The 57,397-nt window shown below is 40.8% G+C and overlaps 3 protein-coding genes across 3 annotated transcripts; 1 reads left to right on the top strand and 2 right to left on the bottom strand.

Annotated features, from left to right (window-relative positions):
• Positions 1-14,583: 14,583 nt before the first annotated feature.
• LOC105931066 (cyclin-Y-like protein 1) lies at positions 14,584-32,982 on the bottom strand. The gene is made up of 10 exons (XM_012869575.3): positions 31,782-32,982; positions 31,625-31,699; positions 31,515-31,549; positions 27,977-28,077; positions 27,840-27,875; positions 22,528-22,579; positions 22,337-22,456; positions 15,504-15,670; positions 15,264-15,426; positions 14,584-15,174 (listed from the first exon to the last, which is right to left on the bottom strand). Exons 1-10 carry the CDS (start codon positions 31,939-31,941, stop codon positions 15,058-15,060), a joined length of 1,026 nt encoding a protein of 341 aa, XP_012725029.2. The 5' UTR covers positions 31,942-32,982; the 3' UTR covers positions 14,584-15,057.
• A 6,493-nt stretch (positions 32,983-39,475) lies between these two features.
• Positions 39,476-41,199, top strand: mettl21a (methyltransferase like 21A). The gene is made up of 3 exons (XM_012869574.3): positions 39,476-39,622; positions 39,716-39,827; positions 40,571-41,199. The coding sequence occupies exons 1-3, from the start codon at positions 39,476-39,478 to the stop codon at positions 40,963-40,965; spliced, it is 654 nt and encodes a 217-aa protein (XP_012725028.2). The 3' UTR covers positions 40,966-41,199.
• On the bottom strand, positions 41,027-48,711 carry LOC105931064 (cyclic AMP-responsive element-binding protein 1). The gene is made up of 8 exons (XM_012869572.3): positions 48,557-48,711; positions 45,156-45,249; positions 44,924-45,067; positions 44,729-44,826; positions 44,500-44,639; positions 44,227-44,409; positions 43,554-43,707; positions 41,027-43,474 (listed from the first exon to the last, which is right to left on the bottom strand). Exons 2-8 carry the CDS (start codon positions 45,240-45,242, stop codon positions 43,330-43,332), a joined length of 951 nt encoding a protein of 316 aa, XP_012725026.1. The 5' UTR covers positions 45,243-45,249; positions 48,557-48,711; the 3' UTR covers positions 41,027-43,329.
• Between the last annotated feature and the right edge of the window lie 8,686 nt (positions 48,712-57,397).

The raw sequence follows: 57,397 nt of genomic DNA, 5'->3' as shown, positions 1-57,397 counted from the left end.
AATATACCATTACATTCTTTCAGTGGCCTTTTGCATTAGAGCAGCAAAAAAAAACTTATTTGGGTGTCAGGAGGACTAAATTAGGTCTCCCCACAAGGTGTAAGCATTGTTTCCACACATCAGAGTTTATTGACTGCTCTCTTCTGTTTTAGCGCCCAAATCGTCTGAATCATGTTAAATATGAATTTCACTGAGTTTTAAAACGTGCTGTTCTGCTGTTAATAATGACCAGGCAAATAGAATGTTCATTTGCAGCATATCTGGCATCAAATTTCTGCCTTTCTGAGCTGTGAGAAGTGAATTATAACCATTACATTCTTTCAGTGGCCTTTTGTACTAGAGCAGCAAAAAAGACTTATTTAGGTGTCAGAAGGACCAAATTAGGTCTCCCCACAAGGTGTAAGCATTGTTTCCACACACCTTAGCTGTTGGACAGCTCCCATCTGTTTTTAGCGCCCAAATCGTTCCGGAATCATGTTAAATATGAATTTCACTGAGTTTAAACAGTGTTCTGCTGTTAATAATGACCGGGCAAATAGAATGTTCATTTGCAGCATATCTGGCATCAAATTTCTGCCTTTCTGAGCTGTGAGAAGTGAATTATAACCATTACATTCTTTCAGTGGCCTTTTGCACTAGAGCAGCAAAAAAGACTTATTTGGGTGTCAGAAGGACCAAATTAGGTCTCCCCACAAGGTGTAAGCATTGTTTCCACACATCTGAGTTTATTGACTGCTCTCTTCTGTTTTAGCGCCCAAATCGTCTGAATCATGTTAAATATGAATTTTACTGAGTTTAAAAAGTGTTCTGCTGTTAATAATGACCGGGCAAATAGAATGTTCATTTGCAGCATATCTGGCATCAAATTTCTGCCTTTCTGAGCTGTGAGAAGTGAATTATAACCATTACATTCTTTCAGTGGCCTTTTGCACTAGAGCAGCAAAAAAGACTTATTTAGGTGTCAGAAGGACCAAATTAGGTCTCCCCACAAGGTGTAAGCAGTGTTTCCACACACCTTAGCTGTTGGACAGCTCCCATCTGTTTTAGCGCCCAAATCGTCTGAATCATGTTGAATATGAATTTCACTGAGTTTAAACAGTGTTCTGCTGTTAATAATGACCGGGCAAATAGAATGTTCATTTGCAGCATATCTGGCATCAAATTTCTGCCTTTCTGAGCTGTGAGAAGTGAATTATAACCATTACATTCTTTCAGTGGCCTTTTGCACTAGAGCAGCAAAAATACTTATTTAGGTGTCAGAAGGACCAAATTAGGTCTCCCCACAAGGTGTAAGCATTGTTTCCACACATCAGAGTTTATTGACTGCTCTCTTCTGTTTTAGCGCCCAAATCGTCTAAATCATGTTAAATATGAATTTCACTGAGTTTAAACAGTGTTCTGCTGTTAATAATGACCGGGCAAATAGAATGTTCATTTGCAGCATATCTGGCATCAAATTTCTGCCTTTCTGAGCTGTGAGAAGTGAATTATAACCATTACATTCTTTCAGTGGCCTTTTGCACTAGAGCAGCAAAAAAGACTTATTTAGGTGTCAGAAGGACCAAATTAGGTCTCCCCACAAGGTGTAAGCATTGTTTCCACACATCAGAGTTTATTGACTGCTCTCTTCTGTTTTAGCGCCCAAATCGTCTAAATCATGTTAAATATGAATTTCACTGAGTTTAAACAGTGTTCTGCTGTTAATAATGACCGGGCAAATAGAATGTTCATTTGCAGCATATCTGGCATCAAATTTCTGCCTTTCTGAGCTGTGAGAAGTGAATTATAACCATTACATTCTGTCAGTGGCCTTTTGCATTAGAGCACCAAAAAAGACTTATTTAGGTGTCAGAAGGACCAAATTAGGTCTCCCCACAAGGTGTAAGCATTGTTTCCACACACCTTAGCTGTTGGACAGCTCCCATCTGTTTTAGCGCCCAAATCGTCTGAATCATGTTAAATATGAATTTCACTGAGTTTAAACAGTGTTCTGCTGTTAATAATGACCGGGCAAATAGAATGTTCATTTGCAGCATATCTGGCATCAATTTCTGCCTTTCTGAGCTGTGAGAAGTGAATTATAACCATTACATTCTTTCAGTGGCCTTTTGCATTAGAGCAGCAAAAAAGACTTATTTGGGTGTCAGAAGGACCAAATTAGGTCTCCCCACAAGGTGTAAGCATTGTTTCCACACACCTTAGCTGTTGGACAGCTCCCATCTGTTTTAGCGCCCAAATCGTCTGAATCATGTTAAATATGAATTTCACTGAGTTTAAACAGTGTTCTGCTGTTACTAATGACCGGGCAAATAGAATGTTCATTTGCAGCATATCTGGCATCATATTTCTGCCTTTCTGAGCTGTGAGAAGTGAATTATAACCATTACATTCTTTCAGTGGCCTTTTGCATTAGAGCAGCAAAAAAGACTTATTTGGGTGTCAGAAGGACCAAATTAGGTCTCCCCACAAGGTGTAAGCATTGTTTCCACACATCAGAGTTTATTGACTGCTCTCTTCTGTTTTAGCGCCCAAATCGTCTGAATCATGTTAAATATGAATTTCACTGAGTTTAAAAAGTGTTCTGCTGTTAATAATGACCGGGCAAATAGAATGTTCATTTGCAGCATATCTGGCATCAAATTTCTGCCTTTCTGAGCTGTGAGAAGTGAATTATAACCATTACATTCTTTCAGTGGCCTTTTGCATTAGAGCAGCCAAAAAGACTTATATATGTGTAAGAAGGACCAAATTAGGTCTCCCCACAAGGTGTAAGCAGTGTTTCCACACACCTTAGCTGTTGGACAGCTCCCATCTGTTTTAGCGCCCAAATCGTCTGAATCATGTTAAATATGAATTTCACTGAGTTTAAACAGTGTTCTGCTGTTAATAATGACCGGGCACAAAGAATGTTCATTTGCAGCATATTTGGCATCAAATTTCTGCCTTTCTGAGCTGTGAGAAGTGAATTATAACCATTACATTCTTTCAGTGGCCTTTTGCACTTAGAGCAGCAAAAAAGACTTATTTAGGTGTCAGAAGGACCAAATTAGGTCTCCCCACAAGGTGTAAGCATTGTTTCCACACATCTGAGTTTATTGACTGCTCTCTTCTGTTTTAGCGCCCAAATCGTCTGAATCATGTTAAATATGAATTTTACTGAGTTTAAACAGTGTTCTGCTGTTAATAATGACCGGGCAAATAGAATGTTCATTTGCAGCATATCTGGCATCAAATTTCTGCCTTTCTGAGCTGTGAGAAGTGAATTATAACCATTACATTCTTTCAGTGGCCTTTTGCTTAGAGCAGCAAAAAAGACTTATTTAGGTGTCAGAAGGACCAAATTAGGTCTCCCCACAAGGTGTAAGCAGTGTTTCCACACACCTTAGCTGTTGGACAGCTCCCATCTGTTTTAGCGCCCAAATCGTCTGAATCATGTTAAATATGAATTTCACTGAGTTTAAACAGTGTTCTGCTGTTAATAATGACCGGGCAAATAGAATGTTCATTTGCAGCATATCTGGCATCAAATTTCTGCCTTTCTGAGCTGTGAGAAGTGAATTATAACCATTACATTCTTTCAGTGGCCTTTTGCATTAGAGCAGCAAAAAAGACTTATTTAGGTGTCAGAAGGACCAAATTAGGTCTCCCCACAAGGTGTAAGCATTGTTTCCACACATCTGAGTTTATTGACTGCTCTCTTCTGTTTTAGCGCCCAAATCGTCTGAATCATGTTAAATATGAATTTCACTGAGTTTAAACAGTGTTCTGCTGTTAATAATGACCGGGCAAATAGAATGTTCATTTGCAGCATATCTGGCATCAAACTTCTGCCTTTCTGAGCTGCGAGAAGTGAATTATAACCATTATATTCTTTCAGTGGCCTTTTGCTTAGAGCAGCAAAAAAGACTTATTTAGGTGTCAGAAGGACCAAATTAGGTCTCCCCACAAGGTGTAAGCAGTGTTTCCACACACCTTAGCTGTTGGACAGCTCCCATCTGTTTTAGCGCCCAAATCGTCTGAATCATGTTAAATATGAATTTCACTGAGTTTAAACAGTGTTCTGCTGTTAATAATGACCGGGCAAATAGAATGTTCATTTGCAGCATATCTGGCATCAAACTTCTGCCTTTCTGAGCTGCGAGAAGTGAATTATAACCATTATATTCTTTCAGTGGCCTTTTGCTTAGAGCAGCAAAAAAGACTTATTTAGGTGTCAGAAGGACCAAATTAGGTCTCCCCACAAGGTGTAAGCATTGTTTCCACACATCTGAGTTTATTGACTGCTCTCTTCTGTTTTAGCGCCCAAATCGTCTGAATCATGTTAAATATGAATTTCACTGAGTTTAAACAGTGTTCTGCTGTTAATAATGACCGGGCAAATAGAATGTTCATTTGCAGCATATCTGGCATCAAATTTCTGCCTTTCTGAGCTGTGAGAAGTGAATTATAACCATTACATTCTTTCAGTGGCCTTTTGCATTAGAGCAGCAAAAAAGACTTATTTAGGTGTCAGAAGGACCTAAATTAGGTCTCCCCACAAGGTGTAAGCATTGTTTCCACACATCTGAGTTTATTGACTGCTCTCTTCTGTTTTAGCGCCCAAATCGTCTGAATCATGTTAAATATGAATTTCACTGAGTTTAAACAGTGTTCTGCTGTTAATAATGACCGGGCAAATAGAATGTTCATTTGCAGCATATCTGGCATCATATTTCTGCCTTTCTGAGCTGTGAGAAGTGAATTATAACCATTACATTCTTTCAGTGGCCTTTTGCATTAGAGCAGCAAAAAAGACTTATTTAGGTGTCAGAAGGACCTAAATTAGGTCTCCCCACAAGGTGTAAGCATTGTTTCCACACATCTGAGTTTATTGACTGCTCTCTTCTGTTTTAGCGCCCAAATCGTCTGAATCATGTTAAATATGAATTTCACTGAGTTTAAACAGTGTTCTGCTGTTAATAATGACCGGGCAAATAGAATGTTCATTTGCAGCATATCTGGCATCAAATTTCTGCCTTTCTGAGCTGTGAGAAGTGAATTATAACCATTACATTCTTTCAGTGGCCTTTTGCTTAGAGCAGCAAAAAAGACTTATTTAGGTGTCAGAAGGACCAAATTAGGTCTCCCCACAAGGTGTAAGCATTGTTTCCACACACCTTAGCTGTTGGACAGCTCCCATCTGTTTTAGCGCCCAAATCGTCTGAATCATGTTAAATATGAATTTCACTGAGTTTAAACAGTGTTCTGCTGTTAATAATGACCGGGCAAATAGAATGTTCATTTGCAGCATATCTGGCATCAAATTTCTGCCTTTCTGAGCTGTGAGAAGTGAATTATAACCATTACATTCTTTCAGTGGCCTTTTGCATTAGAGCAGCAAAAAAGACTTATTTAGGTGTCAGAAGGACCAAATTAGGTCTCCCCACAAGGTGTAAGCATTGTTTCCACACATCTGAGTTTATTGACTGCTCTCTTCTGTTTTAGCGCCCAAATCGTCTGAATCATGTTAAATATGAATTTCACTGAGTTTAAACAGTGTTCTGCTGTTAATAATGACCGGGCAAATAGAATGTTCATTTGCAGCATATCTGGCATCAAATTTCTGCCTTTCTGAGCTGTGAGAAGTGAATTATAACCATTACATTCTTTCAGTGGCCTTTTGCATTAGAGCAGCAAAAAAGACTTATTTAGGTGTCAGAAGGACCAAATTAGGTCTCCCCACAAGGTGTAAGCAGTGTTTCCACACACCTTAGCTGTTGGACAGCTCCCATCTGTTTTAGCGCCCAAATCGTCTGAATCATGTTAAATATGAATTTCACTGAGTTTAAACAGTGTTCTGCTGTTAATAATGACCGGGCAAATAGAATGTTCATTTGCAGCATATCTGGCATCAAATTTCTGCCTTTCTGAGCTGTGAGAAGTGAATTATAACCATTACATTCTTTCAGTGGCCTTTTGCATTAGAGCAGCAAAAAAGACTTATTTAGGTGTCAGAAGGACCAAATTAGGTCTCCCCACAAGGTGTAAGCATTGTTTCCACACATCCTTAGCTGTTGAACAGCTCCCATCTGTTTTAGCGCCCAAATCGTCTGAATCATGTTAAATATGAATTTCACTGAGTTTAAACAGTGTTCTGCTGTTAATAATGACCGGGCAAATAGAATGTTCATTTGCAGCATATCTGGCATCAAATTTCTGCCTTTCTGAGCTGTGAGAAGTGAATTATAACCATTACATTCTTTCAGTGGCCTTTTGCATTAGAGCAGCAAAAAAGACTTATTTAGGTGTCAGAAGGACCAAATTAGGTCTCCCCACAAGGTGTAAGCATTGTTTCCACACATCTGAGCTTTATTGACTGCTCTCATCTGTTTTAGCGCCCAAATCGTCTGAATCATGTTAAATATGAATTTCACTGAGTTTAAAACAGTGTTCTGCTGTTAATAATGACCGGGCAAATAGAATGTTCATTTGCAGCATATCTGGCATCAAATTTCTGCCTTTCTGAGCTGTGAGAAGTGAATTATAACCATTACATTCTTTCAGTGGCCTTTTGCACTAGAGCAGCAAAAAAGACTTATTTAGGTGTCAGAAGGACCAAATTAGGTCTCCCCACAAGGTGTAAGCATTGTTTCCACACACCTGAGTTTCTTGACAGCTCCCATCTGTTTTAGCGCCCAAATCGTCTGAATCATGTTAAATATGAATTTCACTGAGTTTAAACAGTGTTCTGCTGTTAATAATGACCGGGCAAATAGAATGTTCATTTGCAGCATATCTGGCATCAAATTTCTGCCTTTCTGAGCTGTGAGAAGTGAATTATAACCATTACATTCTTTCAGTGGCCTTTTGCATTAGAGCAGCAAAAAAGACTTATTTAGGTGTCAGAAGGACCAAATTAGGTCTCCCCACAAGGTGTAAGCATTGTTTCCACACACCTTAGCTGTTGGACAGCTCCCATCTGTTTTAGCGCCCAAATCGTCTGAATCATGTTAAATATGAATTTCACTGAGTTTAAACAGTGTTCTGCTGTTAATAATGACCGGGCAAATAGAATGTTCATTTGCAGCATATCTGGCATCAACTTTCTGCCTTTCTGAGCTGTGAGAAGTGAATTATAACCATTACATTCTTTCAGTGGCCTTTTGCATTAGAGCAGCAAAAAAGACTTATTTAGGTGTCAGAAGGACCTAAATTAGGTCTCCCCACAAGGTGTAAGCATTGTTTCCACACATCTGAGTTTATTGACTGCTCTCTTCTGTTTTAGCGCCCAAATCGTCTAAATCATGTTAAATATGAATTTCGCTGAGTTTAAACAGTGTTCTGCTGTTAATAATGACCGGGCAAATAGAATGTTCATTTGCAGCATATCTGGCATCAAATTTCTGCCTTTCTGAGCTGTGAGAAGTGAATTATAACCATTACATTCTTTCAGTGGCCTTTTGCATTAGAGCAGCAAAAAAGACTTATTTAGGTGTCAGAAGGACCAAATTAGGTCTCCCCACAAGGTGTAAGCATTGTTTCCACACATCTTAGCTGTTGGACATGCTCCCATTCTGTTTTAGCGCCCAAATCGTCTGAATCATGTTAAATATGAATTTCACTGAGTTTAAACAGTGTTCTGCTGTTAATAATGACCGGGCAAATAGAATGTTCATTTGCAGCATATCTGGCATCAAATTTCTGCCTTTCTGAGCTGTGAGAAGTGAATTATAACCATTACATTCTTTCAGTGGCCTTTTGCATTAGAGCAGCAAAAAAGACTTATTTAGGTGTCAGAAGGACCAAATTAGGTCTCCCCACAAGGTGTAAGCATTGTTTCCACACATCTGAGTTTATTGACTGCTCTCTTCTGTTTTAGCGCCCAAATCGTCTGAATCATGTTAAATATGAATTTCACTGAGTTTAAACAGTGTTCTGCTGTTAATAATGACCGGGCAAATAGAATGTTCATTTGCAGCATATCTGGCATCAAATTTCTGCCTTTCTGAGCTGTGAGAAGTGAATTATAACCATTACATTCTTTCAGTGGCCTTTTGCATTAGAGCAGCAAAAAAGACTTATTTAGGTGTCAGAAGGACCAAATTAGGTCTCCCCACAAGGTGTAAGCAGTTTTTCCACACACCTTAGCTGTTGGACAGCTCCCATCTGTTTTAGCGCCCAAATCGTCTGAATCATGTTAAATATGAATTTCACTGAGTTTAAACAGTGTTCTGCTGTTAATAATGACCGGGCAAATAGAATGTTCATTTGCAGCATATCTGGCATCAAATTTCTGCCTTTCTGAGCTGTGAGAAGTGAATTATAACCATTACATTCTTTCAGTGGCCTTTTGCATTAGAGCAGCAAAAAAGACTTATTTAGGTGTCAGAAGGACCAAATTAGGTCTCCCCACAAGGTGTAAGCATTGTTTCCACACATCTGAGTTTATTGACTGCTCTCTTCTGTTTTAGCGCCCAAATCGTCTGAATCATGTTAAATATGAATTTCACTGAGTTTAAACAGTGTTCTGCTGTTAATAATGACCGGGCAAATAGAATGTTCATTTGCAGCATATCTGGCATCAAATTTCTGCCTTTCTGAGCTGTGAGAAGTGAATTATAACCATTACATTCTTTCAGTGGCCTTTTGCATTAGAGCAGCAAAAAAGACTTATTTAGGTGTCAGAAGGACTAAATTAGGTCTCCCCACAAGGTGTAAGCATTGTTTCCACACATCTGAGTTTATTGACTGCTCTCTTCTGTTTTAGCGCCCAAATCGTCTGAATCATGTTAAATATGAATTTCACTGAGTTTAAACAGTGTTCTGCTGTTAATAATGACCGGGCAAATAGAATGTTCATTTGCAGCATATCTGGCATCAAATTTCTGCCTTTCTGAGCTGTGAGAAGTGAATTATAACCATTACATTCTTTCAGTGGCCTTTTGCATTAGAGCAGCAAAAAAGACTTATTTAGGTGTCAGAAGGACCAAATTAGGTCTCCCCACAAGGTGTAAGCATTGTTTCCACACACCTTAGCTGTTTGACTGCTCCCATCTGTTTTAGCGCCCAAATCGTCTGAATCATGTTAAATATGAATTTCACTGAGTTTAAACAGTGTTCTGCTGTTAATAATGACCGGGCACATAGAATGTTCATTTGCAGCATATCTGGCATCAAATTTCTGCCTTTCTGAGCTGTGAGAAGTGAATTATAACCATTACATTCTTTCAGTGGCCTTTTGCATTAGAGCAGCAAAAAAGACTTATTTAGGTGTCAGAAGGACCAAATTAGGTCTCCCCACAAGGTGTAAGCATTGTTTCCACACATCTGAGTTTATTGACTGCTCTCTTCTGTTTTAGCGCCCAAATCGTCTGAATCATGTTAAATATGAATTTCACTGAGTTTAAACAGTGTTCTGCTGTTAATAATGACCGGGCAAATAGAATGTTCATTTGCAGCATATCTGGCATCAAATTTCTGCCTTTCTGAGCTGTGAGAAGTGAATTATAACCATTACATTCTTTCAGTGGCCTTTTGCATTAGAGCAGCAAAAAAGACTTATTTAGGTGTCAGAAGGACCAAATTAGGTCTCCCCACAAGGTGTAAGCAGTGTTTCCACACACCTTAGCTGTTGGACAGCTCCCATCTGTTTTAGCGCCCAAATCGTCTGAATCATGTTAAATATGAATTTCACTGAGTTTAAACAGTGTTCTGCTGTTAATAATGACCGGGCACAAAGAATGTTCATTTGCAGCATATCTGGCATCAAATTTCTGCCTTTCTGAGCTGTGAGAAGTGAATTATAACCATTACATTCTTTCAGTGGCCTTTTGCATTAGAGCAGCAAAAAAGACTTATTTAGGTGTCAGAAGGACCAAATTAGGTCTCCCCACAAGGTGTAAGCATTGTTTCCACACATCTGAGTTTATTGACTGCTCTCTTCTGTTTTAGCGCCCAAATCGTCTGAATCATGTTAAATATGAATTTTCACTGAGTTTAAACAGTGTTCTGCTGTTAATAATGACCGGGCAAATAGAATGTTCATTTGCAGCATATCTGGCATCAAATTTCTGCCTTTCTGAGCTGTGAGAAGTGAATTATAACCATTACATTCTTTCAGTGGCCTTTTGCATTAGAGCAGCAAAAAAGACTTATTTAGGTGTCAGAAGGACCAAATTAGGTCTCCCCACAAGGTGTAAGCAGTGTTTCCACACACCTTAGCTGTTGGACAGCTCCCATCTGTTTTAGCGCCCAAATCGTCTGAATCATGTTAAATATGAATTTCACTGAGTTTAAACAGTGTTCTGCTGTTAATAATGACCGGGCAAATAGAATGTTCATTTGCAGCATATCTGGCATCAAATTTCTGCCTTTCTGAGCTGTGAGAAGTGAATTATAACCATTACATTCTTTCAGTGGCCTTTTGCACTAGAGCAGCAAAAAAGACTTATTTAGGTGTCAGAAGGACCAAATTAGGTCTCCCCACAAGGTGTAAGCAGTGTTTCCACACACCTTAGCTGTTTAACAGCTCCCATCTGTTTTAGCGCCCAAATCGTCTGAATCATGTTAAATATGAATTTCACTGAGTTTAAACAGTGTTCTGCTGTTAATAATGACCGGGCAAATAGAATGTTCATTTGCAGCATATCTGGCATCAAATTTCTGCCTTTCTGAGCTGTGAGAAGTGAATTATAACCATTACATTCTTTCAGTGGCCTTTTGCATTAGAGCAGCAAAAAAGACTTATTTAGGTGTCAGAAGGACTAAATTAGGTCTCCCCACAAGGTGTAAGCATTGTTTCCACACATCTGAGTTTATTGACTGCTCTCTTCTGTTTTAGCGCCCAAATCGTCTGAATCATGTTAAATATGAATTTCACTGAGTTTAAACAGTGTTCTGCTGTTAATAATGACCGGGCAAATAGAATGTTCATTTGCAGCATATCTGGCATCAAATTTCTGCCTTTCTGAGCTGTGAGAAGTGAATTATAACCATTACATTCTTTCAGTGGCCTTTTGCACTAGAGCAGCAAAAAAGACTTATTTAGGTGTCAGAAGGACCAAATTTGGTCTCCCCACAAGGTGTAAGCATTGTTTCCACACATCTGAGTTTATTGACTGCTCTCTTCTGTTTTAGCGCCCAAATCGTCTAAATCATGTTAAATATGAATTTCACTGAGTTTAAACAGTGTTCTGCTGTTAATAATGATCGGGCAAATAGAATGTTCATTTGCAGCATATCTGGCATCAAATTTCTGCCTTTCTGAGCTGTGAGAAGTGAATTATAACCATTACATTCTGTCAGTTGCCTTTTGCATTAGAGCACCAAAAAAGACTTATATATGTGTAAGAAGGACCAAATTAGTTCTCCCTACAAGGTGTAAGCATTGTTTCCACACACCTTAGCTGTTGGACAGCTCCCATCTGTTTTAGCGCCCAAATCGTCTGAATCATGTTAAATATGAATTTCACTGAGTTGAAACAGTGTTCTGCTGTTAATAATGACCGGGCAAATAGAATGTTCATTTGCAGCATATCTGGCATCAAATTTCTGCCTTTCTGAGCTGTGAGAAGTGAATTATAACCATTACATTCTTTCAGTGGCCTTTTGCACTAGAGCAGCAAAAAAGACTTATTTAGGTGTCAGAAGGACCAAATTAGGTCTCCCCACAAGGTGTAAGCAGTGTTTCCACACACCTTAGGTGTTGGACAGCTCCCATCTGTTTTAGCGCCCAAATCGTCTGAATCATGTTGAATATGAATTTCAATGAGTTTAAACAGTGTTCTGCTGTTAATAATGACCGGGCAAATAGAATGTTCATTTGCAGCATATCTGGCATCAAATTTCTGCCTTTCTGAGCTGTGAGAAGTGAATTATAACCATTACATTCTTTCAGTGGCCTTTTGCACTAGAGCAGCAAAAAAGACTTATTTGGGTGTCAGAAGGACCAAATTAGGTCTCCCCACAAGGTGTAAGCATTGTTTCCACACATCTGAGTTTATTGACTGCTCTCTTCTGTTTTAGCGCCCAAATCGTCTGAATCATGTTAAATATGAATTTTACTGAGTTTAAAAAGTGTTCTGCTGTTAATAATGACTGGGCAAATAGAATGTTCATTTGCAGCATATCTGGCATCAAATTTCTGCCTTTCTGAGCTGTGAGAAGTGAATTATAACCATTACTTTCTTTCAATGGCCTTTTGCATTATAGCACCAAAAAAGACTTATTTGGGTGTCAGAAGGACTAAATTAGGTCTCCCCACAAGGTGTAAGCATTGTTTCCACACATCTGAGTTTATTGACTGCTCTCTTCTGTTTTAGCGCCCAAATCGTCTAAATCATGTTAAATATGAATTTCACTGAGTTTAAACAGTGTTCTGCTGTTAATAATGATCGGGCAAATAGAATGTTCATTTGCAGCATATCTGGCATCAAATTTCTGCCTTTCTGAGCTGTGAGAAGTGAATTATAACCATTACATTCTGTCAGTTGCCTTTTGCATTAGAGCACCAAAAAAGACTTATATATGTGTAAGAAGGACCAAATTAGGTCTCCCTACAAGGTGTAAGCATTGTTTCCACACACCTTAGCTGTTGGACAGCTCCCATCTGTTTTAGCGCCCAAATCGTCTGAATCATGTTAAATATGAATTTCACTGAGTTTAAAAAGTGTTCTGCTGTTAATAATGACCGGGCAAATAGAATGTTCATTTGCAGCATATCTGGCATCAAATTTCTGCCTTTCTGAGCTGTGAGAAGTGAATTATAACCATTACATTCTTTCAGTGGCCTTTTGCACTAGAGCAGCAAAAAAGACTTATTTGGGTGTCAGAAGGACCAAATTAGGTCTCCCCACAAGGTGTAAGCAGTGTTTCCACACACCTTAGCTGTTGGACAGTTCCCATCTGTTTTTGCGCCCAAATCGTCTGAATCATGTTAAATATGAATTTAACATGATTCTACTTTTAAGACTAGGCTTAGAACTTTTTTTTTTGACAAAGCTTATAGTTAGAGTGGCTTAGGTCCCCTTGAGCTATCTCTATAATTATGCTAGGCTTAGGCTGGAGGACATCAGGGTCAATTTCTCTCACTCTGCTGAGTTCTCCAATTTGCATTGCTTGTTGTCATTTCAGCTTTTAACTTTTTGTTCTCTGTCATTTTTTATTTATAGTAGGTACACCTGGTCTGGCGTTCTGTTAGTTGTGACATCTCATGGGAAGACAGGTCCCCCACTATAACTATATAATATAGAAATGATTCCTGGATCAATGTGTGCTTCTGTGCTTGTTTGTCTCTCTTATTGTGTCTCTGCTCTGTCTTCTCTAAACCCCAGTCGGTCAAAGCAGATGACCGTTCATACTGAGCCTGGTTCTGCTGGAGGTTTTTCCTTCCTGTTAAAGGGGATTTTTCCTTTCCACTATCGCTTTATGTTTGCTCAGTATGAGGGATTGCTGCAAAGCCGTGGACAATGCAGACGACTGTCCCTATGACTCTACGCTCCTTCATGAGGAGTGAATGCTGCTTGTCAAGACTTGATGCAATCTACTGGATTTCCTTAGATAGGAATTTTGTTTGACCAATCTGTATAATCTCATTGAATTTGACTTTGGAAAGTGCCTTGAGATGACATGTTTCATGAATTGGTGCTATATAAATAAAATTTAATTGAATTGAATCAAATTGGATGCACTGTACTGGGACTAAATGGTCCTTTGTAGGTAACTCTAAACCTTTTAAGCCGAGCATACACTGTACGAGTTTTTGCCCTTTTTGGGCCGATTCTTCAGTCGTGCGAGAATTTTTTGGATCGGGCTGAGTTTCAGCCTGATCGTGCGTCCTGAGTCGTGTAGTATACAGGCGGTAACGAGGGGCGATTCGCCTCTCACAACCACCTCCCGATCAGGAATCGGACAGTCGGTTGAAAATCAAACATGTTTGAAATTTGGTCGATCCTCGTGAGTGATCGTGACTGATCATGACCGAGTCCTGCTGTTGAAGCGGAGTTACAACCGTCTACGACACGATTTCCCCTGACCTCACGCACTGCGCACGCGCAAACAAGTAGATTTTTCTTCGTCTTCTCAAACGAAAACATAGGCGTGAAGAGAAGCATGCCGGCGGTGCGTGTGATATGGAGTCAAACTACGGAGGAGCAACATGTAGAATTGCGAAGGCAGCGAGTTTCGTTCCAGTGAGCCTAATTCTTAACAGTGAGTATTGACACTTCCGTCTTTTTCTTCATCTACTGTTGACATTTGGCTTCTGGGTAGACGAGTCCGAGTAGCGCCATCTCTCTACGGGGCTGAGTCCGACGTGTGGTTTTTGAATGCACTGTGTGAGCAGGCAGGTCGCATCAGAGAGTTGGGCCGCACAGTGTAAGAACTTATATCATGAGCAGTGAACTTTTAAACCCTGTTGTTTCGTCGTACAGTTTGAGCTGTATATGAGTACCACGACTGAAAATATCGTGCAGTGTATGCCCGGCATTAGCCAATTTTACCCAACTGCTGCACACGATTTGAGACACGGTCATCAGCATAAATGACAACTTTATACATTAGAGACATCCATTAAATTACTTAAAATAACAGACTTTTCCACCTAACTTGAAACAGCGAGTGAAATTTATTTAAATTAAATAAAGTCTAGAACATTTCACAGCTATAGAAGCCTACACAGTAAGCAAAACATCTTGTTGTCCATGTGCACAACTACGCCACAGGGTAGTTCATGACAGTTTTTGTTGTGTAAATACTGCTGGGGACAAGGTGGCAGCAGCCGGATAATTACTCCCCAAGAACATAATAAAAAAAAAGGAGATACAAAGAAACTTGTGGGACTTGAGGAAGCATTTTATACTGTTTTCCTCCAATATATGTCACGAAATCCTCATGCTTTTAACGGAAAACCAATAAAGTTTTTTTGGGAATTAATACAAAGACATGATTAATAATGTTATAGTGTTGTATATTTAGCCTCTACAATTGACATTTAATCCCTCAAGGATGGTTGTCTTCTCCGAAATCCTTTATCAGTAGTTCAGTCCACTTAGGAAGATCTAAGACGAGTTTTTGACTGATTCAGGAAAGCACAGCCTGCGAGTTCTTGATGCCAACCATATTGTCCGCACTCATGGACCTCTTCATAGCAGATTTGCACATGTCCTTGTACTTGTCCTCACACAGCCTGGATATGGCCTAGAGAAAGTGCAAGCACAAAGAATTTGAGTGCCCGGGAACAAAACCCAGAGGAACACAAAATAAAAATAATAAATAAAAAATCTCACCTCCAGTTTTTGGGCTCGCTTGTTGCTTAGTGGCTCCAGAGGGAAGTTGAGGTTGTTGTCATCCGCCAGAGAACGCAGGTCAAAGTAATACTTGGCGTAAACGCTGGCTGGAACGTTGATGTTAAACTGAAGCAGCTCCAAGAAGTGACGCTCCATCTCATTCCTGGTCAAAGTAAAGATTTCATCAGTTGTATCAAAACAAAAGTCTTAAAAGAAGGCAGGTTAAAGAGGAGCACTCACATGTCCTCCACTGTGATATCCTTCAGTATCTGGCAATAATCGACATTCCAGACGGCCTGGTCGTCCCAGACTTTGGAAGCCAGCAGGATGGCGCCAAGAACGATGCGCTTCCAGTTGGAGGGACAAATGTCTATCTCGGCGTAAGTCAAAAGTCTTTCCAGGTACACCTGAAAGGAGACAACTACTAGCTTAAAGCAGAAATGAAACGAAATCTGCAAATATTGACATTGATGTTATATCATTTAGTGAGGCATTTCCACAAGACATTCGAGGGACCAATTTTTCTAATGTCAAACATGAATAACTTATTTTAAGCATTTTTGTCAATAATTGCCGAAGTGGGCTTATTTTAGTTGGTGAAGCTGTGTGACGTAAAGTGAGCAAAAGCCACTTAAAACACAATGCACAACAACCAAGGACGTAATTACTTTCCAGTTGTTTACTTGTAGCCACGAAAGAAGAAGCCTTCTTTGAATTTGAAAAAATTCCAGAATATATTGCGGGAGTAGCGGGTATTCAACCATACCAGTATGAACCTGAACCTACAGCTGGTTTGAAAAGCAACACTAGCTTTTTTTGTAGCTTCGCATATGATACTTAACATGGAGCAGCAAACACGTTTATAAAAATGCCCTGATTGAGGTGATGTTTTACGTATATAGTACATTCATAGCACACTACACTGTGGCACTACATGCATGATATGCTTAAACTAAACCTGCATAGGTAGCTGACTGTTGGTGTTGTGCAACAGGTATTGTGTTGTGACAAATTCTGTTCTCTTGAAATAAAGTGTTCCCGTGCTGGCTGTTGCAGATTCTCATCATCCGTCTGCTATCTACCAACACTAGGCTCCAAGGACTTATAGCTCCAGGCAAAAGTGCCTGCTGCTTCAGCTTTTAGCCAATCGACCGCATTGATGGCTAGTACTCGGAGGCTTCTAAGTGCTTACTGCACAGGCGGTCACTCGAGTTTGGATTGTGATTCTCACATCGGAGTGTGCATATACCCAAATCTTTCGAAGTGTTTTGTGTTTGAGGAAAGTAAAAAATTAAACTCCAGTTGTTATTCCGGGCCTTTTTCGAACAGTTAATAGCAACTCACTGGACCATGATTAACCTGTACTCTACCACTTGCTGCTGTTTAAGAGATGTATCCTATTAATCCATAATGGCCCACGCATTGTCACACAGCCAAATGGTCACAGAAAATAACAAACTTTGCTTCTTTTATAATAACAATGTTAAGTGTTATGTGATGTTAGCTTCAAAAGACTTCAATTCTCCTGGTTCTTAAGAAATGTGCAGTAACAGAGTTACTGCACATTTCTTAAGAACCAATTCCAGGCTTTTCCAGAACAGAATTAGCAGATTTATTTTCAGCCTTTATACAGGTTTTCTTAAAATGAGTTGAAACAGTGTGTATTGTAGAGGCCAAGCCAACACTTTAAGCCACTAAGGTGCTGCACCGAGGTCATATAATTGACAAATGTCCATCAAAATACAAACGTAATATCAATATAGAAAGCATCCACACTTGTTTGTAACACTTTCTTTAGCTGTCAAAAAAACTGTTTCCCCCTTCCTGGTGGAATACTTGCCCAACAAAGAAAGATTTCTACCACTATATAGTAATGGCCTGTGATTACCCCATACACAAATACTTAATTCACTTCTGCTCCTACAGTCCCAGAGGAATCCATATGGATAGTTTCAGATCCTGCTTTAGAGTGGTCCAAACTGAAGGGGCAGAGTAAGAAAATGCATTTTTTCCAAGTTCTGAACGAACTAACGGAACACTAAAGAAAATAAAGTCCTGAGAGAGAAGTTTGTGGCTGGACTGAATGACATGAAGGGGGACAAAGAAGGTGGGAACAGTCCAGGCATAGCTTTGTAAATTAAAATGTACCAAAGCTTATGGATTGATATTGATGACCAGATGACCTGACAATGTAAAGTATATTGCTGAATGAGAGATTTTTACCGTTATGAACTGTAATGCTGTTTGACAGCATCAAACACGTAAAGAGAGATGGCAGGTACGTTCATATAAAAATCACAATATTCCAGCGGTTCTCAAATATTTTCTGTTGTGCCCACCTTTTAAGATTTAAATAATTTCAGAACCCCTTAGCCCAACAAAATGGGTCAGAAACATGATTTTATTGTTTTCTCTCTTAATGCATTGAAACCAATGCTCTGAAGATTATCCAGAATCACTTTTACATTTTATAACAGTTAAATACATTCTTTAACAACAATTTCAAACAACTAGAACTTTTCAAGATTGCCATGTTTTATAAACTATATGATATTAACAACAATCTAAAAGATTTTTTAGCCTGACACATCCCAGCAGTCAAAACAAATGATGAAACTAAACACAGCATCTTCTAACTCTAGAAAGACGGCACATGTTACTTTTAGGTTGGCATGAACCTTATCAATAAATACACATAAAATAGATAAGCTGAAAATATGCTATGGAAAAATAATATGAAGCCATTAATATTAAAGAGAAATTACTGTTACATTTAGTTTCATTCTATTTCAGAAGTTTCAAAAATCCACAAATTTGTCATAGTTAAGTTACCAATACAGTGAAGCTGTTGTGGTATGAATAATATAAACCAGTTCTGGTTGTGGTTATTGTTTATTGCCCTGCGATCTCACACATGTAATCAATCTTTACTATTTGATAACCTTCAATAAACACAAATTCAAACCACAAATTTAGGCTTTCAATGTAAATCATATGAACAGAAAACCAAAGTTATACTAGATTTAAATCAGACATTTTAACCACAAATGGTTTAAGTACTTTATTCAAGTGTACTATATGTATACTTATTTCCTGCTTAAAATGAGGCACTGTACTTGAAGTTTACTTTTTATAAACTATATTTCATATACATAACAAAAGTAGGCTGTAGTGAAGTATACTTGACTTTTAATGAAAAGTATAAACAGAAGTCTAAGACTAGGTACATTAATACTAAGACTTAAGCTTTTTCAAGTCAGCCCATATATTCCTGGGGCCGTGGACGTCGTGCCACCTTAGTAACCTCATTTGCTTATTGTGCAAAGTCCACTTTAACCAAATCTGGTAGTTCCATTGACAATTCCATTATCTCTCCCATCTTCCAGCTTCAGAGCCTTGGCACAATCCTGGACAGCCCTCTCCATAATCTCCTTCACTTTCCACATCCACATCATCACCTGGTTAACTTTCATATTTGCAGCATCAAGCAAGTTCCTCCTTCGCACTTTTGCCAAACTGGTCCACAGTCCACTCACCTTTCCACTTTACAATTTCAAAACCTTCCATAAACTGCAGCTAATTCAAAAGACAGCAGCTTGCATCATTAGATCATCTTCTTCACTCCTGTACATTAACTCCACTGTCACATTCAATATAAATCAATCCTATGATCATACAAGGCCAACAACAGCCATGGACAAAGAGGGACACATAACCAACACTATCATGAGATCCTAAATTTTAATTTGACAGAGATCGCACATTACAATAATCAGTCTCTGCCTTGCCCGTTATTGCTCACCAATTAATTATCACAACTCATGAGTTTATAAAAAGGCATTAACTTTTTTGAAGTTTATAAAAACGGTTATATTTTAGCCCAGTGACCTGTCCAGGATGGACTCTGTGTCCCCACCTCTCGCTCATTGACTGCTAGAGAGTCACCAGCTCCTCCACTACCCTGTGTTACGTCAAGCCGCGTTTTCCAATCAGATACGGCATGACGTAACACCTGTACAGAAAAGCAGGTATAGAAAATCCATGGATGGGAGGTTACATTTTTAAAAAGTTTAATAAAATTGCTTAAAGTTTGTCAAAAAAAACATAACTTGCTTTTAAAGATGAACATTTTTCATTAGAAAAATTTTATTAAATTTCTGCGTTAAGTTAAATATTGTTTAAGGTAATCTTGGCTGGTGTAGCTTGTCTGTCTGGCAGGTGTTTTTGGGTTGGAGTAAAATGAGTCCATAGTTCCGCAGCAGGCTTTTTCAGATGTTTCTGGTGCAACTCGCTTCTACAGGGTCGCTTCACATCGCGCTCCACTCCGCGTAAAAATAACAAATAACTACAAAAACTCTCTGAGAATCGGCTTTCTCTGGTCTCACAAAGTTAGAACTTGTTCTCCAGTCCATGTTGTAGCTGCACTTTATTTGTTTTATTTTTGACATAGTTTCCTTAATAATCTGAATGCATCAAACTCCTTGTCATTTTATTTAACGAGTGTCCTGTTGCAGCTGCTCATGAGGTGGAAGCTGCTGCATATTGACTGACAGCCGCTCTGACTGCAACTCTGCCTTCTTTGTTACAGAAAAGCGCAGGTGGAATAATATTTATGTTTTTTTTTTTAGTTTTTTTTTTTTTACTTTTTCCGAATCAGACCCAGTCAAACCGGGACATCATTTCACATTCAGACCCTTCTTCTTCTCCTTCCAAAAAAAATGCTAAATTAGCCGAGCTAGAAGGTTACTCTTTTAGTTTTAAATAAAACATAACAGTGAATCATGGGGAGATCCCTGGTTAGTCGCTGTGTTTATCAGCTAAATTACTGGAAGGAGGGAATAAACACTGACAAGGGACATGGCCACAGGTGGAAATAACTCATCAATAAACTGCAAGAGTGGCGACAGACACACTTACCGAGGGAAGTTGTTGTCAGTTGTTCTATCCGCTGAACTTTCTGACCTGGTGGTTCGCATAAATCCAAAGAAAACTTTTGACCACCGCTACTTTTATTCATACTATCTGTGGTCAGTTTGAGATGTTCTTCCAAAAGTTAAAATGATTGAACACCGATAAACCTCAGACTGGCAGATCTCCGCTTTGCAAAGACCCACCCTACTCTCTTTCTGATTGGCTAATGTCCTGGCTCTGCCAGATTTCTTTGGTTGAGCGAAGCTTCTGTTTAAAATCTTGAATAAAAAGTCTACACGGAACATTTTGCGCTCATTTTCCAAATGACGGAAATCTGTTGCAGAGACGGAGAATTTTAACCCCTAGCTTATACTTATACTTAAATACGCTTAATAAAATTAACTTCAAAGTGTCAGGGTTCAGTTCTCCCTGCTTCACCATGGACAGTTCCAGATCCTTCCACCATCCACTCAGCCCAGCTCCACTCCATGCCAGATTAGTTTCACCTGCTGCAATAATCAAGTCTAGACTCATTCCACCTGTCCAACCTCCTATATAAGCTCATCTCAGTCTGCTCTTCCCCGCTGGTTCGTCATCGTCCTTCCCTGGTCTGCTTCATGCTTCTCGTGTACAGAGTACTTCGTCCCTCATCGTCATTTACCACCCTCCTCCGCCTCAAGCCAGCCGCATTTCCCTTCCTTGTGTCAGCCTGCAGCCCCCCAGCTACCTCTGTGTCAGCCACCTGCCTGCCTTTGTCTCTCGCCTTCTTGCAGGAGATCCCTCACGTCCTCTGGCTCCAGCTTCAAAGTAAGTGTATATAAGATCAGTTTAAAACTACACTGTTAAAAGCCTACTGTTAAACACAGCTAGCATAGTGCTAACTAGGTGCTAATGTACCGAAAAATCATTGAACCACAGAATGTTTTGCAAAGGCAACATGTTTCCAAGCTGTTTACAATGTTCAAAATTAACTCACCATGTTGGGCAATGTAACGAAATGTAAGCGATAATTTGGTGGAAAAAGTCAGATTTCTAGTAGTTTAATAGTGGAAAGGTCACTTCTCGTGCCAGGAAAACCACTTCCGGTTTCCACCGATACACCTGAATAATGGTATTTAACAAATCATAAAGCTAGTGGAATGAAAGGAGAGCATCCTACATGTTGCTCTGAGGATTACAGAGAATCCCTTACTATTCATACTACTGACTGCACGTTCAGACCAAACAGTCTGGAAAAGGAAAGGAAAAAGCAATGCTATGCTTGGGCCTCCCCATGTCATGAAGGGGGCTAGGCAGACCAGCTTGCGGTTTTCTGGAACAAGTCTGCCTAGCTCCGGCCAAGGTAGACCCCTGGTCTATCTTGGTGAGAGATATGCAGCAATTTGACATGAAATACACGAGTCAGACAGGAAGAGAGACACTTTGGCAAAGTAAAATACATCTGCTCTCGGGAAAATACTAAATAAAATCTCCGAACTGCAAGGTAAACGGCACGCTATTTCTGGCCATGTATGTCCCCATATAAGTTTGTACTGGAAAACACACAGTTCAATAATCAATGAAACATCGTGGTTGAAGCTCAGAAGTACAGCAAACAAAGTGAAACAACAATCTTCTTTCAGCATATTTGAGCTGCAACTGCAGCTTTACGTTTACTGCCTGGCATGTTTATGTAGGTGGAATTTTTGGAAGTTGCAGTGCATACTCCTGCATGAATACTCAATCTCGCCAGTCCTGTAGTCCTTAGAGGGAGCCTCTACGCAGCGCTTAAGTCAGGAAAAAAATCTATACTCAGCTGTTCAAGGGACAGTTTGCTGTGTCTTGGCCTTAACTATGGTATAATCAATGGTGTCAAATGTGTTAGATGTGTATTCTCTGTTTTTATTTGACACGTTTTGAAGTGGAATTTAAAATGTTTACGAAGGATTTGCTGCAAATTCGGTAAATGTCAAACTTTAAATTGGATGAACGGACAAAATTTTTTTTTATTTCAATTCCATGCATGGATGTGTACAAATCCTAAAGAATAGAATAGGATAGGGAATAAAGACTGGAAATGCAAACAATTTACACTTTTCCATTACCTATCCAAACCTGGTAAACACTTTCCCAAACTGTGTAGCCTCCCATCTCATATACAGAGATAACATATTTTTTCTTACTAGAGTGACGATGGCGCACTCGGCTGTGAGCTGCGCAGAGCTGAAGAGTGTCCTGATGAAACGGTAGATCAGTTTGTGCTCAGGATCAACCACTGAATAATCATCCGGGACCTTTTCTCTCTGTTGGGAGGAAGACTCATTTTGATCTGATCCCACCAAACAAATGAGTGGACATTTGGTCAAAGACTCACCGACAGAGGGTGCTTCTTCTCATCAAATATATCCAGAGAGCGGTTGGAATCTCTGCAGGAACATCAATAAAATGATTATTGGGTATAAGATTTAATATTTAAAAAGGCCTTTTCTGGGTCTGGGAACAATTAGTCATGTGTAAGGAAAGTACACTCTCTATGCTTTCCAGGGCTTTGTGTATCAGAAGACAAATTAAACAATCTGGCGTTCATCAGAATCTAAAACAGATTCTAGGGCTAGACTATATAGAAAAAAAGCATAATGATAAAATAGAAATCATTGATCGATATAGATAATTATTAACTAATTCAAAACATATTTTAAATGCAGCCCTGGCCAGTTTATGCTGTTGCTTAGTGACCTATCTTTTGATACAGAACACACAAACACTGAGTTCAAACTCAACCCTTTATTCAACCAACTTTTACCAAAACTGCAAGTTTAAAAAAAAAAAAAAAAAAACGTGTTCACTGAACTCTTTGAATGGGACGGAGCTTGGAGACAGAGAGTTCCTGGGTCTGATTGTGATTGGTTGGGAGGATGTAGTGACTATAATTTTAATTTACATGGCCAGAATGCAAAAGGAAGGAAAACTGTTATTGTATTGAACTTTTATTAACCCTTTTGTTCTATCATCGCTATACATCTATCAATCGATATATATATTGTTATTGAATTATCGTCCCGCCCTAGTCTGAAATCTAATTGAGTCAATTGCAGGCCTGGACAGACATTAGAAAAATTATTAGATGATGGAAAATATTTGTAATGCCATTTATTCATGCATCAGTCAATCTGTCTGTTTCTCCATCGATCATCTTTCCCTTGTTCCATCCTTCCTTATATCTGTTCATTTCTCAATCTGTTAATTATCCATCTATTTGTTCACCCATCTGTACAACTATCTAGCTGTCCATACCATGCTTATTTATGGAGCTCTTTAAAAACTCTAAAATAATAATAATAATAATAATAATAATAATAATAATAATAATAAGACTAAACAGTAAAAACAATGTTAGACTCACATTCTTTTAAAATCCTGAGTAAAAATGTTTTCGGGTGAGATTTAAAAATATCAACTGAGGAAAGTTGTCTAATGTGCAGAAGCAGAATGTTCCAAAACTATACTTGTTTAGTCTGTTTTTAATTGAAGAGTCATGAACTCTTAGGACCCACTTCAGTTCAGCATTAACATCCTGATAGGCTATACCAAGTATTACTTCCAGCTGCCTTTGCTGGCAGACGACAACAGCCTCGGCTTCCCTCTGAAGCCACTTGGCAACAAGGAGGTGAGTGATTTTAAAAAAAAATCTTTGCTGTCCCTAATGGTGTTGTTCTCGAGCAATAAAGTTTTTTTTTTCTGCAGGCCATATCCAGGCTGTGTGAAGTCAAGGAGAACTTTAGTCCATCTGCCAGGGCAAACAACCTGGTCAGCATCAACGTCAGTTATGTATGCAACTACTGTTCTATGAATTCCGGATGAACGCCAGAGGGCGGTACTGAAAGCACTGACTGTCCCCTTCGCGCATGCACCGTTCCGAGTAATAATACCAACAAAGTCACACCTGTGACAGATCGGATGACCAATCAAAACCCATATAGTCTGACATCATCTGAGTCTCTGATCCTACAGAAACTCATGAACGCAAGGATTCTAAGTGACAGAGAAGCTATGGGGGTCACCAGGATTCATAGAACTGTAGTTACATACGTAACTGTAGTTCTAATTCATCCCTCCTGACCGTCCTTTTGACTAATAATATGTCACAAGGAATCCTGAGCACATAGCTCACTGGGAAGACCCAGAGGATCCTTGTAGAAGAATCTGGCCCAGAGAATGAGGGGTGGCCACGCAGACGTAAAACCTGGTGAAAGTGCTTGGGGAAGCCTGTGATGCAGCAGCACATAGGGTTTCCAGCAGAACTCCCCTCATAACTGCCCAGGAAGCAGAGATGCTTCTGGTAGAGTGGGCCTTCACACTGACCGGCAGGGGAAAGCGTCCTACACTGTGTCTGATGAAGTTCAAGATCCAATGGGAGAGTCGCTGCTTGGAAAGAGGACAACCCAACCTAGGACCTCCATAACAAGCGAAAAGCTGGTTTGAGCGTCTCACACCTGTAGTAGTAGCAGCAATGTATGCCCCCAGCACCCTCACTGGGCACAATAACTTAGACCTATTTCCTTTTTTTTTTTTTTTTTTTTTTGTCCCCAGTGTCCTGTCTAGCAATGTGGCAATAAAAATTGATATCTTAATGCCAAATAGAGCTCGACAGATTTTACTTTCACAAGTGGAGCAAACAGCTTTCGCCATAATGCTCCGCTTGATTTGTGCGTGTAAATAGCTTTATTGTGATTCCTGCAGGGAGAATTTCAAATTATATGGACAATACAATGGGAAAGTAGGAGAGTAAAAGAAAAACAAGAAGAGAAAAAAAAGAGAAAGAAGAGGTGAAAGAAAGAAGAGATAAAAGGAAGAGAATGATAAAACTTCCTCTGTCTGCTCCATCACCTGGAAAGAGACACAAAAAGAACAGCACAACCAACAGACATAAAGCAACAGATACAATCGTGTAACACCTTGATACCATTGCTAGACCTATTTCCAGTCACACTTGATGAAGGCTGAAAACGACCCAACCTCAACGGTTGGTTACAATAAGAACGGAATAATAGTTTTGGCACGAACACAGTGTTCAGCCACAAGTTAACCCCAGAGCCGTCTGGATTCCATTCGAGACACGATGGACTGACGGATAGAGCACATAGCTCCCAAATCCTCTTAGCTCAAACAATAACCAACAAAAAACATTTTCTGCATGACAGCCACTTGAGGTCTGCCTGCAACAAAGGCTCAAATGGAGAATGGCACAGAGCTTTAAGAACCAAGGGCAGATCTCAAACTGTCAATGGTACGTACCAATGGCGGACACAACCTACGAGCACCGCGCAAAAAAATAATAACCCAAGTACTGCTATCAACAGCAGCATGATAACAACAAATTGCTGCAACATATACCTTAAGTGTCGTAGGAGAGCAGCCCTTATCAAGAAGGGACTGGAGAAACTCTAGAACAGTGGGCAACAGGCAGGAACTGGGATTCTCATTGTGGGCAGAACACCACTGGGGGGGGGTATGGACTAGAATTTTGGTTGGAACTGGGAGAAGGTGCGAGAACGCTGCCTCAAACAACTAAGGAAGGCTAACACAGTTGTAGACAGCTGTAAACAAACTGACCATCAAGTCTGGTAAAATCGGTAGAGGGGGTGAAAATGGTGCAGTTACATGTTTTAGCTGTACAACAAATTAAAGGATGCTAACCACTTTAGCTGCAATCAAACTTTGATCACAAGGTTGACAAAAATCGGGAGAGGGGGGCGAAAAATAACCTGACAACAGCCAGCTGTATGTCTCGCTCCGCCTAGCTTCACTCACATACATCTGGGACACCGCCATAGGCATTGCCTTTACTGAAGGCTGGGCCTTATCAAAACTCCTTGCATATGATTGGATAAGCCACTTGTCTGTCATCTTTATCGACGTGCTATTTCAACCACTCACACCGAAGCTAACCCGTGACGCTGATGAGACCGACGCCGGAAAAAAAAACCTTTTTTTTTTTTTTTATGTGTTTGCGGCTCTAGTGCAGGGTTTCCCGCAGCGCTATCTTGGCGAGGCGGCCGCGGAAAACGTGTCGTCCACACCCCCCCCCCCCCCCCCCTCCGCTCCGCGAACCGGTCCGCGGAAAACGTGTCGTCCACCCCCCCCCCCGCTCCCGCTCCGCGAGTCGGTCCGCCTCGCATAAGCAAATTCCTGCGGGAAACACTGTAGTGGCACACCTTTTATTGACAGTGAGCTGACAGGAAGAGGGGGAAGACAGGCGGCAAAGCGCCGCGGGTCGGAGTCGATCCCGGGCTGACCGCGTTGAGGACTAATAGGCCTCCCAATATGGTTAGCGCTAACCGCTAACCGCTCCGGGGCGCGTCCGCGTATGCGCCCCGGAAAACAAAACTTGCCAAATCCGGTCGGGAGAAGGGCGAAAACATGGTTTCCACCAACAAAAGCCTTCAGAGCCGTTCTCTGATGTTCTTTTAATGAAACAATATCAGATAGATTGGACAACACGGAAGAAATAGCAGCATCAATGCTAACGCTTGCTTCCTCGATGCGAGCCGCCATTGTTGTTGGAATCTCACGGTGGCTTCTCCACTACGTCACATCCATGAAACACCCGCCCTGCGTCCTGATTGGCCAGACCAAAAATTTGGTTGGGGAAATCATTTTCAATGAGCCGTGTCCCAGATATATGTGTATGTGAGTGGAGCTAGGCGGAGCGATACATGCAGCTGGCTGTTGTCAGGTTAGGCGAAAAATGCAGCTGTCACCAATTATAACCAAACTAAGGAAGGCTAAAACCGTTAGCTGTAAACAAACTCCCAAGCTTTCTATAACTACAGTGTGTATCACCAACATCGTAACCACAAGCCGAGTTGTGTAAGGAAGTGCGAACACTGTCTTCACCAAAACACGGCAAACCTACCTTCCAGTCATACTCCAGCGAGGATGAGACCATTGGAGCCCAAGAAGGGCAAAATACCACAACTCCAGAACACAGGCGATAGGGCGTCCGATAACGGAATATGGGTTGATGGTATTTCTGGAAGAAAAAGCCATGCGGCGAACCGTACACGAGAAGAAAAAAGGAACAGAGCCTCGGATGACGTCAGACTATATAGGTTCTGATTGGTCATCCAAACTGTCACAGGTGTGACTCTGTTGGTATTATTACTCGAATGGCGCATGTGCAAAGGGAACATTCAGTGCTTTCAGCACCACCTTCAGGCGGTCAGGAGGGATGAAATAGAACTCCCAGACTGAACTCTTCTGTCATTTAAATAAAAATCTTTGCCTTCTCAGCTGGACAAAACAACTGCTGAGAATCTGTGACAAAGAAGAAAACCATTCTTGACTAGAAAAGTCAATTTTCGCTGCTGTCTTAAATGTTTTTGTACTTCAAAATATTCTCAACGTAGAACGGTGGACATTCAATTGTTTCATGCAGAGGATTCTTTTGTCCTATCTCCTGACTGATACCTTTGTACAAAGAGATCATTTGATCCTTTGTAACATCTGTAAAAACTGTGGCTTTAGCTAATGTGGTACGATATAGCAAATCCTGCAAGGACAGCTGATTTTTATTTCAGTTTCACTAAATATTGATTTATTGATGACCATCCCTGTGATGAGAACAAGCAGCACAACACTAACTGTAAGGGGAGGAATCCATGACAACATTCCAAACGTTCCTACCTGTTTTTGATGTGATAGTATATTGCCAAAGCAACACTAGAAAAAACACAAAGAATTAATAAACAACGTGATGATGGGGAAAAAGGGTTCTATTATTATTTCTGTACCACTTAGTGATTATTCAGGCCAGTGCTTACCATCTGATAGTACTCTTAAGGTTTGGTTGGCTCACTGTGCTATCATCGATAAAAATTGTTGAGCAGGAGCTGTACTTTTTAGTCAGGAGCCCTGGGGATGCCTGGAAGATTAACAACAATGGTATTAAAACAAGGATTTCTCAAGGTTCCTTCAAATCGATGAAGGCGTTACACAAAAATCTGTTTTAGGACCACTCTTATTTATTTATTTATTTTTACATCAAAAACCTCCTTTAAGCAATACTAAAGGCTAATTTTCCAAAATATACTGATATTGTGATTTATTGCAAATCTGTTCAGAGATTTCCAACCACTTATGAGATAAAACTCTACCATTTGTTCTAGAGAGACCTACATGGTAGGCCATGTGCAGCAACTGTCCAATCAGAGATAAAACTTTGTACGCACATGGGGCACAGGCAGACAGAGGGCCTGGAGAAAGTGGCCCATTTGACAGCGAGTCGAAACACTGTGGGATAATTCTGTTTTTTACTCGAAACTGTGAGCAAAATCTTAAGGACAGAAAAAAAACTTGCGAAAGGTTCATGGAGGAGACTGACCAGGAGATGTATTTTCAGGTTTTGTTGATGCTGAAATCATTAAATTGTTGAGTACAAACACAAAGAAAATTTTTGCAAGTAATCTGCCAAGAGGAAACAGTTTTGAGCATTAGGCCCTGAAACCACTGGAACTGTAGAGATATCTTAGGCTGCAACTGCAAAAGAACAGTGGGACGCACATCCCACTGTTCTTTCTCAGGCTTTTGGGAGCATAAAAAAATAAAGATTTCAAGCTCTCTTTCCTGCCACGGTCATGTCAAGGAACCATTTTATTGCTATATTCTCACATAAGTGATGAAGCTGAAGATGTTGAAAATGAGAAGATGAAATGAAGTGAGGAGTTTGACAGTCACCAAAGGCGCGGGCCTCTGCTGGAAATGATGAGGGCCCGGTGCATGTCTCTGCATCATCCAAGGCTAAATATTTCTGTGGCTCACAGAATGGTGGCTATGACGGTCAGGCTGAGCACCAAAAAGCAGAAATAAGCGAGAAATAAGCCACATAAATGTGGACTCAAATTCTTGGTACTGGCTGATGTGAGTGGGTAAGTTGTAGATTGGAAAGTCAGAAAGAGCCTCTGGAAATGGGCTCTTTGATGTTTTCAAAACCTTCACCAAGAAGTACCTGAGATCTGATACCCATCCCCTCTTCCCTGCCACAGGCAACAACAACCAACAGCAGGGTCTGGAGGTGTAGTATGATAGACCTTCCAGGCTAAAATAAGGGGACCCAACAATGCCGCTTCTCTGCTTTGTTTTGCCCCATCCTGCACCTTTTTTGTTTTTTTGTTGTTGTTTTTTGTGTCCTGTCTGGCAATGTGGCAGTAAGAGTTGTTGTCTCATTTGCACTTCAGTTTTAATACATTAGAGAAAAAGAGGGCTTGGGAGCTGGTGTGGGGAAGATTCTTCAGTCAGGAAGCAGTGGGATCTATTGCGTGCCACCTGCAATCACAATTTTAATTGCTCCTGGCTCTGCACCAATACCAATTCAGTGGGAACTGGAAACATGTGGGTTACCTTGGCAGTGCTAAAGGGGTCACAGGGTACGACCAAGCGGGGCGCCCCATCACTTGTGGTGGAGGAGTTTGTGTGGGGGCTTAGGCCACGTTGCAGTGTTGTGTGTTCCTGGCTGGGGGGGGGGGGGGGGGGGGGGGGGGGGGTTGTCAGGCGGACTGTAGGCAGCAGGGACCTGATTTGGCTCTGGAGGAGATCCCTCCCTCTTACCTCCATGGGTTTATAAGGCAGGATGGCACCATGCTTATGGTCCTTCTGAGTTCTTGCCACTATGGTGGGATGACGCCTTTCATTGCTGGTTAGTCTTGCTGCGGGGGCTTTTTCTGGCCTAGCCTGGCCAACCAGATTCAGTTTTGCTTTTGCTTTGGTATACAGCGAACCTGGGCCTGAGTCTGGAACTGCTCCCACAGAGCCCTCTTTCCTGCTACCGACCAATCACAGGCGTGGGCAGGCTTTATGTGTTGAGTGATCCTATTACATTTAAACAAGTCTTGCACACATACACACAGACTTCTTCTTTTCTTTGGCCAAAGCCAGACCCAAGTCTGCTAATCTTTCAGAGGGCATTCTTGATTATTTCCTTTTTACATGAATTTACACAGAGCTGGAAATAATACCGTGTATCCTGAAGTTTTTGTCACAAAAATGACAAGAATCATTCACCGCTCGACCGTGGTTCGCCAGTTTGAATTATATTGTCAAATGTTGACAGTGGAAGTCTGATTGTGCCTCTTCTACATCACATCTGCATTTTCTCTGATAGGTTTACTTTGCGCCTGTTAACCCCGCCCCTGAAAAAGCCCTCTATAGAAGCAGTTCCAAACTAACTTCAGCTGTATCGAAGACAGGCTAAAGTTAGTCTGGCCAGGCTATGTGTGACCCGGCTTCAGGCTTGGCCTGAAGTGGTGATTGAGGCAGCAGAACAGTGTCAGGAGGTTTTGTTTGCCACCACTCCCTGTGACTCTTTGGCCTGGGGATTGTTGGCCCTCCACTTTGATGTGGACGTACCACGTCCACATCTGCCTTAATCCCAGATGCAGTGTAATAATCACACAATTAGGACACCATCTTGAAACATCCTTGTTGTGGAGCATCATTGCCCTGGTTCATGTAGGCAACCAACTTCTATGTATGATATACCTGAGATGCCAAGACAGGATGTGTAGGAATAAAACGGGGGAAAAAAGAACCTTTCCAGGAATGGCTGGCCAGTCACAATTAGTCCAAGACTAAGTGCATCAATGACTCATCCAGGAAGTAAAAAAAACAACAAAAAACATCTAAGAACAATAGATCTGACTTGCCTCTGTTAAGGATAGTGTTAGTGTTTATACTGGCATCCATAGGAGTTAACCAAGTAAAACCACTGCTGACAGAAAAAGAAAACACTCTGCCTACAATGAAACCAAAGTGGAACTTTTTCAATCTGTGCATCTAGTAAATTAGGGGTAAAAATAACAGGATTTGAGAAAACATCTTGCAGTCAAACATGGTGGTGGTAGTGCTATGACATGGGGCAACTTTGCTGCTCTGGGACCCCGACTGCCTAGCATTAAGCAAGCCAGAGCCAGCAAATAGTTCACGGCAGTTGTTGCCGCAACAATTATTAGGTTCAGGGGTCAATTACTTTTCCCACATAGGACCAGATTGGTTTGGATTTCCCCCCCCCCCCCTGTTGAATCTAATCATAATTTAAAATGTGCTGTTTTTGTATCTACTCATGTTATCTTAGTCTGATATTAAATATAAATTTGATGATCTGAAACATTTAGGTGTGATAAAAAAGTGAAAAGAATTCTGCAAGAGGGCACGCCACAGTAGGTTTACAGTTTCACCCTTTCAAATATTTCTCTAATTAATACTTATATAGTAAATGAGAAATTACACTTCTGATAATAAATCTAGCTGCAAATGAGAAGATTTTTTTTTTTTAGTTGTCTTGAAGTTCGGCTGATGCAGACTCACATGGTTCATGTAGTTGCTTTTCCTTTTTTCGCGCACTGGAATGAGAAGACAAAAGGAGTATTTCAGATAGTGAAATAACAACTGAACCTCATAAACGGAGGAATACCAACCATCAGTCTGGGACTTGTTGAGGAAGAGGGTGCTGGCTCTGGGGTGGTCCGATGGGTTCGCCTCTTGGGCCAGTTCTGTTGATGGGAAACATTTCATTTGAACAATTATGACACATTAACTGCAAAGGGTATTCTCCCAGCTATGAGCCCAACCAACCATCGGGGAGCTCCCTGTCGCTGATGTGCTGCAGGTACGTCCCAGTGTCCTCGCTCACGTCCTCTGTGGTGGTGATGGGACACTCGTCCAGATCCACGTGTCTCCTGTGGAGTTTTGGACTCTCTCCTGGAGAGAAGCAGCAGGACACAGAGCCTCCCATTGCTGACCTACAGCTGCCCTGCTGCAGCTAGAGCTGGTTCCCATATAACTATAACTGGGCCTCCTGCTGACAACGCTGCACTCAGGGGGTCAAAGTTCAACCTAAACCTTTTAGGAAGGAAGGAGTGGGGGCACTTAGAAACAGAGAGCACATACACGCATTAAATAAATTAGTTATATATCAGTTCTATGGCATCAAGCATTAGTTTTATTGGAAACTGGGCATTATAGCTGCAGAAATGGACGCATGGGAAAAAACTAGAAAGGTTTCTGCAAAGTGTGCACAGACAGCTGACATATCCACTGCGTGTGCACGCTTTTTTCCAGGATTTGCATGGATGAAACCAGAAATTTTCCAACAGCAACTGTTTATAACAGGATCTGATTCAGCAGCGCGGAGCTTTTAGTGACACAACATTCCCAGGCTCTTCCGTCTGCCTCCATGGCTGTCCGGCTAACGCTCAGTTCTGCCCAGGTTCGGCTGCTCCCCCTTCCCAAGGAATAATGGATCAATCCATGTCCGCTGCAGCCGACGGGGCTGCCACAGTCCCGGGCTGATCCCCGGGGAGAAAACACGGATTTAACGGCCGCAAAAACCTCCAAACATCAGCGAGAGCGCAGCAAGGGAGCGGGTGTTGAGAATACGGCCAACGTTCATCTCGTCGCATTTGCAGGAGACACGTCCTCTACGTCACAGCGGCGATAACGCAGCGCTTACGTTCGGCGCGGCTTCCGGTTTGGCGTTTCGGAATAAAATACCGCGTTGAATACCTAATGCCTTCACTCTGCGGCAACTTTACATTGGCGTAGGAATAGGGGGGCAAGGGGGGCAAGTGCCCCCTCACTTTTTGGACAGGGGGGGTGGGGCAAAAGGTATGTTTTGCCCCCCACACACACTTTTGAGATAAAATTTAATTTTAACTTTTTCCATTATTTTGATAAATACAACAATAAGAAAGCTATCAATATCAACAAGAAGTATTTGGCTACCTAATTAATTGATAGTGTTACTGTCATTGAATTCAATTCTTCTTATTAATTAATTTGTTTTCTCTTAATTCAATGTTGCCTGGTTATTTCATTATCTTTTTAATGTTGAAATTCATTATTATTATTTTGTTTAATATGGGTTAAGCTTCAGTAGTCTTAGTATGTGTAAATTGTTGACATCTTGTATGACTATGTACTGGGACCTAGTTAATAAGTAGCATGTATGGGCATCTTCTCGGTATCCAACTTTTATGAGTCTGTCCACTTAATGACCTCTTGACTCATGCGCTATAGTCACTTCCTTTAAAACCATTAAGACAAAGAAGACAAGATTTAAACCAAGACCTAGGATAACCTGAATTTTTACAAGAACCCACTGATTCCCACAAATTGCACATGTGTTATGTCAAAACCATTTTCTCTGAAATCAATATTAGTAACTTTAAAGGGGAAGTCCGGTCAACAAGGAAAAATCAGGGGATCATTAGCTATACCTAAAACTAGTACGTTCGTGGTTATTTAATGAATTTAGCGTTAATCAATAAGAAAAAAAAATAGTCATCTGTGTAAGGTAGTGAGGTCAAGGGTCAGCAAGGTGAACCGAAGAAACAGCCTCCGTCAACAGTTCCAGCTTCTGAACACTTTTATTTTCCACAGGATTCTGAACACTTCTCCTTCTGAGCTTCCAACAGCTCTGTTTTATAATCAAGTGGAAACACACCTGCACTTGATTGGACCAAACCACAATTAAACAGGGAAAAGGAAAAACACATGAAAACTAAATAGAAAAACAAAATATAAAATTAATCTAATTTACAAACTCCTCTACATAATAAAATGGTCTGCAAAATAAACCATGTAATACAAGAGAAGTCAAAAACTTACTTTAAAGAAAAACAAAGCAATACTCCAAAAGAAACCCTCTAATTGGTAGAACCCAGCCAGACAATCAGTGACATCACTTAGACATTTAAGCAGGAAGTACTGGGCAGGCCCCTCCCATACTCCTGCCCTGCTGCAGATCTACAAGGGACAAACAATGGTGAGTAAAAAGGAAAACAATAGTGATGGTGAGATGAAGCCTCATGAGGCATTGAACCACTTCAGCCAACTGGTTCGAGAAAGGGTTCATTTCTTGGAGCTTCATGTGCACACGGAACCACCTACTGGCCAGGTGTATAATCACAGCCAGCTGTATCTTAACACGTGTGATGCATTGATTTTTTTTTTGTCTATTATGGCTCTTGGGAATGACTTCACAAAAGGTGTAGGACGAAATCATTTGTCTACATAAATTGTGTATACACATAGGCTATGTTTATAATAAAATATTGTTTGAATGTATTCTCTGTGTGTAATTATTCCCAAAATAGTAGTGTCATGTGATATGGCATGGTGTGTAATAATCAGACCTCTCAACTTTGATCAAAAGTTAAGAGTGAGATTATGCTAATTTTGGGGGCGGGGGGTTATGGTCAACAATTTCCCCTCAGCAGCAACACTGAAGCACACAGAGGTTCACGCTGCGTCTTTACGCACGATCCTGCTGCTGATGTCTCCCTCCTTTCAGCTCAATGCACTTCTAGACTGTTACAGTTTATAACCATTCTCATCATCTTTCACAGCGACAGGTTTCTCAGTCAGTCGCCGCGCTGACCAGATAAATTTCTATTGCTGTTGTCAATGCGGCGGTGCGGTGGGCGGATTTTACCCCCATTGGTGCGCTGCGGGGAAATGCATAACTAAATACTGTAAAGGGCTCCTATAAAGGGAACAGGGGTACTGACAGGTCTGAGATGAAGCCCCTGATGTTACAAGTTCTTTAAAATGACCCTTAAAAGTGCGCACCTGAATTAAAGCGCGAGGCAGCAGCCCACCAAAGTGCCACTGATTCTATGTTGTTAAAAACGAAAGAGCATGAAACACAGCTAGTAACTGTCCTATTGACTTTAACTGGCACACGTTGCTACCGATGTGAGGGAATTAAATGTAGTGATTCACGTTTTGAATGGTGAACGGTGATAAAAGCACCTGCACCGAGGGAAAGGGGGGGGGGGGGGGGGAGGAGCAAGCGCTGAGGCACAGAAATAATTTACGGAAACGCCCCCTCCATTACTCGACACACGCCTCGAAGCCTCGGCACATCACGTAACATCACTAGAAAACAATTATGAATATACGTTGAAACCAAATAAACAAGTTCAACCAATAATCCAGGAGTAGCTTTAACCTAAACTTAGATGGAAACTGCAACCTAATGCTAACACAAACAAACCCGGGATAGTAAGTGGAGCAGAGCTGCAAACTAATGTTTAAATTTAAGCAATATGGCCAGCTACAGAAAGAAAATGAACCAGAAATAAGAATAAGGGACAAATGGTGAACACAAACTGAACCACTTTGTCACAGTCTGGATCACTGTGTATGGAGGTGGCCATTACTGCCCAAATATGGGCAGTAATGGCCGCCTGACATCACATCCTGTGACGTGGATAAGCGGAGAGCCGACGGCGGAGAGCCGACGGCAGTTCACCGCGCATTAGCAGCTGTAGGAACTGTTGGACACAGCTGCGATCAACAACAATTATTTTGGATTTCCAGAGGACTTCACCATTGAAATTCTGAGACCAACAATGCTCACGTGCATGACAGTTGGATGTAACACACATCAGGTAAAAGTGGAAAAAACATTAGTTATTTCACCTTTCCGCTTCATGATCCACCACGGGCTGTTTTGTTGGATTGCCAACTTGCCATCGTGCTTCTGGCCAGAGAGAAAACACGTCGTCTGTAGCCAACATTTGGAAGAAGAATGTCCTCAAGATGACATGAGAGCGAGGATTTTTTGGTAGGTTTTTCTTTTTTTATGATGTAGAATTTGCCGTAACATTTGTTTACCCGATCAGAGCGGCGGACGGACACGACAAACTTGGAAAGAGTGCTCACTGCTGTGAAGCCCACTTGATCCTAGTAAAGTGACAACAGTGTCAACCATAGTCCAAGCCATCCAGTCATTGACAGACAATCCAGTAGCAGTCTCAATGGTGTCCGAGTTGAAAAAAACTCATCAAGATCTATCTGACCGTCCCTGTCACAACAGCTACGTCAGAACACAACTTCTCCACACTGAGAAGAATCAAGACCTATCTCCGTTCAACAATGTGGCAGGACAGGCTTAATAATAGTTTGATTCTGCATGCCCATAAAGACTTGACAGATGAACTTGATTTGAAAAAAGTAGCCATAGACTTTGCCAGCAAGAATGGCCGTCGCCTCAGGTTTTTTGGCAAATTTGACTAACCAGGGTCCCGTTCTTCGTACATTGCTTAAAACATCCGAGAACAAATGACACATCCAAGATGATTTCATCCGGCTAATCATGACCCGGCTAATTGGGGCATGTTTCACCCTTTTTTTTTTTTTTTTTTTTTACAAAATGACACATAGTGCCATCCGTTCCCTATATAAACGGCTTCTTCAACAAAAAAATTAGTATTTTGACCTGAAAAAAAACACAAATTAAGTAGAGAAATTAAACTCCACAACGTGAAAAAGAGAAACATTGCCCTAGAGATCAAGTTGCTTCAAAAGGACCTTCAGAGTAAGTTCTAATACACCATTTGACAGTAGTATTGCTGACTTTACATAACTATCTCTTATTGCAGACAAAAGATGACTTGCTGGCTTTTCTTTATAAATAATTGTTTAAATAAAATGACAGGAACTAAGCTTTATTTGTTTCGTCTTTTATTTAACATCAAAAAATGGTGTTCCACAATTCTGTCCCGTCCTCTGCCACTAGGTGGTCCAAGTGCACTGGCTGGACAGACTTCCCTATCTCCTCTGCTTATACAGCTCACTGTGTATTATATAGCTCAGTGATACAGCTGCGATCTAATCCTGTTTACATGAAATAAGCCTGCTCGCAAGCAGTTTCAAGCTTGCGCACATGTTGCTATGACAACAAGTGCAGGATGAGTTTCGAAGAACCAAATGATCCAAGATCATGCCAAATCGTCAACAATCAAATCCAGCTGACTGAGTTAGCGACTTACGAAGAACGGACCCCAGCTCTACATGTCCCAGGACTGCAGGGTTACAACCATGAAAGAAGATGCAGCTCTGCTGTTCCATTGGTTAATTGTATGTTTAAAGTATAGTTTCCCTTGAAGCTGCTGCATGAGTGTTTATTTTGTTGCATTTCAGTATACATAAAAGGGTTTCATGAAGGAAGAACATACCGTGGATCACAATCAGAATATTTTATTTGTCATAACGGCAACATTTCTTTTTGGCTTCTCGGGTTCAAATTACACATAATGAAGGCAAAAAAACTGACAAACAAACATGCAATGAACAAGGGTTAAATTTTTTTAAGAGTTTAGGAAAGTCACAGATAAAGACAGTGAGGTAGCACGGTGCTTATTGAACAATGATGATTAAGGTTTTGTTTACAGAAATGTGCATTTAGATATTTAGAAATGATAGTGTGCAGTATGAAGTAATGTTAAGATGATTTTTAACGTATAACAGCCTAGTAACAGTGGAGGTGATTTAAAAGCGTTGGACTACAGTCTCCTATCAGGGGGTGATTGCTCTCACAGCTCTTGGGAAGAGGCTGTTTCTAAGTTTATTTGTTTTGGCTTTGAGGCTTATGAAGCATTTACCTGATGGGAGAGGGGCAAACAGCACATTGCCTGGGTGGGTGGGATCAGTGGAGATGCGTCTGGCCCTTCTTTGGACTCATTCTGCATAAATTGAGTCTAGATCCTGCAGACGGCATCCCACAATCCCCTGTGCTGTTCTCACCACTCGTGCAACAGTCTCTAACACTCTCTATGGAAGCTCTATATAAGTTCTTTAGAAGTTTAGTTGGAAGTCCAAACAATAGATAAGGCAATACCCCCGGAACTTGAGATACAGGCGAGTGAGAACAGGAACAAAATTATGGTAAGAGTTTTTACAAGTGTGCAGCTCCCACAGGCTAATGGGAGTAACCCACGACTTAATTATGATGCTTTTTTTCTGAAAGGTTAGCCCCAATGAAACGGAAGCAATAACGTTTCAAAGCCGTTTGAGTCATAGACATAATATAAGAGTAGACCCCGCATTGACTGTCGCTGCGCAGGAATTACGGGCGCCACCTTGGGGCGGTCGACTTGATACCTAATCCTGCTGATTCAAGATGACACACTAATGATGCCTCAGCACTGTGCGGCTCATTTTTGTTTAAATCGAGGGACTATTTATGTCAGGGCTCGAGGGATAACTTTCACAAGTGAGATGAAAATACATTGTTTATATTTTTGATCAGAATGTAAGTTTTCTATAGGAGATACAAAGTTGTTGTTAGACATTAGTGAATAAACAGCATATATATATATATATATATATATATATATATATATATATATATATATATATATATATATATATATATATATATATATATATATAGTGCTGCGACAGACTGGCGACCTGTCCAGGGTGAACCCTGCCTCTCGCCCAGTGAACGCTGGAGATAGGCACCAGCAACCCCCGCGACCCCATGAGGGCTAAAGCGGTTTGGAAAATGGATGGATGGATGGATATATATAGTGAACCCTCGCTATATTGCGGTTCACCTTTCACGGTCTCGCTGCTTCACGGATTTGCATTGATGAGCCGTTCATTACAGTTCTCATCAGGTGGCGTGTCGGTTTATAAGAATCTTTTTGCCCAGAAGAAAAAATAGTGACAACTACCGATAAAAATGTGTTCTTCTCCCGAAAAAAACCTCACCTGCACCGCGGGCTTTAGAAGAAAAAAACGCTACAGAGCGGAGTCACGGATGCAGCGCCTCAGTCAAAAGAGCAGTGAAATACACACGAGTCACTATTTGTCCTACTGTACTTTGTATTTTTTTAATATTAATTTTTCATTTTCTCCCGTTCTAATCCAATGACTCGGGTCGCGGTGGGCCGCGCTGATCTCTGCAATTTGAAGCCTTCAGTTCATATTGATTAAAATTATTATTTTACAGCTTATTTGTAAATATTAATAAAAAAACGATTATATAGTACTTTCATTTGTTAAACAAATGCTTGAGCCGGTAAAAAGGTTTTGTTCTATGGTTTCAATATACTATAGTGTATTTCATTGTATATAATAATTGTAAAAAAATAAATATTTATTTATTATATAAATAAAAATCTTTATATATGTCTATGGTTTGAGTCGATGAAGGGACCACGCCCCTTGAACTTCCTTTCAGAAAAACACGTTTTTCTCATTGGTTAATGTCATCCAAGCTGTAATGTGATTGGCCGACTCGGCCATGAGACGTGCAGGCTCAGATAGGTCGGGTGTCATTGTTTAACTTAACAAGGAGTATTTTCGCTTGTGTTGTGGTCTGTTCGGTATAAAGGTAAATTTTCATTTGTCGAATAACTGAACGGATTTAGAGATATAAATAAAGCGATCGAGATGTTAAAAAGAAACAGAAGATAGCAGAAATGAGTCAGTAAACCACCAAGGTGCCTTACGGATTCAAGAAGAGTTGTAGCATGGCTCTTGTTCCTTATGAAGATAATCCGCTCCCTGCACTCTCCAAACTCCACAGTTCTTCAGCAGAATTCCGCTTCGTCAACCAGGAGCTCCGTTTAGCTCAGGACTGGAAGAAGCTGGGGGTGGCTGCAGTCGTTTGGGATGCTGTGAGTGTCTCGTTTAGCTGCAACGTTTCCATTGGCTTAGGAATGAGTCTGTTGCGAAACAAAATAATGTAAAGCTTGTATCCCCTTCCCTAGGCGGTTGTTATGTGCATGTATCTGGAGCTGGGAGCAGTGGAGTTAAAGGGGAAGAAGGCCATTGAGCTGGGAGCTGGGACTGGACTGGTGGGGATTGTGGCAGCTCTGCTGGGTAAGTTCCCAGTCGGCTGATTGGTGTTCGTCGAATAATGTTCTCTGTTGTGTTTACAGGCCACAAACGTGTGCATTTAATGGACAATGTACAAAAACAAACATTTCAGCATATTAAGATTATAGTGTTTGAGCTTTGTTGATCAGGAGAGGGCAGCGCTGATGTTGATAACTTAAAGGTGCAGTGGACGCACGCCGCCGACACAGAGAACAACGGGTCAGATGTTGCTAACCTGACTCTCGCCAGATGTAGTTCCGCCGAACTACACATGGCCTATAAGTTAACGTTTCAATTATTTTTTTAAGTGGTACGGGAGCTGCATATAGTTTTTACAAGCCTAGAGAGCCCTCTTGCGGCTATAGGTTCATTTGTCATTATGAATTACCATTTAAAATTGATATACAAGTCGTACCTGACTATAAGTCGCAAGAAAGGCCAAACTATGAAAAAAAAAAAGTGTGACTTGTCTGAAAAATACTGTAGTTGGCATTTACTATATGTTGTTGGAAGACTTTTTCCAAAACTGTACATTTGTCACAAAAATATGTGGGTTCTTGCAAATAGTAAAAAAGAAACTTGGGCAACTTAAGTTTTTTAACAGGTGGAACTTTCAGACATGTTTCCAGTGTGACGTCAAAGCAACTTTATCCACTGTAGCTTTTAAACCTAAGACTGATCATTAATTCCTGGAATCTAAACAAATATTTGGATTTGAGACAGCCGGTCATTTTCCTATTTTCCAGGCGCTCATGTGACCATCACAGACCGGGAACCAGCCCTGGAATTCCTCTCTGCCAACGTCAATGCCAACCTGCCCCCACGGTCCCGTGACTCGGTGGTTGTCTCCGATCTGACCTGGGGTCAGGGCCTCGAACGTTTCCCTGGAGGATTTGATCTGGTTCTAGGAGCAGACATCATTTACCTGGAGGAGACCTTTCCAGCCCTACTGCAGACCCTGGAGCACCTGTGCTCAGACACCACCGTTGTCTTACTGGCCTGCAAGATCCGCTACGAGCGGGACACAAACTTCCTGAGCATGCTCCGGCATCGGTTTGCTGTGGAGGAGGTCCACTATGACAAAGACAAGGACATTCATGTGTACAAGGCCTGCAGACTCCGTGGGAGGACAGATTTATGACAACTAATTTATGTTCAGCGAGAGAATAAAAAAAATTAAAAAAAGACCAGAAACATGTTCATCAGCTGCCAAAAATCTTTTTTATGTCTAACATAAACACACTGTTGTACAAGTTGACATTTAGAAAATGTGAATAAAAAGTTAAGAAAAAAAGCAACACAAAAAAAGCAAGACTATACATAAGAGTACAATATGGCATTCTGTATCATGAAAATAAAAGCTTTGTTCACTCTTCTCCGATTTGGTCGCACTTTACATTCCTTTTCCAAGGTGTAATTAAATTGGACCAAATCCCAAGGAGTTAGAAAAAACACTTGAATGCGTTCAAAACAACCCTCCGGCGGAACCAGTCTGCTCCGAGCCCTTCAGGTTCTTTGAAATGTTTAAGGATTGTAAAAGCAAGGAAAGTGCACACACTGCTTTGTTTTCCTGCAGACTCCTCGGGGGAGGGCGGGGGCATCAGCTTCCTGTTATCGAGGTTAAAACAGACCAACTTTAAAGGGCAGAGCATTGTTTTTCCCCACTAACTGTCCACATAATCTCGGCATATTAATCATTACAAAACAAGTGATCTGCTCCGTCGGTCTTTGCAGTTTGTTTACAACTAAAGTAGTGATGAATAGAAAGTACACCTGCTAAGTGTAAAGGTTTTAGGATATCAAACATTTTATTTTTCTTTACCAGGTTCTAATCATATTTAAATCAGTTTTAATCATTTAACAGATTATGGTGAACATTTCAGAGTATATGGTTAGCAACCTTCAGATAAACAGTTTAAGAGGCAAAGTAGCTTACAAATCCCTCGACTCAGAGTGATTATCCCTGTGAAATATGGAAGTGAGTGTTTGTGTCACCACAATGCCAGAATGGAAAAGTATCAGGAAGGACCTTAGAAGTAGCCATTGCAATCCATCTGTTTGGAAAGGGATAGTGAGTAATTCCCTAACAGTTTGGGGGAGAACCAAACACGGTGATTCTTTGGGCTCGTATGTAGAGACAGAGCCTGTGTCCATCAAACTATATTTCGGTCAAATGTGAGGCTACCTGTGTGAAATCCAGTTTCTCTTTTTTTCTGTTAGATTTAAATACCTTTAGAACCTGGTTTAAAAAAACCTAGTAATTATGTCCCAGTGCATAAAAAGCTGAAATTTAAAAGGCAACTTTTTAACCTCGCTGTATGCAGATATTCTTTTTTTTTTTCCTGAAAAAGGCCTGTTTTTGTTTGGTAAAAATAAATCTGAATAAGCTTTTGAAAATAAACACTGTAATAATAACAACAGAAAAGAAAATACTAGAATAACTGTTTCTTGCCACTTAAGTTATGATACCTTCTATCATACATATATGTAAGGGAGTTTGACTTACAAATGGTGGGATGCCGGTTCGATCCCCCACTTTGACCGTCTCAATTGTTGTGTCCTTGGGCAAGACACTTCACCTAAACTGCCTGCTGGCGGTGGTCAGAGGGTCCGGTGGTGCTGAAGTATGCCAGTCTGCCCCAGGGCAGCTGTGCCCACTAACATAGGGAGGTGTGAATGTGTGTGTGTGTGTGTGAATGACTGATTGTAGTGTGAAGCACTTTGGGGTGGTCTGACTTGATAAAGCGCTATACAAGTACAAGCCATTTACCATTATGCTCCCTGCCCTAATTTATTCTTGTAACAGGAATTTATCTTTTCCATCATTTTAGGACTATGACCAAAATTATTTAGCCTTAATGTATTTATCTTCCAGTTAAAAAAACAAACAAAAAAAACAATAAAACAAAGTAGACAGTTTCAAAAGTTTCCCACGGTCAATACTGGATTTCTAAAGCTGTGTTTTACAGTTGATGTTTAGCGGTTTGTTCGTGTCTTAAAAAGGCAGAGTTTTTTATTCTAACATGGCATCAAGGAACATAGAAACAAACCGAGAATAAACTAAACCCAAGTCAGAGATAAAACGACCCACCTACAGTTCATAGCGTGATTAAGTAACAGATTAATGCGAGTTACAAATACCCACGTTGCCCACAAGGGTACCCTCTCTGAGATCCGAGCGACCAGGTTCCATGCTGGGAAGGGAGGTGATTGATGTCAATTCCTCTTTGCTGGTGATTCTGCCCAGTCTGACTGGGCACCAGTGACTGGAATGCTTTCCTGGGAGTTTCCTGCCTCACCTCTTATTGAGGGAAACTGATGCTTAAAAGATGGACAGGCATCTTCTTGTGTCTTAGTGATTCCCACTCTCACATTTATCAGCAGTTATTTTTTTAAGAAAGCAGGAAAAGTAGAAAAGAGGAGTGGCTTCCGGATGCGTGGCTCGGAGCTGAGTCTCTGTACAAAAGGACGCCCCCCACCCACCGGGAGGCGCTAGGTGACTTTTCTACTCTGATTTGTGGCAATACAAGTCTTTCAGGGCTTTGAGTTCCTCGATGAGGGTCTTGTTCTGGTTCTCCAGTACAGCCACACGGTTTTCCAGACACTTTACGTACTCCTTCTTCTTCCTGCGACACTCCCGAGCTGCCTCCCTGTGTTGCACACGTTCAAGTCAAACTTCACGACTTAATGGGTGGGGAAGCATTTCTAATTACGGATACAGACAAGTACCTGTTTTTCATCAGTCGGACCTCCCTTTTCCGCGTCACTTCCTCTGTGCCTCCTGTTGTTCCCAACGCAGGAGATGTTGCCATGACTACCCCCTGAGAGATGGTGCTGGTTGGAGCTGTCCGGATCTGGTAGGCCTGGACGTCGCCAGAAGCAGCTGGTGGGAAAAGCACACAGGCGTCATTTCCCATCATTTTTTGGAGGCATTCATTGGGTCACAACATTTGCCTTCTAGGCCAGTGCCGAGTCGCGCCCCTCCCTCCACTTTCAGAGGATGGACTCAACATGACTGAGTTACTGTTACTGCTGGAAACGTTTCCGAAACGTTCTGCCTGATGAAGGCGATAGTTTGCACTAGAGTTTATTTAGGAGCACCAGAGTCCACAGGGCTGAAAATAAACTCGAGTCACCATCTGGAAAACAAATGGTGAACTTATTTTTCCATCCACTTCACATGACGCTCTGCATATTAGATCATTCTGTTCAACAAAACTCCTAAATTCATAGAAGTTTGTGGTTGTAAGAAAGGGGTGTAAATACATTCACATGACACTGTAAGCAATTTAGAACCTAGTATTGACTATGCCCTGACACAGGACCCCCCCCCCCTCCATAGAAGATGTAGTTTGTGTTCTGATGAGTGTAAGTAAAGCATAAAGCTGAAACTAGTCATCACCTTGAACAACGACCTGGTTACTGGGAACGAGGATCTGCTGACCGTCGCTGGTCTGAGCGTACTGCAGGATGGTGGTCCCCGGCTGTGCGGTGGCAGTGTTGGCCATGGTGAGCGTCTGCAGGCTCTGCACTCCATCTGTGCCATTGCTGGCCAGCTGAATGGCGCCGCCCTGAGTTATGGCAACTGCAGATGGAAGCCGTGAAGCCGGTGAGTGCAACGTTTCCATATGATCACACCTAAACAGGGGGTTGGCTGCACTGGGGATAAACTTACTGTACTGGCCACTGCTGGTCTGGTAGATGGGAGTGGGCATAGTGACTGTGGTGATGGCTGGACCAGAGTCGTCCTCAGATTTTTCCTCCTCAATTCGAGGCACAGCAGGAGCATCTGACGATAAGTCGTTCAGAATCTTCCTGTTCAAGCCAAACACAACCAAGGCTAAGTTCCAGCAAACATTTGCACTAAAAACGCAGATTTCTTTCATCTGACAAGTAAAGCATACCTGTAAGAAGGCCGTCTAGAAAGAATCTCTCTCCTCTTCTGGGAATCAGTGACACTATCAACAGATTCCTGGGAATCCTCGCTCTCTACAGTGGAAATCTGGAAGCAAATAAGAACCAGAGGGCTTTAATCTTAAAATGAAGGGAAAAAAAGTTGCACTGTGAGAGTTTTAAGAGGTTTTCTTGCTCCTCTTTACCTGTACAGCCTGGACGTGTGGCGACTGAATGACCGAGGGCTGAGCCGCCTGGATCACCCCGTGCACTTGGACCGTTTGACCGTTAGGAAGCTGGACTATAGTGACTCCTTGACCACTGGAGACCTGGCCTGCCGTGATGGGCGCCTGCAAACAGAGCGGCACGCAAACGCCTCGGGCTTGATTAAACGAACCGAGCGGCAATCCGCCGATCTGCGATGATGGTAGGAACTACCTGTGCAAGCGTGATCTGCTGCGCCTCAGACTCTGAGACAGTCGTTTCACCACTCTGCTGTACCTCTGTACCAGCTTCCATCTTCATTTAAAAGCTGCAACAAACAAACAATCGGACACGTTTAGACGGGAGCGTTTATAGTGCTGTGAAGAAGGACCCCCCCTCCCCTTACATATCTGGGTTTTGCTTCTTTTGGTGAAACAAGAGGTCCACCGATATCTGTCTTTTTTTACTTGTGTCGGCCAATTCGTTAATGCGTTCGCCGATCCATCAGAACACTCAGGCTTAGATCGTTCACGTTTTTTGTCATAAAGCTGTTTACAAATATTCTCAGGAGGGTGATTTGCACTACAAAGGCTTCATGCTGCTACATAAAGTGTGCAAACATTTAAATGTTAAGTTTGTTTTTATTGTTGCCTGTTTAACTGTTCTACATTGCTTGATATCCATATTTAATGTTTTGTTTATTTTGCGCATCACGGTGGAACAGTGGTGAGCACCCTTGCCTCTGCTCACCATCTGTTGAGTACTTGGTTCAAGCCTTGTTCTCTGTGTCGTCAAAATTTACTACAAAAAAAGCTGTATCTGGAAAAACACTGCCTCCGCCCAGTTGAGCTCGCTCTGCAGCCAGTCGACCAGCCGATATTAACGACTGTCTGCGGGTGAGGTAAGGGCTCCGCGACATGGCGAGTGACGCATTAATTGCGCGACACAGCGAATCGATGGTGAAATCTGTTGCCAGCACATTTAATTGTCGATTTTTAGTGATTTTATCGATTCATTGTTGCAGCCCTCCCCCAGACCCTGAGCAGCTCCTCTTACTAAAGACAGATCTCCATCCAGTACAACAGCAGAGCCTGTAATGTAGTTACACCCCCCCCCCAAAAAAAAATTTACATTTCAAATTGTGTGAAAATGTATTTTCTGAGAAAAGATTTCATTGAACTGATCCAGACTTCCAACTGCAGGAGAAAGAAAAAGGGGGAACTCCCATCAGCTTTACAATCAGCGAGCCAAAGATATCTTTTGATAATTTCTTGGCAGTAAAGCTCTGAGACTGAATGAAAAGCTGGTTTTACTCAGAATATTCCACAGCCCCTTAAAGCCTACGAGGGGTCTGTCACTGGAAGAGCAGAAGCTATTTATTCAGAGAACCACCACATATACAGACTGGACCTGGACCAGAGTGGATTTGGGAGATTTTTTTTCATGCAATCCCCCTGAAGAACAGAAGAATTAGGGAGTTCTTCCTGCAATTGGCTGGTTGCCGGTTCGATGACCCGCTCCGACACAATAATTGTGTCTCAATTGTTGTGTCCTTCGGCAAGACACTTCACCCAAATTGCCTGCTGGTGGCGCCGACGTATGGAAGCCTTGCCTCTGTCAGTCTGCCCCAGGGCAGCTGTGGCTACTAACATAGTTCACCAACATCAGGGTGTGAATGAGTGAATAACTGATTGTAGTGTAAAGAGCTTTGGGTTCATCAGGCTAGTTAAAGTGCTGCACAAGTACAAGCTGTTTACCATTCCAAAAGGGACTTGGAAAACTTCCGGAAAAATCTCCGACCCTACCTTTAATTAGCAGCAATAATGTTTTTGATGCCGCCCCCTCAGATAGTTAAAAAGGCCACACACACATCAAGCTATATAGAAAACAGTATCAGCATCTACAAAATACAGTAAAAGTATTATTAGTTTTTACACCAGTACAAGTCAGTCTTTAAAAAATGCCTTTAGCATACAAAGCTTGTGTCAATATTAATGTCACTATGGGATTACCTATAGGACTACCCCTTTAAAAGACCAATATATTAACACATCGTCACAGTTTTATTTACAAGAAGCACTAAAAATCTAAAAAGTATTTCAATAAAAACTAAGAAAAAAAAATTGTATTTCGCTGTTATTACAATTAGGCCCTAAATTGGGCCAGTAATTGGCTGAAAGATTTATTTTCATGCAATTTATCTTGTTCATTATACTTGGATTCTTTATTTTATTATTTTAAACAAAGGCAGACATAGTAACATAGACTTCCTCTTTAAGCAACAAGGGATCCTTGCAGAAAAACTAAACTAAATAAATCGAGTTTTCAGCATGCTTTCATTAGGGAGAAACATACCGCCAGCTGGTAAATGAATGTTGTGGTGGTGAAATAAATAAAACTGCAGTTGGCAAGAAATGAGTCACATCATGTCTGTAAAGCAGGAGACTGAAGGCTAGTAACAACCGGAAAGCCTGAATAATTAACTAGCTACTAGTGTTACTCTACAAAAAAACAAAATGGCAAAAACGATAATATACAAAATATGCTAAGACTAATAATAATAAAAACACTAAATTCTGCAAGCATTATTTTTCTATACTTCTCTGAAGTCTGTGGTTCAAAATGAAAAGAACAAAAGAGTAATTGATATTTAAAACCTACTGTTGGTGGCAGTGGGAAAAATTGATAAGATTAAAAATCATGCAGTCCTAGTATTTAGGTATTTTTCCTTAATGTTTTCACACACACGCAGGATTGTGGGTCCATCATGAAACATTGTGTTAACAAAAAATGCCTCCATGTTGCTGCTACACTGTATTAAAACCGCTGCAAAACTATGCTGCATTAAATCTTCCAACGGTGAGTTTTGGCTCCGAGGGAGGGTGTGGCTTGGCTTCACACACTGCAGCAGAACCCATTTTACACGATGTGTAGCAATATTAGCTTGAACGACACGAAAACACGGGACCACATCTGGATGACGCTCAAACATTCAGCTTTATTTCATTTCTAGCATGCCGGGAGCTACCCGAGCAGCTAGTGGCTGCGACTAGCAGTGCTATTAATGTTAGCATGCTAGGTGGCTAACGCGAATGTAATGAATGACACAAGAGTTCAGCATCCGACCGTTTAAGACGTATCCAGTTAGCTCGGTTTTATTTAATACATATGTCAGTGCGCGGAGCTTGGCGTTATATTTTTTAAATGCAGCTTTCCCCGAAGCTGTGCTAGCTGATATTGCTGTGTTGCTAGCTGGCAGCTTTTATGGAGGGAAATGTCTGCATGCGCTGCAAGCCGGGTTTTTTCTTTACTACTAGGACAGATACACGCGTTTATTTAATCCGTTTTTAATTCGTTACTGGTTTAAAATAAGTAAATGCGAACGTTGCCTAAATCAATTGTCCAGAAACCAATTCCTGTGTAGTTTATTAAATTAAAAAAATAAAGCCCACTCCCACATTAATACCTATGTCTCTGCCTTGCAGAGACTGACTCATTTTGTGAGCCTCTGCCGCTGCAACAGCCGCCGCCATGATTTCTTTGTTGGCCCTGTGCGGAAATTTGGCTACAAATATCGTCTGCGGGCAGCCATAGATATTTTCTGTTAAGCAAACATCGGACGCGTGTCCTCTTACCAACACAGACTCGCTTCGTCACTCCCGGGTCCACGGAGCTCCACTTTTATTCAGACCGACACGTAAGAGACCGCGTCAGGCTACACCTCCGTCGCGTCACCGAGAACAACAACACGGAGAGGAGGACGAGGCAGACGACGACAGCAGAGGAATCAACTCTGCCGAGAGGCTCCGGCGAGCAGCGGAGGAAGCCGAAAGATTACGGAAAACCCCGAGGGGGACTGAGGAAGCCACAGAGATAGCGGAGAATGTAGCTTTTCTGAGAAGCATCCAACATCACTGCAAACAAATTAACGCAACGGGGGGAAAATGAACATTTTTATTTTAAACCCTTTCATTTTTAGAATTTAAAAATAATCTATGAACATTGTTGTCATGAACACCGAGCATATTCACATAAGGTGAAATGAAACGTTTTTATCTGTAAATCGTGATATTATCAAAGTAGGTAGCTACAGTGTGTTTTCAGGAGATTTGTTCTACGTCATAGATAACATAGGAACCTAAAGAAGCACAAGCCAATCAGACCACAAACTGTTTAAATAGAACTACTAAGCGTATCATTAAAAAAGTTTTTAAAAATTTTCATTGACTACAATAAAACGTTGTCATTGTTATTAACATTAAAATATTTGTGTTACTTAAAGACTTTAAACTAATGTTTAAAAAGTTTTTTTCCCCCTGTATGTCTTGCCTCTTTTTGCTTATTATCCTATGTACTTTGTCTTGCCTTTGTTGTGTATGAAACCTCTATGGAAGTCGACAAATCTCATCTCCCAAAACAGAACATATATCACAATCTTTTTATATTATTTGCATGTTTCCTTTGGATATATGCCTGAAAGATTCAATTCAATGCAATTTTATTTATGTAGCGACAATTCACAACGCGTCATCTCAAGGCACTTTACAAAGTCAAATCTATAAAACCATATCATCCAGATTCCTCAATAAGGATTCCTCAATAATACTGTGTCTGCTGTGGATCACTCCCGGTTACTAGGAAGACCCACTCATCTTCAGGACCTGAGATGGTCCTCACACACAGACACCATTTGGAACGAAACACTTACCAGTAGAGTACCCACATCATTACCATGCTAATTTGCACCAATCCAAACATCTTCATCTTTTGCTGAAAAATGTTTATCTTGATATGCACAAGAATATCTATTTAATTTTTTTGTATACTGTACTTTAAATGTCTTCAATGAGAGCAAATTATTACCAAAGTCTTGTTTTACAAAGCAATTAAACCTGATTCTGATATAACCTTTAAGTAATAGGTCAGAATTCACTTGTCTCCTGCAACATTTCAGTTCCAGCTGTTGTCAATTTTTCCTACTGTAGGTCTTTGCAAGATTAAGCAAGTGGCTTTTTTTATTATAGCCATTTTCAAATTTATGAGGGTCACCATACATGTGGCTGACTTAAGTGGGATGTTCTCTCTTCTTTCCCACTTTAAGAGAATCACTGAAAGAACTGGAGAGAGGAAGAACTAGTCAGCTTTAAAAAGTAAAGTGAAATACATAAAAATATGAATTTACATTTACTTTGCTATATATATATATATATATATATATATATATATATATATATATATATATATATATATATATATATATATGAAATGTTGTTTTAAAATAGCAAACCTGGTTTCATTTCCTAGTTATGTCCTGGATTTTGTAGCGTTTGTGGACGCTACGTCGCTACTTGATCAAAAAAATAACGTGTAGCGCCGCTACATGTAGCGAAGCTATTAGTTAAACTACATTTTCCAGTAGCTTGACCGTAGCGTCGCTGCTTTATGAATCAAGTAACTTTTCTGTAGTGACGTTATTTTTTTGATCAAGTAGCGACGTAGCGTCCACAAACGCTACAAAATCCAGGACATAACTAGGAAATGAAACCAGGTTTGCTATTTTGAAACAACATTCAGAGTGAACAATCAATCTGAGTTGTTGGTTGGACATGTTCATGCGCGAGCTTCTACTTTGCCTCTCCTGTCTGTATCTATCGAAACATGCACATGTATACGGCAGTGTATGGGGTTATGGCAAGCCGATTAGGCATATTATCGCCCGTACAGTAACGCGCAGTTCCAACACGTATTTTACACGAGCGCGCGTTTTTTACGTCACCGCGCGTTTCCAGCCAGAACGCGCGGTGGCGTAAAAAACGCGCGCTCGCGTAAAATACGTGCGGTGGCGTTAATAACGTTTGGTGGCGTTTTTTGCATATTATATTATCAGGAGGTTGTCTTTTATGTGCTCAGCCACTAGATTTAAAGGTGTTTTACCCAATAAGAACACTGCAGCACCAGACACAACCAGGAGGTCCCTGATCGTTGGGGAAAGGCAGAAAGAAGATGCACCTTCCTTTCTGATCCTGTCTAAATCTTGCTTAGTTCAACAATAAAGTCTGATATTACACAAAACTCACTCTGCTTGTTCTCCCTACTTATGCCCTTGGTGCAGAAGATAAATGAAATCTTTAACAGAAATGTTATTATTAATTCTGAAAATATTATAATGTGAATATAAATACAAAGCATACAGAAAATGCAGCTTTATTAAGTGACCTGGTTTATTTTATTTAGCTTTTAATTTCATTTCAACATTTAGTTCTACTACTTGGCTTGTGCTTTGGTAGTTTCATGTTAAAAATGACAAAAGAAATATGAAAAAGCTTATGGTGCATCTTCTTTCTGCCTTTCCCCAACGATCAGGGACCTCCTGGTTGTGTCTGGTGCTGCAGTGTTGTTATTGGGTAAAACACCTTTAAATCTAGTGGCTGAGCACATAAAAGACAACCTCCTGATAATATAATATGCAAAAAATGCCACCAAACGTTATTAACGCCACCGCACGTACTAGGCCAATAACCTTTTTGTTTTATTTCTAGCAGTAATTACTTCAGTTTGTATTTTATTATGCTGCTCATAAAGCAATGTCTACACTGTGTTAGGTAATTGGCTGATCTTTAATAAATGTTTTAACCAGTGTATCAGACTCATTTTGAATTGATCTCTCATTAGGTTGGTACAACGTTAAGTAGCTTCTGATGTAGTTAAGCTACTTTTAACACATTTGTGTAACTTAGCTTGCTATATTTCTATAGGTGGTAGCTTTTGTGCACAGTGGCGCAGTGGGTAGCGCTGTTGCCTTGCAGCAAGAAGGTCCTGGGTTCGAGTACACCCCTGGGTCTTTCTGCATGGAGTTTGCATGTTCTCCCTGTGCATGTGTGGGTTCTCTCTGGGTACTCCGGCTTCCTCCCACAGTCCAAAAACATGACTGTTAGGTTAATTGGCTTCTCCAAATTGTCCTTAGGTGTGAATGGTTGTTTGTCTCTGCGACAGACTGGCGACCTGTCCAGGGTGTACCCTGCCTCTCGCCTAGTGAACGCAGGAGATAGGCACCAGCAACCCCATGAGGGATTAAGCGGTTTGGAAAATGGATATTAGATATGATACATTTTAATCCAAATATGAACTTTAATATTTGTGTATTTAACTAGAAAAAGATTGTGTATATAATTCAGAAAATTAGGGCATCATTTCACTCCTTGAATTTCTTTATGACTACATTCAGTTTGATATAATTATAGATTTATATGACATAAACCGTGGAACTGTGATTGCAATTATTGGCCATGGGATGGCAGCAAAGTCCTGCCTTTTCCATTTTCCACTTCAGCCCCATCATGTTACTGTAATCCCAGACTAATATGATCAGATGTGACTCATCCTTCAAATGCATGACAGGCTTTGTATCACTAGGTTATTTGAACGAGAAGACCGTGGCTGCATTATTTATCATGTAATAAACCGCAACATGTTTGCTTTTCTGTGGTTGACTTGAGCCATAAAATGTGCTCATTAATTCTCGCCACACTGTGCATGAGGAAGGTTTCGGCAGGAATGAAATTGGTCCTAAGCAGCTACAGCTGGTCCAAATCCTGTGGGGGGAAATGGAATTTCAGCCCAATTTATGACCATCGTTTGGATGTGCGAGGTCATTTCAGGCTCCTCTGAACACACACCAGCAACACTTGTGGATGTGCTCATCTTTTACTTAAGGATTTACTCCGTCAGTGTGCAAATATTCTTGATCTGACCTTGGTGTAAAAAATAGCTTGAAGTAAAATCTTAAAATCTGCACTTTCTATCTCTGATAATGAACCATCTAGTTATTATCAAAACCTCACACACTAAATCTGATAAACAATCGTCACCAAGCGGCATTTATTTCTACTTCCATAAGTGTGTGTCAGAAACTTAATTGGGCATTGATTTCCTGTAATGATGGTCACCAGCTAGGATAGCCCTAACAAACCGTAATTAGCCCAGAGCCAGAGAAGAGGTTTCACTTCTTATCAATGATTGTGCTCTTGTGGGATCTGCACCTGCAGATTATCAGCTGTGTTCATGTGCAAAAGCGCTACATGCATATTGTGCAAGTTTCCAATCTCATTTTATTTTGAGTAGTTCCATTCATTCAAAAGACAAATGAATGACTGAATGATTACAGTGGTGTGATAAGCGCGTTACACCCTTCTCTGTGACAACTGCTCTGCTTTAATCATGGCTGAAACAATTGTAATTTGTACTATTGATTAAGCTGATAAGGTTTTAGGTTGATTGTCAGACCTGTAGTCTTGGAGAAATGCATTCAAAATGAAAATCTTGCTGCAATTTTGTAAAAGACCATGAAACAAGTTATTTTATTGTGCAGAAGAAGAACATTCTTTTCTGAACTGGAGGAAGAGCTACCATTAAAGGGGATGACGGCAAGCAGAAATGTTTAAATCTCCCGAGTTAGTTTGGCCTTTTATCTAATTAATTTAGGACAAAAAACTTAAAAAGGAGTTTTAATACTAAAGAAATAACTCTGCAGTAGCATAAACAAACACTGATAACATGCCCTATCTCAGAGTTAATGCAAATCAAAGCCTTGTAGATAGCTACAGTGGTTGTTTAAAAACTGGCCCCATTTAGGATTGCTCACATGTTACATAATAGACCTGTGTTAACCGCCTCTATAGGTTTGATACTGGATCATTTTGGGTAAGAAGTGGGACCCATATGGATGGCACATGGGTTGATATGAGACTGGTAGCAGGTTACATATTGGCTTCATGGCAATGACTTATATATGGTTTAAATATAGTTTTGACGAGGAACTAATCTAGGTAAAAACTAAGAACAGGGATAAAATGTTTCTGAATAAAATTTTTCTTCCATGGGTCTGCTGTCATATTCTAATCTTAAATGTTGTGTTTTCATTGGCGTTAATGGAAAATTAACACAGTTAAAGAGAGAAGGGCTTGAAAATGTCAAACTGTGTAAAATTAATAGTTAGTCTCTGAAATAAATTAACTTTATTGAATGACTGTAGTTCTTATACAGGCTGTAGAACTGGAATGTTCATGTGCAGAACTAAATGGGCAATGCAACGCTCTGTAGCACAATTTAAAAAAGTCATACCGAATTAGGACAGAGAGGACTCCCAGCTACCACTAAACTCTGCTATTTGGGAAAATTAAGGATTCTTGTGTGGCTGTGGTGGAAAGGGAAAGGTGGACTGAACCAAAACTTTCCATCAGTGTACACTTTCCACCTGCAATAAGGTACATAGCTGGCTCTGCACTTACTCACCTGAAACAACATCATGCTGAATGTGAACATCACTGGTACTGGAGAGAAATCCCCTGAAGTCCAACTTCAGCTGGGCCACTAGGTTGTCGAAATATCAAAACTACTCCAAAGTAAGTTTAACATGTTTTATTTTTAAATATGGGTACAGTCTTTCTCAAATATTTCAAAAATGTGAACATTGACCATTTATAAATGGTGATATTGTACAATCTATAGTGTCCATCAGGCCTTGGCTGTGCCTGCTTATATTACTTTGTTCATTAAATAAAATCCAACCACATATCATAAAATCTTATTCATTTCAGAAATTGAAATAGGTTCTTTGTCTACTGCTGACCAAAGTTTAAAAAAATGTCACAAATTTTTCTTTATTTTTTGTAATTGAAGCAAACCTGAAGACATACCAAACCGTGATTTTTGTGTGCCATTACACCCCGGTGTGGAACCAATATCTGTGAGAAATAGAATTGTAATTTTGCCCAACATGGGATTGTCCATGGCTTACTTAACAAGTTAATATATGTTTGATGCCTCAAAGTAAAAAGAAGGATCCTCATTGCATACACAGAGGTGAAACATGGGCCCCATTTGGGCTTGTCCGCAGGTGACGTGATAGTTGCCCCCTCACAGATGCTGTTTGTTCTCTTTGCACACAAACATGTTTTATATATATATATTTTTTACATAAAACAAAGGTAACCTGAAAAAATACTGAATCAGTTTTTCCAACGGTGATTTTATTTCTTCAAGAAATTGGCTACCACTCTCACTGGGAGGAAAATGCTGCTTTTTAAGGAGGAAACTGCGTGCTAAAGTATCACAATTACAGAAAGTCTAACTCAGGATTCTGACACTGACTTTCTGGTTGTTGTTGCTTCATTGTCCTCATGTTTAAACCAAGTCTGATGTTAAGATCAGGATTGTATTCCTCTCTATGATTTTCTGCTAGGGAGTAAAATGTCAATTATGACAAGCTGTCCGAGTCAGAAGTAACAAAGCAGACCCAGACCATAAACCTCTGTTTTACTGCTGATGTTATGTTCTGCTTCAGAAATTATGTGCTTGTTTTAAAATGGGGCTCAAACATCCCCAAAAGTTCCACCTCCGTCTCCTCTATTTTTTGTTTTGGGAACTTTCCAGTTTTGAGAATCATCAAGCTTTTAGGCTATTCTAGGACAGGAGCTTGTGTTCTTTGAGGGCAGGAGTGGTTTGGGTTTTGTTTCTTCATTGACGTTTGCGATCAGTTGTTGATGCTCTCTTGAAGAAACTTTCTTCAGCCTGCTATACCTCGGAAAGTTCACCAATGTTGCAGGTTTTCTACATTCGTGGATAATGTCTTTCACTGTGGATCATTGGAGTCTGTTCTTGAATTTCTTTCGATCAGGGCAGTATGTCTTTCTTTTTGAGATTTTCTCACCTACTTGATGCTGCCAGACAAGCTCTATTGGAGTAATTCCTTGATCCAGACTATAATCAGGCTAGGTAGAAGCTTGAACTCGATTTGAATGAGAGCATCATTTGAAAACTGCATTTTGCAAAACTGATTGTTAACCTGAAGCATTTAATAGTGGAAAAAAAGGAACAAAAAGAAAAAGAAGAAATCTGTTAAGATGGCAAATAATTTTTTCGTTGCACTTTAGGAGGAGGAGAATGGGGGATCAGTCTTTGGAATATGAAGCAGAAACCTGACTTCAATCCAAAGCCCTTCCCTCTTTTTCTTCCCTTAAACCCATCTGTTAAAGCCCCAGGCTTAACACAAGTCTCTCAAACCCCCATCGACATCCATCCCTCTATGTCACTCTCTTTAATTTTTATACCTTCTTTTTTTAATCTTTTTCTCTTCTTCCCTTTTTACCTGTCTCTTACCCTGTGTGTTTTTAATCAAGCAGTCATACACACACACACACACACACACACACACACACACACATATATATATATATATATATATATATATATATATATATATATATATATATATATATATATATACTGTATATAATCATGGTGCAGTCCAATTCTTGGCCCAAGGCGATGTATGTAAGACACTTCTCTTGTCGGGGTGTGCCGTCTCTGCGCCGCGCTGTGATACTGAGTGAATTAATAACCTGCCTCTGATATTCTGTCAACATTGTTGTCTGATTTTAGATGCAGCTCTCAATCAAAGGTGGCGGAAATACCATACCTGCCACTCAAACAGGGGCGCCGGGGCAGAGATCAGGTCACATGGGCACGTGGGGAGGTCATATGGTGCAGCTCAGAGAGAGAGAGAGCGCAAATATGAATACAGAGGCACAGAGGGACACGTGGTGCATTTGAATACCACTGACCTTATATGCATGCTGCTTTTCATTGTGGTGTTGAATTACCTGAATTGCATATGAACCAGCGCGCCTAGCTGGGGTTGCCATGGATACAGGGCCCCACTTTCTCTCCCTCTCATAAAGCCAGGTTCTCAAATTTGAAGATGTGAGTTTCAGTGATAGGAAGAAAAACTATCGCGCAGTATCAAGCAGCAGCTGTAAGGCAGGGAAGTTATCTTAACACAGACGGTGCTGACCCAAACCTCCCGCTAATCTTGCTGTAGGCAACAGCTTGTATAGGCCGATCTCAATCAGTCCGTCAAGGTGCCAGCATCTCCTTCCTTCTCTATCTTTCACTCCAGGAAGGATTTTCCAGCATCTCCCCTTCCCCCGGCTTCTTCTTCCTCCACTTGCATTTTTACTTAAAGGTTAAACATGTTCAGGTCTAATCACATAGCCATAAGCACATTTAATAAGTCACCTCTCAGTGGTTTCATCAGCAGAGCAAACTGTTGGATAAGTCAATGTAAGGATTTGCCTGAATCCTGAGACAGGAGAAAGTCTAAAATGTAAATGTGATTTCATTTTCGTTATAAAACAATCATTGCTTTGTCAGTAACTTCCATTCTTTACGGCTTCAGCATCCAGACAGACAGCTGGCAGCGAAAAACAAATTACACCTTTCACTTCCTAGTGGTGATGAACACAAATTAGGCGAAATACAAAAGGAAAATATCAAGCCATGACAACAGAAGGTGACATGTGAAAAACAAAAGTGAAACAAACATAAGCTATACAACTTCAGCCAGAACTGACAAAAAATGGTTCTGTTGTTTGTCTTAACACAAACTGAGTCACCAAATGCTGATATATTCCCTTCAA

The sequence above is a fragment of the Fundulus heteroclitus genome, chromosome 24 (genome assembly GCF_011125445.2).
Source record: "Fundulus heteroclitus isolate FHET01 chromosome 24, MU-UCD_Fhet_4.1, whole genome shotgun sequence".
NCBI lineage: Eukaryota > Metazoa > Chordata > Actinopteri > Cyprinodontiformes > Fundulidae > Fundulus > Fundulus heteroclitus.
The sequence above is the reverse complement of the archived record's forward strand: the minus strand, read 5'-3'. Positions and strand labels throughout refer to the sequence as shown.

What these genes read in the sequence shown, in the direction of transcription:
- LOC105931066 (XM_012869575.3), bottom strand. Translation starts at nt 31,941, where the DNA reads ATGGGAGGCTCTGTGTCCTGCTGCTTCTCTCCAGGAGAGAGTCCAAAA. An exon ending in TACTATCACATCAAAAACAG is followed by an intron (nt 22,580 to 27,839) that starts GTAGGAACGTTT and finishes ATGTTCCTGCAG; the next exon opens with AGATTCCAACCGCTCTCTGG. An exon ending in AGTGCGCCATCGTCACTCTA is followed by an intron (nt 15,671 to 22,336) that starts GTAAGAAAAAAT and finishes GTCTCCTTTCAG; the next exon opens with GTGTACCTGGAAAGACTTTT.
- mettl21a (XM_012869574.3), top strand. Translation starts at nt 39,476, where the DNA reads ATGGCTCTTGTTCCTTATGAAGATAATCCGCTCCCTGCACTCTCCAAA. An exon ending in CTGCAGTCGTTTGGGATGCT is followed by an intron (nt 39,623 to 39,715) that starts GTGAGTGTCTCG and finishes CCCCTTCCCTAG; the next exon opens with GCGGTTGTTATGTGCATGTA. An exon ending in GATTGTGGCAGCTCTGCTGG is followed by an intron (nt 39,828 to 40,570) that starts GTAAGTTCCCAG and finishes CCTATTTTCCAG; the next exon opens with GCGCTCATGTGACCATCACA.
- LOC105931064 (XM_012869572.3), bottom strand. Translation starts at nt 45,242, where the DNA reads ATGAAGATGGAAGCTGGTACAGAGGTACAGCAGAGTGGTGAAACGACT. An exon ending in AGCAGATCACGCTTGCACAG is followed by an intron (nt 45,068 to 45,155) that starts GTAGTTCCTACC and finishes CTCTGTTTGCAG; the next exon opens with GCGCCCATCACGGCAGGCCA. An exon ending in CACACGTCCAGGCTGTACAG is followed by an intron (nt 44,827 to 44,923) that starts GTAAAGAGGAGC and finishes ATTTGCTTCCAG; the next exon opens with ATTTCCACTGTAGAGAGCGA.